The sequence below is a fragment of the Zingiber officinale genome, chromosome 5B (assembly GCF_018446385.1).
Source record: "Zingiber officinale cultivar Zhangliang chromosome 5B, Zo_v1.1, whole genome shotgun sequence".
Lineage (NCBI taxonomy): Eukaryota > Viridiplantae > Streptophyta > Magnoliopsida > Zingiberales > Zingiberaceae > Zingiber > Zingiber officinale.
Window position 1 is genome coordinate 116,270,730 of NC_055995.1, and position 72,089 is coordinate 116,342,818.

A 72,089-nucleotide genomic window follows, 5' to 3' on the forward strand; every position below is an offset into this window, starting at 1 on the left:
TCCGCCAACGGTAAAAAAAAATGAGGAAGATTCGAAGTGGGCGAGCTGCGGCAAAATCTGATAACAAAAGCCAAACGATCACGCAAAGAACAACCCGCTCCTCTCCCCTTAATGCCCCTCGGTGTTCGTCGTAATTTCAGGAACACCACTCCCTTCTCTCCGGTTCCTCCGCGGGGGCCCTGGGGGGCATTATTGTCCACTAAAATTAGAAAATAAAAGGATTTAGATTCAAGGTATCGAGAAGAAGGAACAAGAACAGCACAACTCCGCCTCTCTTTGGCTTTCGCCTCGCCTCGCGTCCTTCATCTCGCCGCCTGCGGCAACCACCGCGGCCTCGGATTAGGGTTTGGTTTCTGGTTCGGTTGGTGCGCGGTTGGAGGTTTCTTGAGGATTTTTCTGGATATTTGGTCGAGGCCTGAGTGGTGGCGGAGCTTGGGACGTAGAGGGGCTGGATCTTGGCGGTGCAAAGAGGAGGAGGACTCCGGCGATGTGCAGGCCGAGTTGCATCTGTTCGTTTCCGTAGAGTCTGGTGTCCTTTGGTTGAGGGTTTTGCGAGTGCATTTTCGATTGGATCCGGTTGCTGTTTTGCGCGGTGGGTCGGTAGGTTGGAGATTGGGAGTGGGACTACGGGATCTGTAGAAGGGGCTGAGTAGAAAATGTTGCTGAATTCCGTAAAATTCTGTTCTTTTTGACAGCTTGTGTAGAGTTGTACTTTGCCTGCGAGAAAGAAGGAAAAAAAGGGAGTCGTGAAGAAAGAGGGAGAAGTGAAGAGAAAATAAGCAAATTTGGAAGGAAAACAAAATTTGTTGAGAATTCAAGCTCTTAGCTGTAAAAATGCAGCAAGATCAGCGAAAGAAGGTACGCTTTCTTGATTCGTGCTTTGCGCGTTTATTCTCTTTCTTCTTTGTTACAAATTGGATCTGTGTTCTCGCCAGTCTTTGGTTCTTCTTTTTGTTCTCTTTGTTTTCTTTCAATATGACAATTTCCTTCCGCCAGATTTCTCATGAGATCTATTTAATGTTTTTGTAATTACCAAAATCTCTTTGACAGATGAAAGTTTGTTTCGATCAATTTGGGTATTCACTGGAAGATCTTTACTTGTTTTCGTGTAGTCTCTTTTTACTCAAACCGATAGCCGATATTGATTCTATTTTAGGAAAATTCGGTGCAGACATTTGTCTTCAGTGTTCATCTGAAAAAAATCTAGTTTTTATCGAACAGTCAATTCAATCTCTCCTTAGAGTCGAGTGCAAGCAATTGTTGTTGATAAGCTCCAGGTTCTCTTTTGTTCATCGCTCTTCTTTATCGTGTTTATCATTGGTTAATGCACAAGGTCTCTTGGATTCCATCTATAGACTTTAATCAATAGCTTTGGAGGTTTATTCGTTTTTCAAATTTTTTTTATCACTTATTTCATTTATTGGAAGAGTCTTCTCCCCTATTTTTTTTTTTTATATCCGTATATTCTGCTTGTCTTCTGCTTTAGGTTTCTGTTCCCAAGTAGTGATGGCTGATGATGATTCAAATTGCTGTTCAGTAAATTTTTTTTGAGATGGTGGCTTTTTGCTGTTCCAGAAGTCTAAATTATCTCACTAAAAATTCTTTTCCATTCATCTTTTTAACATGGATGAATTCAAAAGGAAAGAATAATGTTATATTAGATGCTTAAACTGATCTGGGCAATTTAAATTAGTGGAATTGGATAAATTTGAATTCCTTCCTCCTCTTTATTGCTTCCAAGTAAACAAGAAAAAAAATGATAAGTTATTTCTTTTCTTTATTTTCCCTCCAATTTCTGTCCAAGTAAGCACAACAATAGTTTCCTGCATCAGCTGGTGCCAAATAAAGTTGATGCTCAAGGCATTTTGATGAGCATATGCGGTCCCACATTTGTTCCTTCTTTAGCTTGTTATATAAGAAAGAACTTGCATGTAAAAGATAGAGGGTGACCCCAAGATGTCTATCTCTGTTATCTTAAAAGTATTATTTTTCTCATTATAATTACACTTAAAATGCAAATTTAGCAAGTGACGTATCGTGAATTTTCATTTCAATCTTGTATTCTGCAGAACTCACCGGAGTTGGAGTTTTTTAGTGAGTATGGCGATGCTAGTAGATACAAAATTCAAGAGGTTATTGGCAAAGGTAGCTATGGAGTTGTCTGCTCAGCAATTGATGTGCTTACTGGTGAGAAGGTGGCAATCAAGAAGATTCATGATATTTTTGAACACATCTCTGATGCTGTTAGAATCTTACGTGAGATCAAACTTCTTCGCCTCCTACGACATCCTGATATAGTGGAGATTAAACACATAATGTTACCTCCATCAAGGAAGGATTTTAAAGATATTTATGTTGTTTTTGAGCTCATGGAATCAGATCTCCACCAAGTCATCAAGGCAAATGACGACTTAACAAAAGAACACTACCAATTTTTTCTCTATCAGCTTCTTCGTGCTTTAAAATACATCCACACAGGTAATATCTTATTCTATAAAAATTTATTCATCTAAAAAATTAATGTGAATCAATTATGCTTTTAGTTGCTCTCTTTCTTTTGTTTTAAATTAGTAATACAAGTCCATCAAGTTTTAGGTATTAGTGGTTGCACTCTAGTAGAAAGTCAAGACCAAGTTATGTCTATTGCTTGTAGATATTAATTTTGACGTTAGGAGTCACCCTCTCAACTACATATCTTTTTTGGGGGAAAAATGGAGACATGTGCAATTCATAGGCACAACTCTCTAGTGTATTCACATCTGGCTTGGCTAATAATCATCTGCTAATTCATCATCTGAAGATTTAGTAGGTTAGCTTCCAAAAAGACTAAAACTACCTAATAGTTTTGGATAAAGTGGCTCGAGCAAGAGCTTAGGATTTTTCCATATGATTGTGTAGTTGTAGGATCTATTGTGTTCCCAAGAGTCAATTTTGCAAGAGCAAAGCCATTATGATTGTACAGACCAGGAGTTCAGTTACTTAAATCCATGGACTGTGCCATTAGATGATTTACGCACTGTTAGTCTTGTTCACATGATCTTAGCATCAAAAGATATAGGACTTGTTTTTTTTTCTTTTTTTCATTTTATTTCAAAGGTGCATTTTGTAGATTGTTTAACATTCAATTGTTTTGTTTACAAAGACGAATTTCAAAGGAAAGGGTTTGTGCTAACTTTGTAAGCTTTGTGAAAGTTTAGAGAGTTCTATATTTACCTCTTTGGACAATGAAAGGCCAATGTGCCATGCTTGTCGACGTCTTAAAAGCTTTAGGAAAGTTCAGTGTACGGTATGCTCTGCTGTGTATATCCTATTTACCAAAATGAAATCATTTTGATTCAAGAATCACCATCTCTGATCTAATTTGTTGGTTCACAATGTTTCATACATTGTAATATCTTCCCTTCAACACCCTATCCACAGTAGTAGGAGTTACAAGCTTTAAGTAGAATCTGCCATGGCTTAGTTTTTTTGTTTAATATGACCACAATGATTATAGCTTTGTTTTGCATATGAATATAAGCGCACTTATATTCAGAAGCTTTATTTTTTTGTGTTTCCATGATTGTATCATTTATGTGCAATAAATTTGAAATTTTTTTGTGCTAGTAGAAAGATTTAGTATGTCTTTTCATTGATCAGTTCATCATTCTCTGAAATGCCCTGCTTGTTATATTTCTCTTTTTCATTTTGCTATGTTACTGACTGAGATGTTGCATGCAGCTAATGTCTATCATCGTGATTTAAAGCCAAAGAACATACTAGCAAATGCAAACTGCAAACTGAAGATTTGTGATTTTGGATTAGCAAGAGTTGCATTCAATGATACCCCAACAACAATCTTTTGGACGGTGTGTTGAAATTCCTTTTTTTATATCCTGTTAGTCTTTACTCTTTATATATCTAGTCTATCAACTAAAAGGAAAATTGTATACTTATTTCTCTAAACCTCCTAACATATAACAGGATTATGTCGCAACCAGATGGTATAGAGCTCCAGAGTTATGTGGATCATTTTTTTCTAAGGTATTCGCATATATCTATACCAGATGGTTATTGAAGCATATTCTAAAGAAAGTTGTAATTTGTCAATGATTCTAATATGAAACAACTTCCAAATACATGGCAATACTGGATCAGACTATGTAGATCTACAGTTTTATGTCACACACAACCTCTATTCTTTTACAAAAATGCTATGCACCTAGTTCTAGACGAATTGATTTTCAAGCTGTTGTGCGGATAGGATTGTTGTGCGAGCAAGAGCAGGGATTCAATGCACTCACTACCTAGACATATCTCCTGGAAATTCATTGGAAGTGAGCATGAGTGCAGAATTGCTCATGGTGATGCAAGAGATCTACTCATTGGCTGAATAGAAACAAGCGGTGGGTGGTGTTGGACAAATATCAAATTGACAATGGTTCAGAAGGTGTTCAAAATTGGATGAGTGCTAGATCTAGGCATCATGAGCTTGCCTAGTTAGGGGTGGAAGAGTAGTGGCCAACAACATTGAAGGGCGAGCTCCATAAACATGGCTAGGGAATACACTCACGAGAATTGGAAGAGGAAAACAAAATAATTGAGAGATGAGGGGAAGGCCACAAAATACCTACTAGAAAATCCTAATCTTAAAAGGGTTGCTGTGATATCATGTCATAATTTGTGAAAGATAAAGCTCTACTGCTTGTTACATTAATTAGAAACACTTGTATAGTATTTATATGACTAGTTTATGGTATATGACATAGTAGCTTCATTTGAATTCATATGTTTGCTTTATTGGAATGATATAACTAATACATAAGATATAGTTGTGCAATATACTACGTATTGACTAACGCGCCTTGCCTATTGGTTCATTTGACCCAATAGCGTGCCCAACTCGCCTTGCCAATTGATTCATTTAACCCAATTGATCTACTTAGTCTACCCAACCTATTGGTTTGTCCTATCCAAGTAATTTGCTGAATTCAGTTGACATGTCTCATCGATTAATCCATATAATGTGCCCAATCTAACCAACCCTTTTGATTTGATCAGCGCTCAATATGTATTCCGTACTTGTGTTAGTCGCCTCTCCCAACCCGTCTAATCCACTCAATTTGCTGCCCCTCTTGGAACATCTATGTTGCCCAACCCAAACTAAGTCACACAACTCACCCATTTTGCCTTGGTTGTCTAATTTTCCCATGTTGCTCAGTCCCTTCTTGTTCATAATGTCTATTCTTTGAAATTTGAATAGAGTGATAATAGGTACTCTTTAGAGAATGTAATAGAGAACTAGATATTCCATGAGAAAGAGTGAGAAATAGCTAAGTAGGATGACTAGGAAATCAGAATTTAATGAAAATTAATATTCCAAGTTCATTTTTTAACAAACATAGGAATTTATTCTGTAGAAATTCATGGAAAATAGAATAGCTCTCATACAAACCAAATACACCACAATACCTTTAATAACTGCTAAGGCAAAAAATAATAGGGAAAATTAGTTTTTCAACCTAAGTCAAAATGACAAGTTAGCGAACAGTATGATGTGTGAATCTTACTCAAAGTCAAATACTATTTCCAAACTTGACTCAAAGCTTGATGATGAAGGCTTTCAATAATGGTGTGATGCACTCTTGACACTACTGTTGTTGGAGTATCCATGTAATGGGCTACTTTCTAGTATTGACTCAAGACAATAAAGAACATACTAGGAATGGGATGCCCTAATGTCATACATTGTGCCTTCATACATCAAGCCACTATCAGAATGCAAAGATGGCACTTTGTTTTAGAAAACTACTAAATTTTTGTTTGATCATTGAGGATCAACTATATGAAAAACTAATTGAATTTGTTTTAGAATTAATTGAACTTTATAGTCACGTTTACAGTGTATCAGCATTTTATACCATGTTGTTCATCATAAATTTAGGCCTTTGTAAGGGACAGGGAAATTGGTGGTTAACTTAGTAGAGTAATGGGCTAAGGATTGTTATCTTCGGAGGATTCTTCTCTTATTGGACATCTCTATCTCTAGAATTGGGAAACAGGTATATTTTTTTTTAAAAAAAAATGTTATTTAGCAGTTTGAGCTTAGTTTAGTGGGTTTACCCTGAATGCTAGAGGGACATTACAGTTTATATGCTATAATAGTGCTTGTTCAGGAATGATTTTGAACTTCTATCTATGCTGAAATATGATTAGCGAGAGGTACTTGTGATGGGTTTGTTCCTTATCTCTCAGTTTACATTGTTGAGCTGTTACTCCACTTTTTTTTTGAAAAAAATATATTCTTTGTTATGCAGTATACTCCTGCTATTGATATTTGGAGCATTGGTTGCATATTTGCTGAGGTATTGACAGGCAAGCCTCTCTTCCCTGGCAAAAATGTAGTCCATCAGTTGGATTTGATGACAGATCTTCTGGGGATACCTTCCTTGGATACAATTTCACAGGTACAATGGCTAATTAGAACTTCGCATTAACTGATGTGGTTGTTCAAAAATTTTGAAACATGCCTCATTTTGACTGTTCCGTCTTTCTAACCCAGGTACGGAATGAGAAGGCAAGGAGGTATTTGAGCAGTATGAGGAAAAAACAACCTGTGCCATTTGCACAGAAGTTCCCCAATGCGGATCCTTTGGCATTGAAACTTCTCGGGAAGCTATTGGCATTTGACCCTAAGGACCGACCAACTGCTGAAGAGGTAAGCTCTTCTGATTAAATTAACATTTTTTTGGTTAATATCCACCCTCCAGTATTCTTCCTCACACTTTTGCATGTATTTGTCAGGCATTAGCTGATCCATATTTCAAAAATCTTGCCAAAGTAGAGAGGGAACCATCTTGCCAACCAATAACAAAAATGGAGTTTGAGTTTGAGCGTAGAAGATTGACTAAAGAGGACATACGGGAACTTATATTTCGCGAGATTTTAGAGTATCATCCTCAGTTGCTGAAAGACTACATCAATGGAACTGAAAGAGCAAATTTCTTGTATCCTAGGTTAATATCTTATATCCACTACTCTACAGTATGTGTTCCTATCTCTGACATTTCGTTCTTGTTTATACTCTTTATCAATGCAGTGCCATCGATCAGTTTAGGAAGCAGTTTGCTTACCTCGAGGAGAATGGTGGTAAAAATGGGGCTGTAATCCCACTGGACAGAAAACATGTTTCTCTCCCTAGGTACTTTTTCATTTTAGTCTGGTTTCGAACCTTATGATTTCCTTTTCATTCATGTATGTAGACATCTTTTCATATACTTTCATGGTTCAGAGGAATATATGTCCAGTTGCCATGCATTTTAGGATAAGTGCCATATTTGAGATCATAATTTTGCATGTTTAGTTAGACATCAGTTGTTCTAGACATGCTTTTGTTACTGTTTCATTGGATGCTTTTACATTCTTCTGCCTCCTCTTAGATCAACAGTGATCCATTCCTCGACTGTTCCTCCAGTGGAACAAACAAATATGGGCTTTTCGAGAGAGAGGCAAGGAGCCGATGAGGCATGCAAGAATGCTCAGGATATCGAAGGGTCATCTGGAAGTGTAGCAAGGGCTTTGCAGGCAACACAAAGGATTCCGACAGGTAATTGCTTAGATCCAGGTTGACCCTATAATGGTGATGCTGTTGCACTCTAAAAACCTAGTTTTCTGCCGTGTTTTCTCAGCTAGACCAGGGAAGGTTGTCGGTCCCGTCATGCCTTGGGAAAATGTAAGCGTGACAATGGATGCCTATGATCACCGACAATATAGTAGGAATCCTGTTCTTCCACTGCAACCAGGTGCCTGTCCAGCATATTGTTTCCATAGTACTAGTACTGCTGGCAGGTTGGAATCAATGGCCAACGAAAGTGAATCCATATGCCATAAGCCACCACAACCATGTTTGCCCAATAAGTTCGCACCGGAGATTGCCCTCAACATGAGAGCCTCCCCATTTTATCTCATCGGGACGACAAAGGCTGAGCAGCCGGCTGAGAGCCACGCGATGGAGGCAAACCTTTTGCATGTGAATTCCCCCTACAATGGGATTGCTGCAGGAGCTGGTTCCGGTCCCCATAGAAAAGTCGGCACAATTCAGTTTGGCACGACAAGGATGTATTAGGCAGAGACCACTGATAACTATGCGACCGGCGGGGAAATGAAAGGAGCAATGAAGAATTCAAATGCTTTAGGGGCAGCCACTAGGAAGACAATTGCATTGGTGGCTAATTCGACTACATTCATAGTAGACATGTGCATTTCTTAGTGTAAAAGAGAACAGTAGAGAGGATCTAGTGAAAGTGTTCATCTTGTGTTTACAAGTTACAGCAGGGAAATTGATTTAGGGAATTATTTAACTTTTTATTTCGACCAGGCGTTCGATTCGCTAGCCTTGTACATATATGTTGCTTGGGATTGTTAGTTGAGAAGTTTGGATTCTTCCTGTGGTGTGCAGAAGTATTCCCTCAACTATAGTATATATCATCAATTGTGACCAACTTTCCCTTAGATGTATAATATTGAGCATTTTGAAACTGTATTAATTAGGTTCCCTGGAGCTGCAAGAACCTGGAGATTGTATATTTGTATCTGTTTGTAATTAATGTCCAGTCTAGGGGTGCAAATGAATCAAGTTTGTTTACGAGCATTTTGAACCGGCTCATAAAATATTTAATTTGTATTTAAAATTATCGAATTCAAATTGAACTTGAAGAAAATTTTTTTTGAATCGAATTCAAACTATCATATTTTATTCGATTTTTCATGAACCACTTGCGAATTGAATTTGAGCCAAACCCTAATTATTTTTATATGATTTTAATTTAAATATACCCAAATTAAGATATAAATAATTCAAATCAAATTCAACTTTAAATTATAATTTAATTCTTCTCAAATAAATATTTGAACTATTTGAATCAAATTTAAATTTTATTTCGAATCAAGTTAAAATTATTTATATTTTGGGCTTCAAATCAAATTCAAACATCACATATATTAAACCTCAAACTCAAATATACTCAATCACACACCTAGTTAAGCTGCTCTATGAAAAATACTTTATGGAAGTATTGGTTCAACAGAGAAATAAATTTTTAAAATTTTAAAATAAGTGAAACATATAATTATAAGTTAAAAATATATGGCTAGAGAAATAAAAAAAAAATATTTTATTTTTTAAATTTTTTGCTTTATACATGAAATCACAATGGCCTTAATTTTTTGTGACTCGCAAGAACAAATTTTAGAAAAGGAGGAAAATGAACAGAAGTTATTCAACTCAAGAACCAAAAACAAGCCCACAAATACTCTCACAGCTGAGGCTTTATAGAACAAACAAAAATGTTTCACTTTATGTTGACCAACCTTGTTAATTGAATTCAACTGAGAAAATATACCAAAAATTATTACACACCGACGGCATGATTCAATCATTATCATCATCGACACAAGTAGAAAAGGACCAATACTTCAACAATAATTGGATTGAAGTGAAACAGTGCGAATTTGTTTCTCAAAAGTAATTAAAAAAAAGGTCAAAAAGAAAGTAATCTAGTAACGAGAGATTGGCACCATTTGTGCCTCAACTCCCTGACCTTTCTGATTTATGTACAAATCTACAACAGCTAATCATATCATCTCACCAAATTTGCCATGAGTTGAGGATCTAAATGGACTTCCCATTTCACTGAAGCGAGCAGAATAGATCAGTTCGTTTGAATGGTCAAGTCTCAGTGGCCACCATCATCACATTTGATCACAAGAATCATCGCATTTGACGGCGAAAGGAATCCTCCTTTCTTTCTAACAAATAGAGTTGGTGAGTAAACATCTCATATGGGACTTGATTTAAGACCCTGCAGGGACAAGGTTCAGAGGTTGTAAAACAAATCCAAAGAATCACTGATCAAACAATAGGAGAAAGGTAAATAAGTCTTGTGTTGCCATTTTAAATTGCATGGAAGTAAGGTTAAGGAAAATAAATCATCGTCATTGAGCTGTATGGGGTCGACTATGAATCTTATCGTTTCATTTTATGCAAGGCTAAATGAACAAGGAGAAGGAAAAAAATGCATCTGTTACTATTAATTGCAAGTCTAACAGTCAAAAGATAAAATAGGGGAGTCAAGATTTTTAGGCATTGCATAGAAGTTAAAATCTGGAGAAATGGCTTGAAGGAATCTACGACTAGTGTAATTTATATTATTTTGGAACCAGAGTGAAAACATGACGTTTTAAGGGAAAAATGGGCTTGTAAAATTAGCTAAAAGGTAAGTTTTTTGTAAAATTAGATAAAAGGTGATCAAGTCAACACTGTCGCTCTCCTCTATTGTTCGCACATAACACCACCATTTGTTCACTCCCTCCCCTGTTCGCATGCAACACTACTGCCACCATTGCACCTACAACAGTCATCACTGTTACGTGCACAGCTACTGCATACAACAGCCGTCATCTCTCGAGCGCGTGACCTTGCCTTCCAGGTTGTGATGTGAAATCCAACAGCATCATCCTCTTCTCTTGCGATCCTTCATCCTCACCAATAAGATTTTCTTATTTACCCATTCTCTATTTGATGTTAGTACATGGTAGATTCTCTATTTCAACTTTTTTTTTAAATAGTTTGAGGTACCATGTACCTTGTTCCTGTTGGGGAAACTTGAGTATTGGTAAATAAATAGGAAAGAGTATCGAGATAAAACTTAAAAGGGGAAAAAACTCCTAAATTGAGTAGTACTCATGAGCCTTTACATTAGAGTAGAGCTAACCCCCAATTGTATAGGAGGGTTATCCTACTTGTATGTCATAATAATATGTAGGAGGATAGTGTGACAAATATTATCTTTAGTTGATTTCCCATCTTATTATTCAGTGTAATATATGGTTCCCCTCAGTAGATCCTTGCATATCTACTAGTGGGAGGAGCATTAGCATAACTTGGGTCAGCCAGTGTGATCTAAGTCCTCATTTAGGTTAATGATTCCTGCTTGTTTTTCCTATGGTATTTAAAAAGGATGAAAAATAATTACCAAGAGAAATTAATATGTTGTCCTTAAAAAACGAGAAATTTAAAGTTAGTTCATGCATGATGAAACAAGGGCTAAAGATACATGGATTAAAGTTAATTAAAATAGAATAAAAGATAACTTATTATTTGGTTAAAGTTGCTTTCTTCTTATTCACTATACAACATGTTGTGAGTAGCATGATGTGAGTGATTACAAAGATAATGTGGGGTCGATAATCATAATATGATAGTCAAAATCAAAATGAGGTAGCAATCAAAATCCAGGTATACATATCTGAACGAACGACCTCTTAGAAGCAGGTTTCCAGTATAACCCGGGCGGCTCTCGAGCCGCCCGAACATACGGAGCTTAGCTTCCCATTTTTCCTGTACAAATCTCTCAGCATATAATCGGTCAGGTCCTAGAGCCAGCCGAGCATACGAGGCTCAGCTTCCCACTTCTCCTATGCAAATCTCTCAATATACAATTGATCGGGCACTAGAGCCGGCCGAACATACGGGGCTCAGTTTCCCACTTCTCCTGTGCAAATCTCTCAACATATCGCGCGCTAGAGCCAACCAAACATACGAGGCTCAGCTCCCCACTCCTCACGAACAGGACCTCCAGACTCAGTTCCTCATCTCTCCTGGGTACGGCTCCCAGTCTATATCCGTTCGACCCCCCGAGTCGGTCGGACCTCCGGACTCATTTCCTCATTTCTCATGGGCGCGGCTCCCAATTACAACCGCCTAATCTTAAAGTCGATCAGATCTCCTCTAGGAGACAATATTGTCTGGGAATCATAACAAATTGTTAGAGAATAACAGCTACTCATCAAAGAATATTCCCTTATTCTAGCATCAGGAAGATTGTCGTACATTCTCCACCACCCGACATATTCTGACATCAAACATTCTCTGCCTTATTATTGCGAAGGTTATAAGAGATGGTATAAAAAGAGGGTCCTCTTCGTTGGCTAGATATGCTCAGATGCTGAAACGCTCACGCTCACGCGTACGCGCCAACACGCATGCATACTAGTGTCCTACTATTTATCTTCTTCTATATTTTCAGCCGGCTACTGTTCTGATTGAGCGTCGAAGTGTCTACGCCAAGAACCCCCTCCTGGTTCTCGCTCTAATGTTCTCATTGGCTCTGTCTGTGGTATGCATACCTCCTAACTCTAGGTTCGCAGCTCCCAACTTAAAGTCTCTCCTCCGTTAACATTCCAACCACCTCACTGGCCCTCTATCTACACAACTTCTAAACGGGATCAAATTTGACGTCGTCCGTGGGAAGACATTCATCTGTTCTAGAACATAAAGATGGACGCAATCAATACAATCAACATTGCCATGACTTCGGAGGACTTTGACAAACGCATCACCGCTACAATGCGGGAGTGATAAACTGGAATTTCTTGGTCTCTCCCCAACTCCATGAATATTTGGGAATCGAGACAAATATTTCAAAGTATGGTAAAATTTGATCCAATCAATAGTCCCCCTCAAAGATAAAATAAAATTTAAACCCAAGCAGATTCATCCAAGCTCCAAATGACAGTCCAATCGTTCGTTCTGCTTGACAGCTTGAGATTATCCGCTCAAGTCATCTCGACAAATTTTAGAGTTTAAATTTAGACTATATACCTATACTTATCAGGTAAGAGGCTCTTCTCTCAATGGCCACTCGGCAGCTGTTATTTCTAAATGGCCACTCGACCGGTATTTCTAAAGGGTCACTCGGCCAATATTTCCAAATGGTCATATGGTCAGTATCTCCAAATGGTCACATGGTCGGTATTTCTAAATGGCCACTCATCTAATATCTCCAAATGGCTACACGGCTAGTATCTCCAAATGGTCACACGGTCGGTATTTCTAAATAGCCACTCGGCCCGTAAAAAGGCAAATTTCAAATCGACGATCAACTGGATTCTCATTATAGTCAAAAAGAGCAAGGTCAAATTATCCATGGAAATGAAAATGATAGCGGTCGACCGGCTCCAAGAAATTCCTATCAAAATTAGCTCAGCTTCAATTGACCGACAGCAGTTCAATTAGTGGTGTTTAAAAGCTTTATCAATATCAATCAGTAATTCTCAGTTAACGAATTCCGACTTATGAAAATCTAGAACCTCGCAATCATTGCGAGTTATAAGCGAACAGACTCTCGCTTCAGCTGTGAGTTATAAGCGAGCATGGCTCTCGTGCCCAATGACCATCCTGTCGACTATTCCAAGTTCTCTCCCTAACTGCAGGTTATAAGCGAGCATGACTCTCGCACCCAACGACCATTCAATCGACTATCCCAGACTCTCTCGTCTTAGTTGCGAGTTATAAGCGAACATGACTCTTGCGCCCAACAACCATCCAGTCGGTTGTCCCAGACTCTCGCCCCAGCTACGAGTTATAAGAGAGCATGACTCTCGCACCTAACGACTATCCGGTCAACTGTCCCAAACTCTCACCTCAACTATGAGTTATAAGCGAGCATGGTTCTTGCGCCTAACGATCATTCGATCAGATGTTCTAGATTCACTTGGGCATGACTCCGTAAGGCATTCGGATCATACACCGTGCCTCTAATCTCTAAGGCACTCGTGTCATACACCGTACCTCCACTCTCCAAGGTATTCAGATCATACACTGTACATCCACTTTCTAAGACATTCAAGTCATACACTGTGCCTCCAAACTCCAAGGCATTCGAGTCATACACCATGTCTCCACTCTCCAAGGCATTCAGGTCATACACTGTGTCTCCCAGCTCCAAGGCATTCAGGTCATACATCGTGCCTCCATTCTCCAAGGCATTCAGATCATACACTGTGAAGCTTTAAGGCATTCGGGGCATACACTGTGCCTCCAACCTCCAAAGCATTCGGCTCATACACTGTGTCTCCACTCTCCAAGGCATTCTGGTCATACACTGTGCCTCCAATCTCCAAGGCACTCGGATCATGCACCGTGCCTCCGCTCTCTAAGGCATTTAGGTCATACACCATGCCTCCAATCTCCAAAGCATCTGGGTCATACACCATGCCTCCGCTCTCCAAGGCATCCGGGTCATATACCATGCCTCCAATATCCAAGACACTCAGGTCATACACCGTGCCTTCACTCTCTAAAGCATTCGGGTCATACACCATCCTTCCAATCTCTAAGACACTCGGGTCATACACTGTACCTCCGCTCTCTAAGGAATTCGAATCATACACCGTGTCTCCAATCTCCAAGACACTCGGGTCATACACCGTTCCTCCGCTCTCCAAGGAATTCAGGACATACAACGTGTCTTCATTCTCCAAGGCACTCGGGTCATACACCATGCCTTCGCTCTCCAAGGCATTTTGGCCATACACAGTGCCTATGTCCCAGATTCTCACGCCACCCGGCTGAGTAAGCGAGTCTGCCCTCGTGCTTGTCTCAGACTCTCACATTGCTCGATCGAGTAATAAGCGAGTCTGCTCTTGTGCCTGCCCCAGACTCTCGCACCACTCAGCCGAGTTATAAGCGAGTATACCCTCACGCTATATCCCAGACTCTCGTGCTGTCTGGCCGAATTATAAGTGAGTCTGCCCTTACGCCTATGTCCCAGACTCTCGGACCGCTCGACCGAATCATAAGCAAGAATGCTCTCGCGCCTATAACTCAGACTCTCGCCTCAACTATGAATTATAAGCATGCACGACTCACGTGCTCACCGACCAACGAGTCGGCTGTTTTGACTCTTGCCACTCATTCACTTGGACATGGCTCCCAACACTCATCCACTTGGGTATAAGCCACCGCCCACACGACACTTACGCATCGCCGCCCGCTCGACATTCCTCACATATCGTTGTCGGCACGACAATTACATATCACCGCTCGCTCGACATTCCTCACATATCGCCGCTGGCTCGACACTTACATATCGCCCCCCGCTCAGCATTCCTCACATATCGCCGTCGGCTCGGTAGTTACATATCGTCGCCCACTCGGCACTTACATATCGTCGCCCACTCGGCACTTACATATCGTCATCCGCTCGACATTACTTACATATCACCGCCCGCTCGGCACCTTACATATCGCCGCCCGCTCGGCACCTTACATATCGCCACTCGCTCGGCATCTCACATATTGTCACCTGCTCGACTCTTTCATATCGTTGCCTGCTCGGCATTGGTTTCATTACTCACTTGAAACCATTATTGTCACTCGGTCTCGCCACAGGTACTCATTCAATGTTATACGATGGGCCCAACTTTATGGTCGAGAGCATTCAACCTTTGTGATAGGTTGTCTAGTCAGTCGGACACGTTTCTCCTTCGACTAAATTTGAAGAGGATGCTTGTGATACAGCGTGTTGTAAGTGGCTCTAAAGGTAATGTGCATTTTTTTCAAGATGATGTGGCGATCAAAGTCAAGGTGAGATGACAGTCAAAGTCCGAGTATACGTATCCGAATGAACCACTTCTCATAAGTAGATTTCCAACATAAACCCGAGTGGCTCCCGAGTTGGCCGAACATATGGGGCTTAACTCCCCACTCTCTTGTACAAGTCTCTCAGCATACAGTCGATCGGGCCCTAGAGCAGCCTGGCATACAAGGCTTAGCGCCCCACTCTCTTGTGCAAATCTCTCAGCATATAGCCGGTCGGGCCCTACAGCTGGCCAGATATACGAGGCTCAACTCCCCACTGCTCAAGAACAGGACCTCCAGACTCAGTTCCTTATCTCTCCTGGGCACGACTCCCAACCTATATCCACCTGGCCCCAGGGCCGATCGAACCTCCAAACTCAGTTCCTCATCTCTCCTGGGTGCGGCTCTAAGTTACATCCGCCCGATCTTAGAGCCGGTCAGATATATTAGGGACAAAAGGAATTTAGATATCTCCACGATTGCATAATATTATCCACTTTGGGCCTAAGTCCTCATGGCTTTACTCTTGGACTTTACCCAAAAAGTCTTATACCAATGGAGATATCTTTTTCTTATAAACTCATGATCTTTTCCATATGTTTTTAATGTGGGACTATGTTTGCAACCTTGCAACCCCAACAATCTCCCCTCAAACAAAGGACCATAGGGTCCCCTCAAGTATTGAGTCACTCTTGACCTGCTCAAGCCTCCCCTCAAGCATCAGGTCACTGACCACATGGTTCGATCTTGGATAATGGCTCTGGCTCGTGCTTCTTCCAGCGGTTAGTCCGGTGAAGAGCGACTTTGCTCTGATAACAATTGTTAAGATCAAAAGAATTTAGATATCTCCACAATGACATGATATTGTCCACTTTGGGCCTAAGCCATCATGATTTTGCTCTTGGGCTCTACCCAAAAGTCTCATACCAATGGAGATATATTTTTCTTATAAACTCATGATCTTTTCTATGTGTTTGGGACTATGATTGCAACGTTGCAACCCCAACAAGATCTCCTCTAGGAGACAACATTGTCAGGGAATCGTAACAACTTGGTAGAGAATAACAGCTACTCACCAGAGAATATTTTCTTATTCTGGCACGAGGAAGGTTGTCATACATTTTTCACCACTCGACATATTCTGACACCTGACATTCTCTGTCACCTCATTATTGCGGAGGTTATAAGAGGTGGTATAAAAAAGGATCCTCTCCGTTGGTCAAGTATGTTCAAATGTTGAAACACTCACGCTCATGCATACGCGCAGACACACATCCATACTATTGTTCATCTTCTTCTGCATTTTCAGTCGTCTATTGTTCTGACTTGAGTGTCGGAGTGGCAGTGCCAAGGACCCCCTCCCTAATTCTTGCTCTAACGTTCCCATTGGCTCTGTCTGTGGTATGCGCAGGTACGCAGCTCCCAGCTCCAGGTCCGCAGCTCACAGCTCCAAGTCTCTTCTCCGTCAACATTCCAATCACCTCACCGACCCCACTATCTACTCAACTTCTGGACGGGATCATTCACTTTGATGGGTATATATATATATATATATATATATATATATATATATAGGTGATACACATTGGAGGAAATTTCAAAAACCACTCTAATCCGTTTTACTTTGCTTGTTCTTTTACGATGACCACAATTGCTTATTTCTCTCATACTTATTTACCCTTGAAATGGATGATAATTATTTCATACTCAAAAGTGTTCTTGAGTCCAATCATGGATTTTGTGGGCTATCGTTCAATTCTCATTAAGTGGATCGTATGTTGTTCACTTATGTATTTAAGGATGCAAGTCGTTCACCTCTTATATACATACATATGATCCAATTCATATTGGATAGATTATGGGTCTCTTCTATATATGATGCATCCTTTTCTCATGGATTGTGAATTGTTCGGTCTTTATATACTTATATGTGATGCATCCTATATCCGATGGTTTATAGGTTGTCCACCCTTATATAATGCATCCTTTACCGGACATATTGTAATCTGTCCACACTCAATATAATATATACCAATTTTTAGATAAAATACAACAACCCAACCTTATCCCATTAGATGGGATCATCTTAGATTAAAACATTAGAGATGATGAAACTACTAAAGAGAAATAACAATAGATTGATGGTTATTTAATAAATAAATAAAGTGTAATTACCTTGCGAAATATTTTCGTTGTCTTTTATGAGATGTCATATCATGCACATATTCTATTACCCCACATTGCACTTGTATGTTCACGACCCACTTATCCTTTGACCATTAGATTAACAGACTTGAGGCAATCTTTCAAGGTGGTTGGATTTCTGTTTCAGGTTGATCATAATGAGAGATAGCCAACAACCTATGTTGGAGATGGGTTATTAGTGTTCCTTTATTTTATTTATGCATTTTCCTTTAGTGTGTTTCCTTGTTGTCAGTATGAACCCAGTTTTATTCATCAGCATGAGTCAAATTATGTCTGTCGGCATGAGTTGCAACATTGTTTCTGCATGTTTTAACCTATTTAATAAAATTTTCAACATTATTATTATTTTAACTGTGTATTCAATTGTTGGCTATTACAAGGTTATAGTGCAGCAAGGATATTTTATGAGCAAAGACCCTAGCCCTTGTATAGGGACGGAGCCCTTCGGTCATGACAGAAATTCAAGGTAAATGTCCATTAAATGCGGTACAATGAAAAGAAAAGGTCCATGATGAGAATTAGATCTCACCTTATTCTGCAACGATGTTACCGCATCCCTCCATTGTGGATTTTGAGCAGCTGAATCTCTCTCTCTGATAAAAGTTACCACGGTAGATTGTGGTGTTCTATGAGTATAATTTACATGTGAAGGCGGCATTTCTCTCATGACCCATAAGACAAAGCCTGAGGGTACTGTTGAACCTGAAAGAAATTTTAGAATATCGCTTGCAGTAACTAGATAAATGAGGAAGCAAATGGGACTTTGCAAGAGACAGCAGTTTTATAACATAATTAACTAGAAAATTTTTGACAAATCATGTTGCACCATTATTATGTCAGATCATTTTTTTTAAAAATAATAATAATTTATATGGCCTAAAATTAGTTAACCTTTCTTAAAACCAATCATATGACATAAAAAATAGAAATTGATTTATTTGATACAAAGGACAACTATGCCATGTTTTCATCTTGTCAAGTCATGTGATACTGTGTCAATTCCAGATTCTGTTTTGCAATTCATGTTTCAGCAGGTGTTTGTGGGATGTGCATGACACGTTATTATCGATATATGTGTAATACAAAAACAAGCCAAGTTAGCTAGCAAAATCATGCATTGATACTCATCCACTTAAAGTTGATTAAAAGATGTCACATAGTAAATCTCACTACCATGCAAGGAATTGTGACCAACCAAGAAAAAAAAGTGCACCTGTGTGGTACACAAACATTAACAATGAAGGCTTATCACAAATAAAACCATCCGGTACTTAGATATAGGATAAAACTGATAGCCATTGGTTGTGTATGCTTATGTAAGTTGTAACAGTTAATTTTATTTTGTTTCATTTCTAATTTGTATCCAAAAGGAATATTGTGAGCATACCTATGAAGTAGTAGAGAAAAACAAAAACTGAACTGAGTAGGTTCTCTGAATCACGTGGGTGCCAATTTGAAAGCATTTCCAACTGCAAAGAAATATGTAAATGCTAGTGTGCGATTGATGTCTGTTGCACTTATTTAATAGAACGATTTAACAATTAACAATAACATACTGGTACAGTAGTAGTAACAGCTAGAACAGCAGATGATGTGAAACATAGAACAGTCACAGCTGCCAAACTTGCAACCTGCATATATAACCAGGTACAGTAATCTTGAGAAGTTTATCAAATCGCCAGTAACTGAAGCATAATGAAATGTCATTTTACAGGTAGCAAATCTAAGGAACTATAAAGATGATTCAATTGAATGGTTTGGTAAGAAAATTCAAAAGTTAAAGTTCATATACTTCATAATATAATATATAGTTCAATAGAAACTGTTTGAAATTTGAGCAATTAGTACTACAATCTGTAAACCCACGCAGAAATATATAACAAAGAAAAGAATGGTGAGAAATGACCTAATAGTTCACATAACCACCAGAACAGGTCTGGGAACATGATCAGACAATAGAATATTGTTGATATCATCTATATGGGCATATTGCATTGTTGGAATCACAAACAGCCTATATGAGAAAAATCTAAGGTACGAGAAAAATGCAACAAAAATATAAAATTGTCATATAACACGCTTTTAGGATTTAATCATTATATTTTAAACATTTGGAAATGTCATCTAACATTTATTTACTCCACATATATGTAACTGAATATACATCAAATAATAAGTTATAAGCAACATTCAGTATGATAAAACATAAAACTATATCATGCTCCCCAAATGATTATGAATGTCTTGTCATTTCTTTGGGTAGATTCAGATTTAAAAATTTATTTATTTCATACAAGTCATAAAGTATAATAGCATTATGATGGGAGATCCAAGTGGCCATGATACATACCAATGGCAGAGTTGTGGGGGTAATGGAGTGGTGTTAAGCTGGAGATATCCACTAGTATTCTCTGTAGGCTCATTGATCTTAGTCAGATGGATTTATCCATTCCCACTCAAGAGATCTCCTTTAGCAGGTCAGTCCCTACAAGCGACTTGATGGAGTTTATTGGCTCCGAGAGAAGCAGGCAGATGGGTGCTGAGATGGTCTGGAGGTGGGAGAAGGATGAGCACTTCTCAGTAAAATAGGCTTATCGCATGATCCTTGGTGGTCTAGAAACAGCCTCTTGCAAAAAGCAGGGTAAGACTGCGTACAATAGATCCTTCCCCGGGATCCCGCATAGCGGGAGCTTCGTGTACCGGGCTGCCCTAAAGCATGATCCTTGGTGGTGGCTGGTTTTCTCTGATGGTGAGGTTGGTTTGGTATTCCTTCTTGCCAATCAAAATCAAGGTAATGATTTGGTTACTTCGTCATGATCAATTCAATAATAGTACAAAGCTAAAAAGGAAAAGGGTCCATCCACAGTGATATGCATGTGTGCTATGTGGAAGCTCTGTTGTAGAAACAAGAACACATTTGTACTTTTCTTGCACAACTGCAAGAGCAGGTTGGGATTTGATTCGGCAGGGTCTTCTCTATCAGACATATAGCTCCTTCAACAACTGAGGGGCCGGGTAGAGGCTAGCATGCACTTGGAAGAGAGGAATCTGTTGGTGCAGTTAGCACTAATAGTCAAACCTAAGTTTTGATGAATGACAAATGGATTAAAGTTAGGTGTGGTGTATGATCCTTGGTGGTGGCTGGTTTTCTCTGATGGTGAGGTTGGTTTGGTATTCCTTCTTGCCAATCAAAATCAAGGTAATGATTTGGTTACTTCGTCATGATCAATTCAATAATAGTACAAAGCTAAAAAGGAAAAGGGTCCATCCACAGTGATATGCATGTGTGCTATGTGGAAGTTCTGTTGTAGAAACAAGAACAAATTTGTACTTTTCTTGCACAACTGCAAGAGCAGGTTGGGATTTGATTCCGCAGGGTCTTCTCTATCAGACATATAGCTCCTTCAACAACTGAGGGGACAGGTAGAGGCTAGCATGCACTTGGAAGGGAGGGATATGTTGGTGCAGTTAGTACTAATAGTCAAACCTAAGTTTTGATGAATGACAAATGGATTAAAGTTAGGTGTGGTGTGATCTAACCTTGTTATCAAGTGTGCAAGACTTGATGGGCCTGAAGGACCTGATAGCTAGTGGGAAGTCCAGATAGGTCAAGGAGTGACCCGATATTTAGCGGGAAATCCGGTTGAATCCGCGGGGCCTGACAGCTAGCCGAAGTCTAGTTAGGTCTACAGACCTAACAACTGATAGGAAGACCTGGTGGGTTAAAGGCAAGTCAAGCGATTCTGTATGGTGAGGTAAGTCACAGGATAGTGTTCCAATGAGAACAAGTCCCAATTAGGGACTTTAGGCACTGATCCAAGTTCATTTTGGATACCTAAACTGAAACCATGACTAGATCATGGTCTTGGACAGACACGATCTAATTAATAATGTTGTTTTATTATTGTGCTAACTTTGTTTTGTACGTTACACTTTATTTTTGGACTAACGCATTTTGCAAGACTAAAGTAGCAAAAATCAACTTCGGATGAACAATGTCCGAGGAGCCTCAGAGCTGGCTGGAGGCGCCTCGGAGTAGGCTTGGAGGTGCCCTGGATCCGTTAGAAACGCCCTCAAAGAGATAAACTTTGAGTTGTAGGGAGGCGCCCTGGAGTGCACGGGAGGCGCCCCTGATGCATGCTTGGAAGGCGCCCTCGAGTGGATAGAAGCCGAAGTCAACATTGTTTATTGCGACTGGGGTTTAAGGGATTAAACTTAAGGTTGGAGGCGCCTCCGATGAGCTTGGAGGCACCCTCAACACTCTTTAAAAGAAGTGTTCGGACAACACAATGGATTCATCTCTTCTACAAGCTTCAACGACTCTTCTGCTGCTTCAACTACGCTCTGCTGCTGCACTACTGCTCCGAGAACATCCGACCGCCGCTGGCAGACCGACACCGACACACGAGCCCGTTCAAACTCTACACTCCTAAAAGTGTTGGTAACAATTTAATATTCTTGTACATCTTTCATACTTGCAAAAGGAAAGTGTAGGCTGTTACACTTTCTCGTTTTTCGTACTTGTATTCGATTCCCTCTTCAAGCGATTCCGAAAGACATTTATAGCGGATTACCCATCAATATGATCCGAGGGATCGTGAGTCTTGGAGTAGGAGTCGTCGAAAGCTTCGAACCGAGTAACTCCTTGTGTTTGTATTCTGTTCTTCTTTGCTTAATTGTTTTTATTTTTCCGCTACGCACTTTGTTTTTAAAAGAAGGAAAAGATAAGTTTTTAAAAGACACGTGACGTACCTCGATCCTACAGAATCAACAAGTCTTCAATACATTTGTGGAAGCATAGCTATATATGGTTTAGTTGACACAATGTAATGTTATTTTCCAATCAGTCAGTAAGGATGTGAGCAATATGCTCTGATTTTTGGATTGAAATTCTTGAGCTGTGGATGGTGTGTGCCAAATCATGCAAAAGGTCATAAACATAAATTGAGTAAGGAGGATAGGAAGCTAGTCAGGCAATCGCTCTTACCTTTTTGCTTCATGTGCATCTTGTGAAGACCTCCTGTGTTAGTGTTCAAGAAATCCTGTGTAAACTGCTGTGTATTTTTATCATCAATGATATCTTGTGTAATAAGTCGTCACAACAAAATCTTTTCTCAAAAATTTATAATTTATTATGATTTGAACGGGCGAAAATGAACTAACAAGTTATGCACAGAGAAAGTACTATCTTGACATGCTAAGTTTCAGTTTCTTTGTTTCAATAATAAACTACATTAGGAAAACTAAGGCTTAACAAATAACAAAGCAAATGTGAAACCTAAGTGAACCTCATTAGACAGTTTCATAAACAAAGCAAATGTGCAGACCTAAGTAGGAGTTCTTATTTTACATACCTTCCACATTTCAGTAGATGTCATTTCCGAACGCACTTTGCTCATTTTTGAAAACAACAGAGTCCCTGACATGATCAAGAAACAAAAAATCATAATACATATGAACATGAAAATGTGCCTTCCAAAAGCAATGTTTCAATGTTTATCCATAGGTGATATAGAATGTTGGTGACTTTTATAATGCATCAAATGAGTAAGCGAGCAGGAAAAGTAAAATAGAAAACCTCCTATGGGCATGCTAATTTAGAAAAGTGTCAAAGCCCATAAGCACATAAATTCAGAGCCAAACTAACAAGTCACTGAGAATAGTGTCCAATAGAATTTCATATTTCCGCTGTTATGGTTGAATGTGCAACAATCCTACTGAAGTAAACGCTCTATCAGCTATTAGATTTTTCATACTGGCAAATTATGTATTGTCCAATCATTAACAAGGTAAATGTTATGCTTCTAGTAGGCATCACACAGGCAAGTTGTACCCACTGTTATGGTTGAAAGATAAACAGTTATTACCAAAGTAAATGTTTTACTTCTTATAGGCATCTCAGCTAGAAGGCTTATCATACAAAAATATCCAAAGATCTTTCAAATAATACCTTATTTTTCGATCAATAGTAATTTACATCATGATCAGGGCAATCGGAAATAAATTTGTTACCCTCTCCTATCTAACAAGTGATAGAAAACTTAGCTGGAATTTTATTTTTTTCATTGCTTACATTTACTCTACTATCTTCACCTGACAATCTATGGAGTTATCATCCACAACATACAATAGAGCTTTGGTATTTCTTGAGGACAGCTCAGTTCTATGTAGTGTGATTTCTCAATTAGTTAGCACAGGAAATCATCCACATTAGTCCAAATTACAATGTCAAAAAAGGAAGCAATGACAGGTCCAATGGAAATTTGAAATAAACTTGAGTAATGAGATTTCCCGGCAGAATGGCCACACTAATCGCCACCCTTATATATCAATCACTTCTGCCTCTAAAAATACACATTCAATTAAAGTTTTCAAATAAAATCTGCAAAAAAAAAAAGATTGAAACATATTCTAATTATCATCCAAATAAGTTTGAGTTAATCCACATAATTCCCCATGCTATCGTTTATGGAATTTCCACCTTCAGCATCTATCTTTTTCCTACAGATGCTTTTTCTTGAATTGCATGTAAAAAAGCAATGCTTTCCCATGTGAAATAGTTTTCCAGTTTACATTTAGATTATTGCTGAAAGTAAAACCCAACTTTGTAATCTAACATTGAGGCTTCCTGCTAATAAGTTTGCCTTTATACTGCATTGGAGTGAGTCTCCATGAAGCTTAGTTGTTATCAGATCTTGGGAAAAGATTGTCAAACCCTTCACACTATGGGAAGGCAATATTTCTCTAAAGAGAGTTGGCTTGTTGATGTTTCAACTAGATAATATTTCTGACTAATTTTTTTCTGTATTTTCTATTCTGTGCATCTAATTTTTCTGGTTGAAATTTGGATTTCTTAAACTCCTGTTTTGTCCAACACCTTTGGGTTTGGATCTCAAGCTTCATGTTTCAGTGTTCAATGAAAAACGGCATTGCAAGTATTAACTATGTTTCAAATCATCCTGAATGCATGTAGCTTAATGACAGTTTATTCCCTAACTAGTATTCAAAGAATTCAAATCATAAATACAATGAAAAAAAAACAGCGAGAAAAAATAGTCACCATAGCAAGCAAAAGCACCACCTAAAAGGAGCATTGCTACAGAAGAAGTATATAGATAAACCTGCAAAAAAAGAATGTACCATCAGCATTCCCAGAAAGATATGGAAAAGGCAAAATAGAAATAATATAGCTGACGAAGAAATGCATTGCCTAAACTGTTCTACAATGTGACCCTTGACTGCCATATTCTGGAGACTTAAGAAATAAAGATAGACAAGTATCAATAGTTCTTAGTTTAACCAAGTGTTTAAAATCTCAATCTGACACTGAGCTCAAAATTTGTCCACGCAATATGTATCATGTAACATATCCTAATAAGATTGAATCTACTGTGCCATGTCTACAGCCCGTGGCATCATAAATTTGAATGAGTGATAGAAAGGACAACATGCTGACAATGATGCTTATCACAAGATCACGCCTCCACAAGTGAGGTTTGCAGAGATTTGACACCCATGGGCTTTGCCCACTACTGCTTCCTAAGGGAGCAAAAAACAGGGTGTCAACGCCAGGCAGCAAAGCAAGGGACTCATCAGCACATGCTTAATGATCCGTTGTTGGGATGCATGACAGTGTTGTCCATGTCAAGATTCGATACATCTCGAATCCTTGAACTGAAGCAATGAAACCAAGACAAAACAAGAAGATGAGAGGTGTTTCTATCATGATTTTGGCTTAACCCCCTCATCATCCCCTTAACTTTCTTTAAAAAGGTGTGTAGATAAAAACATCCTCAACTTGGTACTTATTGCAACAATAACAAAAACTCATTTCAATTTCTTCAAAAGGAAAAAAATTGCCATAAGATAATTGCATTTTTCATCCAAATTGAAGGAATATCTGACACCTCAATCCATAAAAAAAGACTAATAAGTAAGAACAGCCAATAACATACCCTAGCCACAAGAGGAGAATCGATAGGATTTTTTCCTCCACCAATCCATATCAAGATGGAAAATGCGATCATAGAAATAAATATGAGGGCAATCACCTAAAAAAGAAACGGTGTAACATAGTCCATCAGTATTTCATAAGCAAGCACAATTCAGAATGTTCTGAATACGAACAATTTTCTTTCATCCATAATATTAACTTCAACAAACATGTGAAGGCATTTGTAGTTCAACATGCTCAACAAACAAATACTTACCAAGATTACAAACTTTTGTCGGTTTCCAACATGAATGGTTCGAGGAAAGCAAAATACTCTACACCCATCAGCATGCAGCTGATCTTGTTTATTCATTGACTTATCCAACAAAGCTTCAGTGCAACCAGGTTCATAATCTTCCTCTTCATCATCACTTGCTTGATGGCACAGGTCAACCCTACAGAATGTAAATATGTCACAAGCATAAGCAAACTTATTAAGTTTCAGATGTTCATTCGCACAGAAATTGTGATAGTTAAATTTAGATGATGTGGCTCATGTTCTTCGAGTGAGCATTAAATCTTCCATTGCGCAGCTAAATCATGGGGTAGCTCCAAAAATGATATAATCGTGTTTTCAACATGGATCCTTGTTAATATCATTTACTAGTTAATGTAATCTAAAAGAATACAAGGAAACTAGAACTTATTAATCAGGCCATAAAAATATAGTAGAAAAAATCAGATTGGAAATATGTAATTACAAAGTGAGCTATTCTTGTAAAACATATTATGTAGGGAACAATACGACTGTAGCCACTAAAAACAGAATATTTCATGATGATTAAAAAGGGTCTTCTCCACCCATCAATACATGGTGTTCTTCCATACATCGTTACTGTTGAAGGTGAAGTGACTTAGTTTGAGCTATTAAACAAATGGAGGAACCCAAACAACTATACAGAGTTGGCTTTACATAACATGTTGGAATTACTTTGCTACAGGAGAGACAATAATATTAAATGTGGTAGAACAAAGGAAAAAAGTTTAAGGGGTAGCTATATCAAAGTAATTATGTTGAAGCTGAGTTGTATAACTTCCCCTGATTATGAATTGGGTTGTTGATGGTGCAAATTGATGCAAAAATTTTTGATTTTTTACTTAATTTATTACAATATAATGAATACCAAATTGTAAATTGTAATTAGATAAAATCAAACGTCATTTTATATATAATTGGTCCAGATTAAATCTAACATATTAACCTTGAAGAAATTGTACTATGTGAAAGATATTAATGAAACTAAGATAAAGACAAACTAATAAATCCCCTTATTTAAGCATGTCGCAAGTTTCAAGTTCTAATATATCAAGCTACAGATCCATAATGTAAAATATGGATATAAAACTTCTGTTAACTCTATCTTTTGCCTGGATTATCAATGCAGCAGACACTAAACTTAGAATATGTAAGCTCATGGCAAAAAAAGAAAATGCAATTGTTTCTAGAAAACTAAGATAGCAATTATCCACAAGGGCTCAAACTGAAATCTTCATTAGTGATTAACATGGGTAGCATATGCATGTTTCCAGAGAAAAAGATTCAAGAAATAAGATATTTGCAGATGTAATCTGTTAGATGATGATAGAGCCACAACTACATGCTAAAACATGAAATCTAAAAATAAGAAAAGCGATGCAACGACTGAACATGAGGATAAATGCATTGCACAAAGTCATATAACATTATTAACCATCCTAGACAATTACCTAAATTGTGCAAAAATAATATATGCACAAATCATCAAGAATGACAAAAGTTCATCTATACAGTAAAAGACAAACCATTACTAATCAAAGGATCAGTAATACTTTTTATGGATGTTATCAGAGCAACAAGCATTTAAATATTGACCATCATTGAAAGCTCAACTACAATGAGGGAAACTCAGATGCACAGAATCATTAAATACTTTCACCAATTGTAGATTCATGCATCTATTTGTTGAAACTGGTAACGGGGGTTACTTACCAGAAAGAGATAAGCAGGAGAAATGCAGCAATAAAGATAATTTGAGGGCAAGCTGCAAAAAAAATGTTTGTAGAATATGCAAATGAAAACATCATCTATCCGATCAAAGAAGATTAATTTTACATGTATTCTTACCCATGAAAGCAAATCCACAACCATGTGACCAACATCGCCAACCCTCACAAGTAGCAATAAGAGCGGATATAAAGTATGCCAAGTAGCCTGACATCAAATCAATACAAGCCATCAAATATGCACAATATAAAATGTGCAGCAATAGTCAACAAAAGTTGTCGCAATCAATTAGTTGCTGTACTCTAGACCAATAATTCGGAAGGCATCAAAAAACCATGGAACTTATAGAAGAAACAAAGAAAAGTGAAAATTTGAATGATAGCAAAATAAAATATTAGATGTTTGCAGGAAGATCTGTCTAGTTTATAATGGCACAACAAACCCAAGCTTCAAAATTTATCAGGTAGGCAGAAAATAAAAAGGAATAAACAGAGGAGAGAAACGCTTTACAATTAAGTTGCTTAACAAGTGCATATATTATAAGTTCCAATTTTATGTTACTTTTTTTACTCAAATGAATTCATATCATGTTGGATATATATGCCATGTAAACAACCAAGCCAGTAAAGTAAGCTACTAGCATGCATCTCTTAAGAATATAATTACATAATTGATCGATTTCCTAATAGCTAAAGCTATGGAGAAAAGTGGTTACTCAACCAACTTTAACATGGTATTAGTGGAAGAGGTCCAGTGTTCAAATTCTACCTGTGGCAAGAAAAAAAACATTATCTCATCAATTCGTGTGTTGAATTAAGTCAATCAAGTGCAGTATACTCACCTGAATATAAAGTGAGAGTGTTAAAGATATAAAGACAGTTGATCAATTTCCTAGGAGTGTTAAAGCTATAAAGATTTGGCCAATTTCCTACTAGCTTGAGCTTTAGGGATTAGTTAGCCAATTGATTATCTGTAGCAATTATTGGAAAGATAGATATTCTATTAGACTACTTTTTTTTATTGAATGCGTAAGAAGCAATTGATCATCATAACATATAACAACAAAACATGAATCCCACTGTTTTTCACTCAGCTATATAAATTTTGTCCTGTTTTAAGCAAGAAAGGGAGACTTGGTGCAACAGTAAAATTGTTATCGACATTTTGCTACAATAAAAGAGTCTACAAATGTACACAACATACAAGCTTCTGCTGCCCTGGTTGAAAATAACATAAACAGGAAATTTAGCAGTAACAGATGTTATGCTTGTTAGAAGAAATTCTTATTATATTGTAGAACTAACAAACAACATACAGTTTTTCAATATAAAGATTTAGATCATATTAGACTAGACATTAGTGAAATCCAAGATTACTCCGTTCATAAGAAGATTACTCTTTCATAATATCCATCTTACCTATGTTGGAAGAGCCAATCATGAGATGGAATATCTGCAACAGAATATATTCAATAGTGCAAATTATTCACAGATAATGGAAGAAAACACAAGGAAGAAGCAACAGATGATGGAGATGTTTATGGATGCCAAGGTCAGTAGATCTATGATATTTACATAAAGAACATCTGGAGAAAAAAAATTAAATTAGACCGAATTAGTATGATATGGATTAACTAGGCTGCACAATATCTGTGTATTAAAGAAAACATATGTTCTTACAATATTTTCACATCCTCCCATGATTTGTCCTAGGAGAGAATCATTCATCAATATTGTCTTATCTAGAAGAATAGCATGCACTGAGAACTAAAACCACTAGCAAGAGAAGCTTATGCTACATGTTTCTCATTTGGAAGTTCTTAACAGAATAAGGATCATGGAAATCAAGGATCATATCCATTATAGATGGCAATATTGAATAATAGTTACAGTTCCTAGGAGTGCATGAAAATAAATAAAAGTAATTAAAGAAAAGTAGTGCTCAAGTGCACAGTAGAGGTTTCTCTCCATCTTAATTGGATCACACCAGTTTGCCTTCATCAAAGGCAGTACAGGCAATCTGTTACATGTGGTCCATTGATATACTCAATTAGTGGAAACATAAGGAGCGGGAGTCTATTGTGATCAAATTGAATTTCGAGAGGTTCTTCAATGATGTGACTGGGTTTCGCTCTCTCTGGTGATGAAGTTGCATGGTTTTCCTCATCTATTGATTGTTTTGGATTGAGGGTCAGATTACCTCAGCCGAAGGAGAGGCAGTGATTAATAACCAAGAAGGCAATTAGTTCAGGTGTCATGGGGATGCGAAGCAGGAAATCCTCAAGGACCATATTAATTCATATTCTGATGTTCTTCATAGTGCTCTGACACAGGGTTAACAGAAGGGTCTTCTCTATGGTATTGCTTGAGATTTTTATGCTCAGAGCTTTCAGATATAAAATACTTCATTTTGTGTATGACACCATGAATTTTTCTAGGGCAGCAGCCTCTGATATCAAGAACCTGCTAATTGTGCTCTTGGTTCAGTGGGCTTCAAGCGAAATAGCAGAAGCCCACATTCGCATACTTAGCTTGGTGTGACCCAACTAAGGAAAGCGTACTGAGACACACTTATTGGGAGACTTTCTTACAAGTTGGCATCTTCACAAAGGATTTTATGTCAGTTGGGAGGAAGAAAAACACTTGCAAATAATGTGCTCACATTGATGGTCATCTATCCTTTCCTGTTGATTCCTTCTTGGGTAATTCATCAGATTGATAGGAATCAGGAAGAGATTCTTTTGGCACCAACAGCAATAACATGCTTCTAATGTTTGCTTTTTCGCTTTGTGGGATCATGTATGTAGGTCATTCCATCTTGGAGGTTTTGTAATTGTTACATACAATCAGGTCAACCTATGCAGATAGTGGTGGCTCCTCATACAAAATTGTTCACTTTGGGGACATGTTATCACACATCTATAGTTCTGAAGAACCTTCTGGGGTCAAGTAGAGACTAATTTTGCTCATTCCCATATATATGGAAGAGCCTCCTTTAAGTTAGAATTTTCTGTGACATAGGCATTGTTCAATGTACCCTTCTGGTGTGGTAGAGAGGTAGGAGAAAACACAAGAAGGCACATTGTTCCTGACTTATAAGAGCATTGCAATAGGAAGGATATTATCATAAAAGACATTTGTTTTCTGGGTCTATCTTTCAATCACTTGTGAATGCTAGCTCTTAATTGGATATTTCAAAGGGTTAGTAGCATCTCAGATTCCTTAGTATGACTGCTTAATAGATGCGAGAGAAGCACAACAAATTGCTTCACTGTCAAATCAGCTTATTCTGCTTTGATTCATAAGGGAAGCATGGATCGTTCTATAAAATCAATTGAAGGTCCTCCTCTCCTATGAAAGTCCAAATTTTTGAATTGGTTGGTAGGTCATAACAAACAAAACACAAGGTTAAGGTTGAGGTTAATAAACAAAATTAGTGGGTGTGGACCCATTTTGACTTTTGTGTGCAAATATGGATCATCGTGATGAGAGAACCTCAGAGCATCTTTTCTTCCACTGTGATTGTGCTAATTATGATCCGGGTCTTCTACTTACATGCTTTGATATTGATCGCTCATTCTCTATGAACAAATATAAGTGGTCAAGGTGGTTGCAAAACATCCGTAGTCCTCAGCACGTGCTCAGGCATGGATACATGATATTGGAGGAGAAATTACTATATCTTTCATTCTAAGAGGGTTAAATCAGAAGTCTTGTATTCTTGCCTAAATTCTATGTGGCTTTGGGTTTTCTGTGCCACCAGGAAGCATTCAGTTGCACTTTTCTATTCTATAGCTCTATTGGCAAGCTTGGTTGAAGCTTTTGTGGAGCTGATTAAAATGCCTCCTGTTTGCTTGTATTCCAGTCTGGTAGGAGATCTTGGAAACCAAAGATCTTTATCCAGATTTCAAACAGCCCAAACTACAACAGCTTCATCTTCATGCAGAGCTGATTGGAAATGAGAAGTCCTCTTGATCCTAGTGTAGTTGTAGTTCTTCAACATTTTTTTGATATTTTTGTTGTTGTAGTCATTTCACCCTTTTCATTCCAAGCTGTTTCTCAGATCATTAATATTGTATATTCTAGACTTTGGTTGATATATTTTGGGTAAACTGTTGTTCTCCTTTTATCTTTTCAAAAGGAAAAAAAAAATTGTGTTGAGCACCAAGAGGATAAGCTTCTAAAGATAATGTGCTAAAATTAAGAGTCATATTCACTTTTTCTTAAGTAACGCATTTAAATGCCATGTAATAGGAAAAGAAAGATGCAGAGCTTAAAACTAAAGATATGCCTCTCAGTGATAATGTGACTGTTTTGTATCTCTAATAAATAGATTGTACAGTGAGGTAATATCCAACTATACAATATCAGCAGTTTTTTGTTACCTTTTGGCGAGTCCAACCAAGTTGCTGATTACGCAAGTGAATTCTAAACAACTGCAGTCAATTTTGAAAGTTGATCAGCTACACAGCTGAAGAATGTGCACAAAGACAAAAAAAACAAATGATGACGCAAGCACATAAATCACTTGTCATCATATAACTGCTATCCTTTGTGAAAAGGGGTAAAAAGCAATGCATATGTAAATACTGTAATGATAAGTCTGAAATAAAGTTGAAATTGGGAGACACCACAGATATAATGTTACAAATAAGACGAGAAAAGAACCATAAACATGATTGACTCAAAATAATTGGCTAAGAACCATATAACTGCTATCTAGTTTCACAGATCATACAATAATTGGCTAACCATATAACCATGATTGACTCAAATTTTTACAGTAGTTCCTCTTCTAGATTATAGAAAGATCCATCTCTCAAATGAACATTGTGTATCCCACTCCCATTCTCATAAAGTAGTCCAAAAGTATACACCATCACATAATAAAGAAAAGAATGTTGCATAAAAAGAAAAGGAAAAGAAAAAAGATGGAAACAAAACAAAAGAAGAGGAGAACATGGATAAAGAAGAATGATATGTTGAAAACTTGAAGTGTAAACAACAAGAAACATAGTATACTGGTTAATTGAACATTGCATACACAATAAATCACAATATCAAAATTAACGAAATGTATCGATCATCTCTTTCCAAATAAGAGAAACATGAGTAAATGATAAAGTAAGTTTGAGTTTAGGAAGTAAGTGTAGGGCAAAAGCCAGTAACCATACAGAGCAAAATAATGACTCTGCGACGGAGCATATAGCAAGCAATACATAGTGATAGTAGTACATGGGAGTTTTTCAAGTATGAAACTGTCATGAGCAACCATAGGTTGAAGACAGGAAACTAGATAATGGGGAATGTCATGTGGAAATGTCAGCGGCAAGGCACAAAGCATTCTAGTTATTGGGCATTACATACTCAGTAGATCAACAATATCAGAATAGCTGAAATGTATAGAGCAACACTTTACAAATGCAAGAAACGTATGTAATAATGTAAGTTTGAGATTTCGGGAGCAAGTGTAAGGCTAAAGTCAGTAACTTTACAAAGAAAAATAATCGCTCAGAAGCGAAGCACTTTAGAAACCAATAACAAAATGGGCAACCCTCAAAACGGCGTCTCTTTTTTATTGAATCATTACAGGGGAGTCGCATTTTGATTTCTCTTCAAAATGATGTCCCGCCTTGTGTTCTCTACCAATATTGTCCCTCTAAGCCCGTCTAAATTGTTGCATTGTCGCCAGCCCACCAAAGATTAATAGACTGGTTTTCTTCCAGCCTATGCCCTACCAAAACTGGTAGACATCTATCCAAATATTGATACAATTCTAAAACTTCACCAAACCAGTACACCTTTTCATCTCTCTGCAATTGTATTTTGTTCTCCTTACAAGCATCGGTTTGTCATCTCATCCTACCTGCATTACTACATCTACTTTATCATATCATCAGACTGCCCCTTAATTATCATTTTCATAATGTCATGTGGAATAACAATCAGTGCTCTGCCTTGCTTTTGTGGTTTCCATTTTCAGTGATAGAATCCAGGAACACACGGACTGTGGTCAAATTGTGCATTCTCAAAATGATAACTCTACGACAACAGTGAGCCAGGGATGGAAGGCATGTGGATTTATTTTGTTCATTAATTGGGTAAATTTGATATCAAAATGAACAAATAAGTTTCTTTTATGAAGATGAGACCAATCAGCAAAAAAAAAAGACACTGTTATACAGTTTCTCTATTTCATATTCCATCTGAGAATCATACGAGACAATGAAAGATGTTTTACAACACAATTTTATGCTAATAAAGATTAGTAGTTTTATAAATCAATGATGCAACTGGAAAATGTTACCTACGGAATTACAAGGATGTTAAACAAGGTAATTGTAATTAGTATAATACGAATAAATCTTAATAGCTAAAAAAAATAGTAAATGGGTTTAGATTCTAGGAGTTGACAACTCAAATGATTTCTATTTAAAAAAGAAAATACATGTAAAAAATTTAGATGAAGAGACCATATATCAGCCTATTGAGAAAGTTCATCAACCAAGCCAACGGCCAATCCTGAGACACACCCCCTTCATTTTCTATCTCTTACATGACTATGGAACTTCAAAAACTCTGTTTCTATGAATAAAGTAAAGCAACCTTCGACACATGCAGTAAAAAATAATAATTAATTAATTAGTTAAATACAGTAAGCACCATGCTGTTTTTTCATCCTACAAGCTGTAAAAAGCACATAAGCTAGACATATGCCAGCAGAAATCACACTGAGAAGACTAATTGGACATTGATGACAGCTCTCCTCCCATGATAATCGACCAGCCTCAGCTAGTTCATAATGATATCATCCAGACAACTCTACTAGAAATTATATAAAGATATACTAAACATCTACTCATTAGCAGATCCAGTATTAAAAGTGTAAGCAATGCAACAGGAAAATGGGAACAATAATTATGCATGGGCAAGGAGGAAAAGAAGAAGAAAAAAACATGTCCGGGTACAACCAAATTGGAAAAAGAAGTACCCCTATAAGACACTACTAAACATAAATGATACCAGATATTTTGGAGCGCTAAAAAACATTAGCCATTGTTCAGTTCCAGAACCAACCGTCAGACACAAAAAGCTAATATAGCCTTGATCCACAATCGTGCTCTTCAAAGTTGATATCCCACATTGAGGACCTAGTATGGTTCGTGAATAGCAGACAAAACTGGATAGCATTCATTTTATCCGCGTGAATTTTGCTTTCATAGTGATACATCTCACATAACCAACAATATGAAAGAAAAACTTTCACGTTTCATCGGTTTACGCTGCAGATTTTCGCAACAGCCCTAGAGACCTCAATGGAACACAATTACGGTAGCTAAGGATCCTATCCTGCTAGAAATTCATCCTAATCTGCACTACAAACACAAGAATCCAATCCATACAAAACAAATAACAAGCATCAACGGCCCCGAACATTGGCGACTAACGGAGCCCTTCAGTCAAAAGCACAGGAACAACAAAGAAAGATATCGTCAACACCAAAGGAGGGAAACAGTACGAACCTGCACAAACGCGACGACCGCGACAGCCCCATCCACGGCGGAGAGCACCGCACCCGCCACCTCGACTTCTTTCGGCAGGCATCTCATCGCTGCCTCTCCCTCTCTCCGCATCGAGATGCCAGCGGCGGAAAACCGATCGAGGGGGAGGGGGAGGGGGAGGGGGAAGGAGTCACAGGTAGCCACTCGCTTCCTCCACAGTGCCGGCCACCCAGACACAATCGCAACCACGGACTAGAAGCGAGAACCGCCGGAGATGGAGGCGGAGGAGAGGAAGAGCGGCGGAGGCGGAAGCGATTAACCGGAGCCCCAACACGCGGTGCGTAGGTGGATGGAGAGAAACGAAGGTGATGTCTTAACGCCACTGGATGTAATTAACTTTTATACCCGCAAAAAACCTGGCATATAAGTGGAGGGAACAGTTTACAGGGAGGGCCACCCGCATTGAACCCGTGGAGACGAAGTCACGAAGGTATACTTCACGGTGAGAAAATTAAGAGTATGAAAGTACGTCATCAGTAAAAAGGACGTGGATCCTTTTGACCCACCTAAGAAGAGCTGGTTGACTGGAAGGCGTTCGGTCCTACGCCGGTGGGCTTTGGGATTCACTCACCGCATATAAATTTTATTGCGAAAAATTAAAAATTCTGCAAGTGAATCCATCGCCCAACTTGCTAAGCCAGCTGAAGTATTTAATGTTAGAACTTTTAATTATTTTGAATGATTTTTTGAATTTTAAAAGTCTAGATGTATAAAAATTTAGTGGTATCCAAATTAAATTTTTGTAGAGTTTTAAAAAATCATATAGTATTCAAACTTAACTTTTTAAAATTTTATGAAAAAAATTTTTTATCTAAAGTTTCAATAGATTTTCATAAATTCTTTTAGAAATTATATAAATTTTAATCAATAAGAGTTCCCCAAAACACTTGGTACAATTTTAAAAATAAAATAAATCTTTTAGATTTCTATAGACTTCAAATCGCTTTAATTTTTTATAAATAAATTATTTTTCTTCCCGCTCCTCTATTTTGATTATTTCTTTGATCTTACAAGTACTGTCCTTGTGCAAACTCCGACGGCCTACATCAATCACTCAGCATGCATTTCATGAGAAGCTGAGAGCCCTCTGAAATGTCGTTCTCCGACATTATAATGACAAAAGGATGAATCGGAACGACTAGAACGGAACAAAAGCCGCTTGCAACCTTTTTCTCCGAGGCCGACTCACAACAGCGATTTGCGACAGAGATTTTTTCTCTGATTGATCGTGATAGGAAACAATGAGTGTCATTTGGTGAAGCCTGTGGTTAGCCGAAAAGGAGGAAAATAAATAGAAAAATTGTTTGAAACGGCTGGTGATGCTTCCATCGACTACTTGTAAGTAAGTCGAAGTCGAAGTCGATTTGGACGGTAAAACTGTGCGTAGAGGGAAGAAGTAAGTTTTAATATAAAATATATATTAATAAATTAAATTAATTTTCAATTTAATTAATAGATAATTTAATAAAGTCTAATAAAATTCGACCTAAAATATTCTATAAAATTTATTAAATTTTAAAATTTTCTAAATAAATTGTATATATTTATATTGATTTATTTTAATAATATTATTACTAATCAAATTAATAATAATAATTTTAATTTTAATACTCATCAAATGTATCAATTTAATATTTTATTAAAAATTTGATCACATTTAATGGTTCACAGCCTTTCAGATTAATTTAGACCAAAATTATAAATAAAAATATTAAATAATATTATAATATTAATAGATTTAAAATTATATTATTCAAAAAAAAATTTAAGTGAAACGTTATCTTCTCTTTATTTTTAGCCAAAATAAGATAAAAATCTAAAAAGTTGAAAAAAAAAAATTATTGACAAGTTTACTATTTATTATTTTATTAAAAAATAATTTTAATTAGGTATTTAGATTTTATTTGAAAATAAATATCTTGTGAGATTATGATATACTTTTCCAAAATTAAATACACTCCCTTAAATCCATAAGTTTAAGTGAAATTTATAAATATCTATAAAAATTTTTAAAAAAATTATAAAACTACATAGAATTATTTTTCACGACTATATGATATTATATAAAAGTCAATAAAAATTTACCATTAAAAAATCAATAAAAATCATTCAATCTTTTAATTGACATCTCATAAATAAATAAATAAACGAAGTCGCCTCGTATAGAGTAAATATGTAGGTGAGTAAAAGATTAATTTATTCAGGTAAATCTAGAATTTAAATTTTAAAAATCAATTAAATCGAACTGTATCAAAATAACACAACATCAGTTAGTAACTGTACAACTAGAGGTGTAAATGAGTCAAGCCGCTCGTGAGTTATTCGAAACTCGATTCGATAAAAGCTCATTTGAGCTCGTTTAATGAAGCTCGTTAAGATAAATAAATCAAGCTCAAGTTTCACAATATTCGGCTCGTGAACATGTTCGTTAAGCTCATGAATCAACTTTTAAATAAAAAAAATAATAGTTTTGATATTAAATTTATAGATTTTGTATTCTACTTATGAAAAAATAGATAAATATATTAAATTTAATAAAAATAAAATATAAATTTTAACCAGAAATATTATAATTTTTTAAAAATATATAATTTAAGTTTTAATGAATATTTAAATTTATAATTTATATTTATTAAACTCGTTTAGGCTCGATAAAAGTTCGAATAAGTTCGTGAGACATGAATATATTTGTTAAATAAAGTTCGAGCTCGGTTCAATTATAAACGAGTCAAATTAAAATATCTAAGAATTCGACTTGACTCAATTACACCCCTACGTTCAACCAAAGAAATTAAAAGGCTATTGATTCATTGCAGCAGAAAGACTATTGAGTAATGCTCTGTTTACTCGGAAGGACGGATGAGTGAGAGAAAGGAAAGTTTTCCGTAAGAAAAGTTTTTTACTGTTTACTTCATAGAAGAAGATGGATTATTCATCCTTTCTCTTGTTTACCTCTTCTAAAATAATGGGCAGACGGTTGACGAAACCATCCGTGGATCCATTTTGAGACATTTTTTCATCCCCTTAAAATCGGACGGAAAGAAGTCATCCGTCCTTCGCTGCAACCCTGCCTCAGCTCCATTAGCTACCTCTGTCATCTAACAAACCACCATCCCCGTTTCTTCCCTTTCTTCAACCTCGCAAGCACGAGCAGCACGAGCTTGGCAGATTGCGAGGTGGCTCTAGGAGATTTCTTCAGCTTCTTCCACCGTTGTTTTTCCACCGCTTTGTGTTTTCTGGAGACGAGAAAGGTTAGTCTGATTCACTCCAAATCTTGCTAAAAGAATAAGATCACAGATCAAAAATTGCACACAGAAAGCGAGTGCTCTTTTTGTGGATTCTCGACTCACTATGCTTTATTATGCCGATATTTGTGGAGTCGTCGTGCTCCACCAGACGAGACTCCGAAGCCTCCGCGCTCCACCAGACGAGACTCTCATGGTGTGCACCCGATTCTACTCCATCAAGGTCTTCCTTATCTCTTTGTTCTATTTTTTTTTTCTTGAGTTCGAGGTTTGCTGTATTTGGGAGCGAGCGAGCTGCAGCATTTGTTCATTGTGCCCCTCCTTCCTACCGTTTCCTTCTCTTTCTCTCTTTCTTCCGAAAGATGCTTTTCTCTTCTCTTCTGTTCTTTTTCTGTTCTCTTCCTTCCCTATAAGGATTTTTTCCCTTCGATGATTCCTTTCCTCCCTCAATCCACGCCTCCGAGTAAACAGAGCATAAAAGTAAATAACGGATGCAATTCGAAAGTTTAGTTCGGTTTTTTGTTATTTTAATTATTTCTATTTATTTGATTCAATTTTAAAAATTTAAAATTCAATTTATATTTTAAATTTTACAGTATTTTACCGAATTATTGATTAGTTTATGAAATTATTAAATCACATATATAGTTTTAAAATTATCCAATTAGATAAATATTTTTAATTTTATTCTTACCAGTCAACTAATATTTTGAAAAGTCAAATCGATTTATCTCAATTTAATCACATCACTAGACTAATTTATTTTTTTAATAAAAATTAATTTTAAATAAAATTGATTGACAGAGTACATAAAATTAATTTCTATATATTCATATATCTACTCTGATTATAATCATGCCTTCCACGTATATTTAAAATTTTTAATTCATATTAAAAAAAATATAACTATGGATTAAATAATATTGACATAAAATTAGATCATATTTATTTGACTAATTCTCTTAATTATATTCATATTTAAAAAATTATTCTCAACATATTTAATTATATTTTAGGCAAAACTAAATGTACCAAACGAAATTAATTTAATGTAAATATGGATATAATTAACCTATAAAAATTAATTTAATGTCAATCCCTAATCGTTACTGATTTAATTAAAATTCTAACATTCACAATAATTTTAAAATGTGTCTACATAATTGTTATCTAATTGTTTCATAATTTTAAAATTGTTTCCCTATCTACATAATTTTAAAATTCTAACATCCATATACATAGAATTATGGATATCTAACAAATATGTGAATGTTAGAATTTTATGTTAGAAAATAATCAATATCTATAAAAGTTTTAAAAAAAATTATAAAACTACATAGAATTCTAACATCATTTTATGTGTCTATCCTTAAGATTTTCCTTGAATTTTTTTCCTTGTGCATATCATTTTTCTTCTAAAAACTTGTTAATTTTTTTTAAAAAAACAATTAAATCAAATAACATTGTAATCAAACTAATATTACTAAATCAAAATCAATTAAATCAAATAGTAGTATAATCAATGATATTGCTACATCAACGATTAAAAAAAATAATATGCAATTAATGGCATGATTACAAAGCTCAAGTTCATCACCTCTAAGGTAAGGATTTACAAGAACTAAGTGAAAAACAACTACCAAACTCCAAAATTAATCAATAGAAACCCAAACACCTTTAATTAGTTCTATCTATGATTCTGTTGTAGTTAAATCGAACAAATACTAGAAAGAAAATTCTTTTAAGTAGATATCTTATTTGAGGGTTGACAATTTATGTTAATTGTGACACAAAAAAATAATTGAGTTAATAACAAGTTAAATGAGATAAAAAAAAAGATTAAGCAAACACAACAAATAAACAGAACAAAGATGAATGAGCAAATGCATATAGAAGCGGCAAAGATACCTCTTATAAAACCAAACCACAATCCATCAAATTTAACTTGCAAAATAACTACCAAAATCACACTGAAATTTCTCAAGCAGTTCTTGATGTATGATGTTCATCATCTGAGGAGAAAATTGATACTGGAAAGACCTACTACAAGACTTTGAGAAGCCTCTGATGCCAATCATGCAAACAAGTTTGGCCTAGATGCCTTGAAGGTGGTTTTCAACTTCCTGCTCGACGGCCTGACCTTCTTGAACACCAGCGGGAACTTGATTTTGGAGTCATGGAACTGCTTGGTGCTCTCCCTCTTGCAGAGCTTGGCAGGTATGGTGGCAGTTTTAATTATCTGAATACCATGATACCTTACGCGATGACGAGAAGCCATCTCATCATACATTTGGTCGACTGCACCATTGAGAGTAGTATCGCGGTATTCCTTGTACATGTTGTGATAGCCTGTCCTGCTCTGATACCGCAACCATATGCCATAGTTCTTGATTTTAGTCGGCTTGCGCTCAAATATCTGCATGTAAAAGGTCATTTCTGTGAGCCTATAGAATGAAACAGAAATTAGAAATGAAAATAAAGCTAGACTATTCCCTCAATGAATATAGAGGGTTCCACGTACCAAACAAAAGAATTTAGTATTTACAACATTAGGGGAGAACCACAGCCAAGCTAAGATGGATGGATATTGGTGGCAACACCTCTGATTTGAGTACTTAAACAAGCAAACTCATTGAAATTTTCAAGTACCCAGTGCAATTGTTAGAATACATCAATAGATCATGCAACATTCATATTATCACAATATTTCTAGTATTCAATTGGTAACCAAGTAGAATAAACCAGATGCATACAATGAAATACCCAATCAACTATAAAAAAATAAAAAAAAAACACAGCAAAACATCCAGATTCAACATTATAAATTGTTTCCAAATACAATGATCTCCTACTTAATGATCTCAAAGGAATCATGATGATCTTGCCAATTAACTTAAAAGAAATAAAAATTTAAAAGAACATTGCAAAATAGTAGAAGAACAGCATATTTGATTGATGGTTGGCGAACAGAGGCAAAAGAAGAACAAACCTCATTTATGGCGAGCACCTGCCCATTGCTCTTCTTAATCTTCTTCAGCTTCCTCAAGAAGTACCTGCAGTAGCCATAGAATATTGAATACATGTGCTTCTCTGCGGACAAAAATTGATCTTCAGAAATAGGGTTCCTGAATACCCACCAGAACTTGGATTTGGCGCGGACATCATTAGTCGCCCACAGCTTCATCCTGTAAATCTTCGGATGTTGATCTGTCTCCGTTGGAAGACCTCTTCCAACAACCTGATACTGATGGAACTGAAACCAACCAGAACAAACAAGGAATCAAAAAAAAAAAACACACACACACACATATTTATCTGATCCGTAAATCTCGATAAGTATAAGCATAGAGGGCATCGATGAGGAAAGAGTAGGGTCTCAAGTACACCAAACAACGAATTTGGACCGTGGAGAAGACCACGAGAAGATGCCGGAACCGAGCAGGCGGAGTAGAAAGGGGAGGAGGGAAGAGGGGATCAACAGAACTCACCCTGAAGGCCACCATTTCGACGCGCCTGAGATCACCTTCTCTGCTGGACTCTCTCCTCTAGGACTCCTCCGCCGCCGCGACTGCCGAAGCTCCATTTTCAAGAGAATTTATACTACCAAAAACCTAACGGCCAGATAAATGGGCCGGTCTACAAGGCCGTGGACCTTTAGATCGTTGATGCGTTTGTAGCGTCCATTTAAAACCCTAAAAATGGATTTCCATAAATATATTAAAGCTTTATTTTTCATTGGTCAGCCGACTAAAAAAATAAAATAAAAAATAAAAAAAAATATTTTAGTCCAAATATAATTTTTTGTGTCTTTAATTTTTTTCATAAAACTGTCATTTAGTTAAATGATTTTATAGAAAAAAATTGATTAATCATGTTGGATAACGTTCCGTCTGTAGTGACAATTAATCCTATTAAAATTTTCCATCGATCATTAGAGTAAATGGAGAAGCACTTACGGCGAACGGTCCAGAAATCTAACATCCTTAGTTGTAAATCACATTTGAAGTACAAATTACTATAAATATGTTATAATTGAGAATCAAACGATGAGTTTCTAGAAAACAATTAAGAGCTTTTACTGTTGCACTATAGCTCCAGCTAGATGATTTTGTAGAAGATCAATGGCTAGAGATAAATTGCAATTCAAAACTAGTTATTTTTACAAGTCATTATTTTAATAACACATCAACTAACTATTCCCAAGCCCACTTTGTATCTAAAGGTAGTTTATTTTCAAAATTAATTAGGCCAAATCTCAATACTCGAATTATTAAAATATATAAACTTGTTGTTTAAGTTCTACACATGATCAAACTACTTCACTTCTTTTTATTCCTCAGTTGCCTCACTTTCTCCGAGCTTTGACTACCTCACTCTCGAGGGTAGATCCTCTGATTCACTTTTTGTGGATCAGGGGAGGACCACTTGTATGCATTGGTGGGGAGTCATGACCCCCACCTATTTACATGTGGGGCCATGACTCTCCACCAATGCATACAAGTGGCTCCTTCTTTGGTCCGCAAAAAGTGGATCAGAGGATCTGGGCTGCTCACTTTCTCTCATCAATAATCCTTTCTTCTTCACTCTTTTCATCTTTTTTTGGATCATCAACATGTTGAGAAAGAAATTTTTAGAGTTTATTGAGAATTAAGGAGACCTTTCGTTCATAGTGATAAAGATAATTTGTTTGTCTCGTTGGCGAGGAAGAATTACCAATCTATTAAAATTAGAACGAGATTAATGACTTGTGAGTTCGTTGGTGAGAGGGATTATTTGATTTTAAATGCGTTTTTTTATAATTTAGATGTCCGAAAATAGATAACCTTCCCTATTATTTGTGTATCAGGTAATTTGATAGTAAAGCTTATACACATTTAGAGGTGAACCTTTGGAATATTTTGTTGGACAATCTTTACATGGATGGTAAAGTTTTTGTTAAACAACATAAACTTGTTGTTTAAGTTCTACACTGCACTTCTTTTAATTCCTCAGCTGCCTCACTTTCTCTAAGCTTTGATTACCTCACTTTCGATGGCAGATTCTTGGATTCACTTTTTCGGATTAGGGGAGGACCACTTGTATGCATTGGTGGGGAGTCATGACCTCCACCTATTTACATGTGGAGCCATGACTCCCCGCCAATGCATTCAAGTGGCTCCTTCTATGGTCCGCAAAAAGTGGACCAGAGGATTTGAGTTGCTCACTTTCTCTCATTAATAACCCTTTCTTCTTCCCTCTTTTCATCTTTTTGGGATCATCAACATGTTGAGAAAGAAATTTTTAGAGTTTATTAAGAATTAAGGAAACCTTTCATTCAAAGTGATAAAGATAAGTTTTTTGTCTCGTTGACGAGGAAGAATTACCAATCTATTAAAATTAGAACGAGATTAATGACTTGTGAGTTCATTGGTGAGAGAGATTATTAGATTTTAAATGTGTTTTTTTTAATAATTTAGATGTTTGAAGATAGATAACCTTCCCTATTATTTGTGTATCAAGTAAATCGGTAGTAAAGTTTATAATATTTTGTTGGACAATCTTTGCATGGATGGTTGAGTTGTCTGGAAGATTGAATTATCTTGTACGGCTAAATAGGTCGTTGTATCCAATCGGAAAAGTTATGCAGAGTACTTAGTACCAATCGAGAAAGCAATGCAGAGTACTCGAGAAGTAATCCCAAGGCCAAGTGAGTTTCTGAGTGCTCTCAAACTGAGATAACGTAATTTTCTTAAGACAGATTCACCCCCCTTCGATTTTGCATTTTCAAGTGCCAAAACGTTGATTCATTTGCTTGGGAAAATTTTACCCAGCCGGTTTGACATTCGACATGCTCAAATAATTGTAGCATATGAGTCAATTTGGTTGAGTAATGTCTTGACCTGAATGAGATAAGCTTTAATTACAAAAGATGCATGGCAATTAAGACAGAGAAGAGTGTGATTAAGGTACACCCTGAGATACTCGTACTGCATTCCGCGCCTATCACAAGACGCCTAAAATGTTGCACTTGCAGGTGTCTCTTTGCTTCTCTTGGAGAATTTGTAAGATCCATTGGCATGACCTTGAGCAGTAACTCTTTTGTTGTTTGGTTGGTGATCTTGTGCCCAGACACTCGGAGAGCGAGTCACCAGTGAGCTAGAAGCTATGTTGACTGGAGTCATCGAGAGAGGAGGCTCGTATAAGAGAAAATTGTCACCAAGAGATACACAAGGAGAGAAGAGGAGAGTTAGAATGGTGCGGGGGGTGTCTCGTCTTTGTTGCTCCGACACTCGAGTAAGTTTCGACAAGAAGATAAAGAGAAAAATCCAAGGGGGATGGACAATAATATATTTTATAGATTATGGCATACCCCCTATGTGTTTGCAAGTTTCTTTTTGTAATACTATAACTGAATTTCTTTTTTCTCTGTGTATTAATGATGTAATAATTATGGATGGGGGCATGTATCATACTACAACAAGGGGGTGCCCCATTGTATCTACATGCATTATGGAAATGAAGATACGAGAGTGGTGTTCCACATGCTCTGACAATCCACGCGGTGTGTCAGAGCTAGCACTATTATTCTTCATGATGGGCCGACTCATAAAGTTCTTGAGTTGTGGAGTCATTGGGCCAAGGGGCCTTGGTAGGTTGGGAGTCTATCCTATCCTGTCCAAGAAATAAAAGAGAGTGTCAGATGATTTGGGCTTAAATGGACAAGGCACATTCAATCAGTGTGATGGGTGTCGATCTCTCCAATCAATCTAATTATCCCGGAGCAACATCCATAGATGGAGAACAATCAATTGGGGACGATTAGAGAGTGTTTGGTCAGTAAAACCAGACAGAGAATGGGAGGAGCACACCCGATTGGCTTGTGAAATCCGACCAAGGGTGAGCGGACAGCATGTGATCAACCTCCTAAAAGGACTCAAACACACTCGGTCTGCTAGTGGAATCCGATAGACGGTCGACTGAAGCTTTACATCACTTTCTTGGCTTTGACGCCTACTTACATCAACCTTGGGGACACGTGGAGTCTCCTCTGACTCACCGCATTAGTTGGGAAACTTCATGTGAGAAACTCTTGGTGCTTCTTTTCTAGTTGTCAAGTGTCTCCTAGACTTACCAAATGAGACAAACCATGCCTTTGAAATGAGCTTGAAAGCATCTTCAACAGCGACATATTTGTTCTTGTTGGGATGAAGTAGGAGAGCCATCTTTCTGTAGTGTTTCCTCACTGTCTTTGTCTGCTCCAGAGTTCATGCAGAGAATGGCATGCCTTCGTTTCTCCCCATCAACTTTGCTCTGTGATGCAATGCAAACGTCGAGAGTCACAGTCAACTGAACTAGGCCTTTGAGAGAAAGGAAGAGAGTTTGAACCTGCAGGGCAAATTTCTTGGCATTGATGAGATCATTTCTGGCCAACTTCTTCTTGGCAATCTCTTATGCCCCGAGAGCAAATTTCTTGGTGCTGAGCAAGGGAGGGGAAGGACAGGAGAAAGGAAAGGAAGGTGATCCCGTCCAGAAGTTGAGAGGCTGAGAAGAAAAAGATGAAGAACAATAAATATGCATGTAAGTAAGACTGTTGTTTAGTGTGTACCTAGTTAATAGAGAGAACCTCCTTTTTTATAATGTCTTTTGTAATCTTCGCAATCATAAGGCATTAGAGAATGTCATATGTCTGGGGGGTCTCGGGTGAAAAAAGATGTACGACAGACTTCCATTAAGTAGAGAAAGGTTCCGCGGTTTGTATATGGCAGAGTATTAGAATATTCCTTGACAAATATCTACTACTTTCTGATAAGTTATTGCGATTCCCTAATAATGTTGTCCCTCTGGGGGGTTTGGCCAGCTAGGAGGCCAACCAGGAGTAAAATTGAGACGGTACTCAGGAAAAGTGAGGGGACTGAGCCTTGGGAGTTCGACCGATTAAGAGGTCGGCTGAGATTATATTGGGATGGTGCCCAGGAGAAGGGGAATAAGCCTTAGGTCCGATCAACTAAGAGGCTGACTGGGATTAGCTTGGGATAGTACCCAAGAGAATATGACTGAGCCTTGGGTCTGATCAGCTAAGAGGCAGACTGGGATTAGATTGGGATAGTGCCTAGGAGAAGGGGACTGAGACCTGGGTTCAATCGGCTAAGAGGCCAGTTGAGATAGGGGAGTGGACTGCCTGGGCACGTAGTCTTTAACCATGACCGCTACCTCCTCCCAACTTTTGACTGCCGCATCATCTTGACCATCGTCTTCGTTTAGCAAACCCCTAGCAGTGGGGTCATCCACTATTTCCCGTATCAGAGAGAACGGAGATTATCGGAGGAAAGTGGTGCGCTTAACGAGTTGGAGAGAATCGATGTCGATGGAGGAGGCTTTTGTGCAAACGTGATGAGAGATTAAAAATTTAGGGTCTGGAGAGGGATTTTAATCATGATTCAGTGACGAATCTTGATCTTGGATTCTTCGATGAATCAGGGATGAATCTAGAGTCTCCAATTTTAGGATTCATCCTTGATTCAGCGACAAGTATATATTTATCTTCGGCGTTGAATTTACTAGATCAACATTTGTCCACAATTTATGTGCCCAACGAATCCATAGTTTGTCAAAATATTTGCTCTCAGTCATCTTCTTGTTGGATCGTGAAGGACGTGAGAGAGGAGGGGGGTGAATCACGTGGTTTTCAAAATGCTTCTTTTTTGTTTTAAAAACACGAGTACGCAGCGAAAAATAAAAATGAGAAAACACCAGAAAAACATAAGCAGTTTTTACTTAGTTCGGAGCCTTTGGCGACTCCTACTCCAAGGCTCAGGTCCCGCAGACCTATCGATGGATAATTCACTAAAAACCTCTTTCAGTATCCCCGGAAGAGAAAATCAAGTACAAGAAAAGTTATGCCAAGTGCAACACCATGCATTTGTTCTTTTATAGTAATTAAGTACAAAAAGAAATGTTACCAACACTTTCAAAAATAGAAATGATAGCACTTTATGTTGAAGTCTATCTGTAGGGCACGATCGGAACTCCTTGGAGTAGTCGTCGGGCTCAGCAGCTTTGCAGTAGAATCATAGTAAGAACCAGGAGCGGTCGGAGGCTCAAATGTGTGCGTAGTAGCTTGTATCTTGTTGATGTTTAAGTGTCTACTTGAGACTGCCTTATAAAAGGCTTGGAGGGCACCTCTCATAGCCATGAAAGGCACCTCCAATAAGGCAAAAACTATCCCAATTTCCTTGGCACTTATCCGTAGTGAAGTCAAATTTTATCCGCGGAGAGCGCCTTCCATAGCCATGGAAGACGCCTTCCATGAACAGTATCGAGGCGCCTTCTATAGCCATGGAGGGCGCCCTCGGGTACTGTTCACCCGAAGGCAGCTTACTTACTTGTTTGTTTTCTTGCCCTGTAATAAATGTGTTAGTCCAAATATCCTGCAAGACAAGTGTTAGCATAAATATAATAAATAGAGTAATTAGTTCCTGTCCTCCCAGGACCAGGAACTAGTCAAGGTCTCAGTCTAGAAATCCCAAATGGACCTAAACTGGACCGACACCTACTGTCCTCAACTGGGACGTGCCCTCACAATCACTCTCCTCCAGTGACTTACCTTCACTTACCGTTTGCCAGATATCCGGTCAGCCTGTCGACCTGTCTGAACTTCCTGCTAGCTATCCGGTCAACCCGTCGACCTAGTTGAACTTCCCTGCAACACTGAGTTAGCACAATAGATAAAATGGTAAGGTAAAATAATATTAACAGAATTTAAGTATAACCTAAGGTTATCTGCCCCTAGGGTTGCCTAGATTCACTCACTAGGACTTCCATTGCTTGTCTTCACTCACTAGAACTTTCTCCACCTAGCTTCACTCACTAGGGTCCGACTTCACTCACTAGGACTTCCACCACCTAGCTTCACTCACTAGGGTCTGACTTCACTCACCAAGACTTCCACTACCTAGCTTCACTCACTAGGGTCAGGTTTCACTCACCATGACTTCCACCACCTAGCTTCACTCACCGGGACTTCCACCACCTAGCTTCACTCACTAGGGTTTGACCTCACTCACCAGAACTTCTACTACCTAGCTTCACTCACTAGGACCCGACTTCACTCACCAAGACTTCCACCACCTAGCTTCACTCACTAGGGCCTAACTTCACTCACTAGGACTTCCACTACCTAGCTTCATTCACTGGGGCCCGACTTCACTCACCAGGACTTTCATCACCTAGCTTCACTTACTAGGGTCTGATTTCACTCACCAAGACTTTCACCTCCTAGTTTCACTCACTAGGGTCTGACTTCACTCACTAGGAATTCTACTACCTAGCTTCACTCACCGGGGCCCGACTTCACTCACCAGGACTTCCACTTTGTCTAACCTTTGGTTAGGACTTACCTTTGCTAGTCATTTAGTCCTGACTATACTTCTCTCTCCTAAACATCAAGTCCTGTATGTACTAACTCTTGGTCAAGTTGATCAAACTTAGATATATTGTCAAACATCAAAATCCTAGATGTCGATTGCACCAACACTTCTCCCCTACCATCCATTTATAGAGAGAGATTCTCCCTTCTATCTGTAATTTCTAGAGAGAAGACGACAGAAATAAGATGAGAAGATTGATAACGAGTATTTTTATCGATTATTTTGGCTCTTAGACTTAGCATTTTTACCTTCTCACATGCTTAATTTTATGGTTATATTATATTTTATGAGTAGAATCTATTTTGGACCTAATTATAAATTTCTTACAAATTATGGAATTTAAGTTCATTTTTTATGTGATTTTGTAGAAAATTCAAAGAGCCATGGATTATGGTCGAGCCGGATCAAATTTGACTTGATTTGAAGGTCAAATGGAGAAGATCAAGCTGAATTAATATGAATCGATGATCAAGATCCAGTGAGATCATGCCCTTTCAGTCAGATTAAGTGATCCAGCCCTTCATCCTGATTTATAGCGATCTAGACCGTTCACAGATATCCAAAGAAGTAGAGCTCCAATTCAAACTCAATCCAAAAGCCCACTCTTCAAGCCCAATTCTGAAAACCCAATTTCAATTTCTTATTAGATTCGGATCTTTTCCCTTAACCCAAACCTCAACTCCACAACCTGATCCACTAAGAAACCCTCCCCTTACTCACTCATGAGATGCACAATGCCTGAATCCCATCTCTCGTGACTTTCTTCCTTGCGACAGGGCTAGGGCACACGACACATCCACCTCTCCTTTCTTCCTCTTCTCTCCGGCCAGCGGCCCTGCTTCTTCTTCTCTTCACTGTCATCGGCTGGCCATCCATAGTCCACCTCTTTTTCTCGATTCCAATCGACGACGACAGCGAGCACAATTGGCAGGAGCAGCAGGTTTCAGCTGCGATTTCAATCATCCACCTTGCCGGACGGGTTCTCTAGCAAGATCCTTCACATCCTGATGTTCTTCCTTCACTCCTGCCTTCTGAGGTTCAGACGATAGCAAGAAGGGGGTAGCAGCCGACAAGATCTTCAATTCCAGTTAACTTCCAGCAGAGGGGTTCTTCGTTGGAGGGTTCATAGTCATCACATCATCGTTGTCGAGGCGTGCAGCAACCGATAGTGAGCTACTTTCCACCGGCTTTTGGGATTCGATCGTCGGGTTTTTCGTGTGACGATGAAGAGTAGTCGTTGGTACTTGAAGTTGAAGGGTGAATTGTGGTTGGATTAGCTTAGTTTAATTCTGTTAATTTTGTCAATTTGATTGTGTTGATGCTTTTGATTGAATGCTTGTATCAAACTTGATTCCTCATGTTTAAATTGCACATATTATGCTTAATTAGCTTCATGCACACAATCTGTTTGATGAATTGCTTCAACCAATAGTTAGGTTTATTTTGGTGCATTTTAATTTGGTTAATTCTTGCTTGGTCTTATTCATTCAATTTCGTTAAGTTCTAGTTTTGATTGAATGCAATTAGGATATATTAGCTTAGGTTTTGTTACAAGTTTTAGGTTTTGTTACATGTTAGTTTCGTTTTATGCTTTACTTATATTGTTTTTTATTTTCTGCAATTGTAGTTAGGTTAGACTTAGCTTTATTACTCTCATTGTCTTTCTTTATTAGATTAGGTTTTCATTTAATGTTTTGTCATTTCGTTCCTTAGTTTAATTGTGTTGACGGTGAAACCCATAACGCAGAGTGACAATGCATTATGGATTAATTGTTGGCACTTAGTTAGATTTCATTACAGCATTAGATTAGTTTCGTACTTGCTTTGCTTTTCATTTGTTAGGTTTAGAATTAAAATCCAAAACCCCCAATTCTATATTAAAAATCCCAAAAATAGAAATAACATACAATCCTAGATTACCATCCTATCGTTACATTCGTTGGTGGATGACTCGAGTCATTTCTATGCTAAATTAGCGTAGGAGGGGTTTGATACTTCATTGTTTAATGCCCAATTTATGACAAAATTGGGTCATAATCAAATTGGTGATGTTGTCGGGGAACAGTAGCGGTGTTTGGTAATCTTAGGATTGTTTTTCTATTTTTTATGGTTGCAAAAATTTAAAAACATTGTTAGGGTTTAACTATTCCATCTCTTGTATGCACGCATTCTATCTTGTATATTTTTCTATGTCTTTTGATGGTATTTGTATGAGTGTTTCAGGTAAGACCAGGAAATTTGTGTGATATTAGTAGTTTTAGAGTTTCAGTGTGTTCAGAACCTCAGATTTGATGAGTACCATGGAGAATAACACTGAAAAGACTCTCAGAGAGCTTTGGGCACTAAATTTGTCAGTTGATTTTTTTCTGCATTTGTTATTCTGATTTAGAGGTAGATTTCGAATTATAGAAAATTGCACATCTATTACTGAAGTTTCATGGACTTTCTGGTGCAGATCCTAGCATATAAGAACTAGATATGGTGTGCTCTTCATAGAACCCACTTGGCGTATCAGAAGAAGATGTTAGACTTAGAGCATTTCCATTTTCAGTAGCAGATTCAGCAAAAGATTGGTTGTATTATCTCCCACCCAACTCTATCACCAGCTGGATCGAGATGAAGAAATTATTTCTAGCGAGATTCTTTCCTGCTTCTAGGATTGCATATATTCGGAGGATTATTTGTGGAATCCAACAATTCACAGGAGAACTATTTCAAGATTATTGGGAAAGATTTAAAGGACTTGTTGCTAGTTGCTCTCAGCACCAGATAAGTGATCAACTACTGATTATGTACTTCTATGAGGAATTGCTTCCCATGGACAGGAGTATGGTTGATGCAACTAGTGGAGGGACTCTAGTTAACAAGACACCTACTCAGGCTCAAATTATCAGCAGTATGGGACTGGACCAATGATTACTAAAGATGTTCATTCCTTTGCTAGTGTCCTCCCTACCAAGATCGATCCAGTATTATCAGCCTAATCCTCAATCTTATCAGATCCATCAGCAGGATAGCTGGACAGATATAATTTATTTGCATGATTAGGGTATGGGAACACACAACAAGGGACTTCGGAGTGGCCCCAGTCTTACCAGCCTTACTTTCAGCACCATCAGCCTGAGCAAGATTTTAAGGAGCAGTCACAACAATATTTGCGACATCAAGAAATACAGTTCCAGCCAAGAACACATTCATCGACACAGTTACAGTTGCATTTAGATCAACCTGCTGCATCAATTTCTGAGGAGATGGATTGTAGAGTTTGTGATATTCCTGATTTTTATTCTGATACTCTACATGACTCTTCTAGTTTTTTGTATCGTGATGTTGTAGTTGATTCTAATATTGTTGTTGTCGATGATGTTGTTGTTCTAGATATTCTTGATGTTGCAGGTATAGGAGATGATGGAAGTATAGGGGAGACCCAAGAATCGCTTCTAATGACTATTTTACCATTTGAGTCAGTGGAGCCTACTTTTGTACTTAGTGACGATGGAAGTGTAGAGACAACTCAAGAATCACTTCCATTGATTGTATTTGATCTAGAGCCAGATCTTTCACCTGACCAAGATAATGTTGCATTCACTATTTTAGAACCTCTAGGTACTTTTCAGGATGGTAAGGTTGATATTTCTTCTGAATCTTTAGAAAAATCCATGGAGGTAATTCATTTTAATTGTATTGAATATGACACATCTTTCGATTCATGCTCTGTTTATATTGATATTATTTATAGTCCATCTCACATTGCATGCGTATAGGAAATGCATCCTTTTCTTTTTAGTGCAATGGATTTCTACAGATATTTCATTAGACAATCACATAAGGATGCATTCTACCAAATGAAGAAGACCCTAACACTTTATGCAATAATGAAGCTTCTGGAGTGGACACTCTAATTGAACCGTCTTCGACCACCGGAGATAATTTTTGAGGAGTCAAAGGTGGGGGGACCGATCCTCACTTCACCTACATTCATCCCACTTCCAGATTGGCTTCTGGAACTGAGTCGACTCTGACCACCAGAATTTCAGGGGAGTCTGTTCCATCTTACTTTTTCTTTCTGCTTGTATATATGTCTTTACTTTCTTTGCTTTGTTTGCGTTATTTGCTTTTGTTTGGTTGTTCACTTTTAGTTTGTCTTGTCGGTTTCTATAATAAATTCTCTATGCATTTTTTTTATCATCTTGGAAATTGTGAAAGTTAGTTAAATTTGATTGTCAAGTTTCATGATTTATTGTAATGATTGGATTCTTGGATTGCATGTGATTGCAACTTGATGATGGATTTCATGTTGGTAGATTGAGATGATAATTTTTGATATACCTAGTGAGGATTTTTAACCCTATTATTCCTATTGCTGTGTGATGCATTCGTGGTTAATGTTACTCTAGAACTTACTTAATTCTTTCGAGACCACATTATCATAGGATTGCATGATTTTTATGAAAGTTATCTCACTTTCTTTTATTCATTCCTTTTGTTATCACATGTTTCTTGAATAAATCCATATCATCCATCATATCATTCTTTTCTCTCTTCCATCATGTTCATTTATTTCATTCTCTATTTCACTTTTGGGATGTGGATATTTTTGGATATTACATGATGAGTATTTTACCCGAGACGGATAAAAATTTAAGTGTGGGGGAGAGAAATAACTTAGTAGAATTAGGGAAAGCATAGGTGAATCATGCTCGATCACCATAGGTAAATCATGCTATGTATCTTTTTATTTGAGCTATTGATAATGATGCATAAGAAAGATGCATGACATGTTGAAAAAAAAAGAATGAAAAAAAGCAAATCAGAAAATGAAAAAAAGGAAAAAAGAAATAAAAGGAAAAAAAAAAGCGGAAACAGAAATGTGGGAAAAAAAGAAAAGGAAAAAATAGAAAAAAGGAAAATACTTTAACATGTGCTATTTTTATATTCATGCGTGGTAGAATTTTTTGGAAATGACAATTTTTACTTTAGCAACATTTAGATTTTATTGTAGATCATGAGTGGATGTGTATTGTAAAAGCTATAATAGAGGTTGTTCACATTTTTTTATTGAGTTTGTGAAAAGTTAGCTTGAAAGTTTGGATGGAATATCTTTGGGCAATATTATTCTCTTGTACTCATCTATGTAACATTCCAATATATCCATGTCTTCCACCATTACCTCGTTTTACCTTCCTTATTTCTTCTCTTATACTATCATTTGCTTGATTCATGTTTCCCTTACATTTCAAATAGTGCCTTCATTATTTTATTGTGCACTCTTGTGTTTATAATGGTGGAGATTAGAAGCAAAGCAAGCATATAGTAGTGCATAAATCATGAGTAGCTTGAGTGAGCTCCACTATTGCATTTATATGAGAGGAGAGCCACCATTATTTTCCTTGTGAGGTTATTTTATTATCATTTTCAATTTATTTATTATGGATTAAAGTTATCATGTTTGTTAATTAGTGTATGAATTGAATCCATGATTGCTTGGGTCAATTGAATTAGACAATCCTAGGTAACTTTCCTTTCACTATTTTTTGAGTATGATTGAGAATTGCTTGGGGAATGCATCTTTAACTATTTTTTTTATTTTGTTTGATTTGCTCGAGACGAGTAAGAATAAGTGTAGGAGAGTTGATAATGAGCATTTTATCGATTATTTTGGCTCGTAGACTTAGCATTTTTACCTTTTCACGTGCTTAATTTTATGGTTATTATATTTTATGAGTAGAATCTATTTTGGACTTAATTGTAAATTTATTACAAATTATGGAATTTAACTTCATGTTTTTTATGTGATTTTGTAGGAAATTCAAAGAGACATGGATTAGGGTCAAGCTGGATCGAATTTGGCTTGATTTGGAGGTCTAATGGAGGATATCAAACTGAATTAATATGAACTGTTGATCAAGATCCAGTGAGATCCTGCCCTTTCAGTCAGATCAAGTGATCCAACCCTTCATCCTGATTTAAAGCGATCTGGATCGTTCACGGAGATCCAAAGAAGTAGAGCTCCAATTCAAACCCAATCCAAAAGCCCACTCTTCAAGCCCAATTCCAAAAACCCAATTTCAATTTCTTATTAGATTCAGATCTTCTTGTTGGTCCCGTTGGAGGCCAGCAAGAGGGGAGGGGTGAATTACCCTGAAAAATAAATTCGACCGTTCTCGGATTTTTAACAAAATAAATAACACTTATAATTAAAACAAAAAGAGACAAAAAAGAAAAACAAACACAAAAAAGTTATTTGGTTTGCAATCAGAGGATTGCTAATCCAAGGAAAGTATGGCGCACTATCTGACGATCTCCTTCGGGCGGAGTAGCATCTTTACAATGTTGACAGCATAAAAGAAAATATAGAACTCTAAGAACTGGATTACAAGTGAGTTATCTCAACTGTGAGAATTAGTGTTATATTTATAGCACTGTTCGGGACGCTCTGAAGGGTTCCGCGCGGCCGGGGGGATAAAACTTTATCCCCTTTCTGCACAGATCACGTTGACCGTGATCTAGATAATTATCCAGGTCCGGGCGTCCGGACCAAGAAAGTCAATAGAATTGACTTTTTTGATCCGGGACCTCTGCTCCGGTTTAGCTCGCCTCGGTCCGGGTCTTCCGCTCCGGCTCTGCTTGCTTGGGTGATATAAGCCATCCGGAAAAGGGCTCACCCGAACCCAACTTTCGGCCTTCTCCTCGAGCAGCCTTCCTTCCCGGTTTCTCGTCCCTCGAACGTCGCATACGTTCTTCTCGTCCACCGGTGTACTCTTCCGCGGTCACCTCGTCCCTTGGACGGACCGAACTCGTTGACTCTCTCCCGTGCCATCCTTCTCGCTAGCCGCGTCTTCCGCTCGACTTCCTATGCTCCTAAGTTCCTGCACACTTAGACACAAGGGTTAAACCAAACAGGACCTAACTTAACTTGTTTGATCACATCAAAATACCTTGGGGTTCCAACAATCTCCCCCTTTTTAATGTGAGCAACACAGGTTAAACTAGGGTAAAACAGACATAATATAAAAACAAATAATTTTGCAAATATGTGTAAGTAAGATTTTTCAATGAAAGAAATTTTAAATACACCTCCCCCTAGAGTTAACATTCTTCTCCCCCTTTGATCACATAAAAATTGGGGTTCTTTGAACAAGTCTAAGGTAAAATTTTAAAAAAATTGGCAAGTAAAGAAAAATACCTAAGTAGGAAAACTTTTGATTTTCTAAGTTAAAAAGTTTGTGCAACGGAATAAGTAACTTAAAAATATTTTTTAAAGTTTAAAACATATTTTTTAACCCCAACAGAGAAAAAAAAATTTCATAAGTGTTGAAGCGAAAGTTTCTAAGTAGAAAAGAAATTTCTAAGGTAAAAATATATAAGGCAAAATAATTTCTAAGGAAAAAATTTGTAACGGAAAGATTTCCTAACTTAAAAAAATTTTCTAAGTTTTCGTAAACATAAATATTTTTGAAAATATTTTCTAAAATAAATTGAGTAACCCTTTAAAGCATTAAGTAATTTTTAATTTTAATTCTTTTTCAGTTAGTCAATTAAACTGTTTATTTCAATACTTGACTTCCAGGCAGTGGCGAGGCACTAGGCCTTCTTGATTATTGGAGCAACAACCACTTTCTTAGACAAAGCCTTATAAAGAAATTCATTGTTTAATTTTCTCGCTGAAAGCGTTAAATTTAATTAACAGTTCAAGTTAAACACGACTTTAGAACCCAATATAGATTCCATCTTACAGGGTTAATCAGGTATTTTCTAGGTACATAAGTTTTTGATATTTTTCTAATCTGATTTTTATGAAACCTATAGTATCAGTTTAGTCCTTTATAATTCTAAAAACAGAAATATTTGAATAGTTAGAGTTTTTCAATTTTTCAATTTCTTCTTTTAATTTTTCATTTTCAAGTTTTATTTTATCAAAATCCTCTATCAAATAAGATTTTGCTAAAGTTCTTTTTATTTCTAAGTCTTCATTTTTTAATTTAGTATTTTTCACTTTTTAATTTATACATAGACTTTGTCATAGCCTTAATATGGGAATAAAGCTGATCAGGAGGTAAGAGACATACCTCACTTACCATATCAGACTTGAAGCCTGACTCTCCCCTTGTTTCACTGCATTCATCTGAAGTCGCTCCCCCTTATCGATGCTGGGTTCCGATGTACTTTGCCCTTCATAGCTCGCCATCAGTGCTAGTCCGGCATATTCTTGTACTTCGGATTCAGATGATGAAGTGTCGTCCCAAGTAGCTTTTAGATTCTTGTGCTTCTTGGGTATCTTGACTTTATCTTTCTTGAGTTATGGGCAATCCTCTTTTAAGTGTCCTTCCTTTTAACACTGGTAGCAATGAACCCTTCTTCTATTTCTTGGATTCTTCTTATTTTGCATTTCTTTAAATTTATTAAATCTATTTTTTTTAATTCCTTACGATATAGGCTTCTTGATCTTCTTCTGAATCTGACTCGGGTTCATCCTTCTTGGTTGCATTTAGCGTCATTATCTGATTTGATTCCTTTGTTGTCCCTACACATCTGGTTTCATGTAATTCAAGAGTGGAAAATAATTCCTCTAGGGTACTTACCTCCAGGTCCTTTGAAATATAGTAGGTGTCCATGATTGACGTCCATTCTGGAGTTCTAGGAAAAGCGTTAAGTGCGTAGCGTATGGTATCCTGATTGGTTACCCTTTCACCGAGATTCTCGAGTCCGATAATTAACTCTTTTACCTTTGCATGTAGATCGGCTACTTTCTCACCTCTTTCCAGACGGGTGTTCATCAGTTTGTTCCGAAGTATATCTCTCCTTGCGAGTTTGGCTTCGGATGTCCCTTCGTGGAGTTCCAGGAATTTTTCCCAGAGTTCTTTGGCCGACGAGTAGCTTTCGATGCAGTTGACTTCTTGAGGCAGCAACATGCTCAACAAGTGATATTCCGCCCGATTGTTTGCAACGGAATCAATTTGTTCCTTCTTTATCCAAAGGCTCTCTTCTTTTTCTTTTCCATTATGATTCGTAGGAGCTACAAAACCATATTTTATAATAAGACGAATTTTGAAATCGATTTTCAGAAATACCTCCATACGACGCTTCCAGTGTGCGAAATCCCCCTCGAATTTTGGTGGAACGATGCTTGGTCCAACCATTGGTTGCTTACTTCGGTGGCAGTTAGTCCTTCTGAAGCGTCCTTGTTCTGATACCACTTGTTGGTCCCGTTGGAGGCCGGTGAGAGGGGAGGGGTGAATTGCCCTGAAAAATAAATTCGACCCTTCTTGGATTTTCAACTAAATAAATAGCACTTGTAATTAAAACAAAAAGAGACAAAAAAAACATACACAAAAGAGTTACTTGGTTTACAATCAGAGGATTGCTAATCCAAGGAAAGTATGGCATACTATCTGACGATCTCATTCGGGCGGAGTAGCGTCTTTACAATGTTGATAGCACAAAAGAAAATGTAGAACTTGAAGAACTGGATTACAAGTGGTTATCTCTGTTAGGACCAAAAGTAGCTAGAGGGGGGGGGTGAATAGCTCGTCGCGTTCGCTCGGTGCGCTTCGTTGCTTGGCGTTGCTTGTTTCTTCTTGGATGTGCAGCGGAAAATACAGAAACAAATACAACCACGCTAACACTAGGATTTTACTTGGTATCCACCTCCAAAGGAGGTGACTAATCCAAGGATCCACACCACGCACGCACCCTCCACTATGAAACACTCCTTTTCGGTAACTACCGAGGGCGGAGAAGCCCTACAAGACTCTCAGTACAAGAAGAAGAAAGGGTAGTAAAGATTTAGTAAAAGCTTACAAGAAATGCAGTGAAAAACCCTAACCCTAACTTCTTCCTCTTGCAATAGATCCGCCTCTTGACTTGGAAAGCTTCCAAGAACCTTCAAGAACTGGCGATCACGTGCTTGTAGAGAGGCTGTGGAGGAGCTGGAATGAATCGGAGAAGAGCTCGTGAAGATCTCCCGAAGACCACGCTCGCTGCGGCTTTAAACCCGGCGCAGCGGTCGGATCCCGATCGAATGTTCGAATCGATCGGGAGGCTGGATCGATCCACGGATCGATCCAGGCGCCTCTGAGCTTAGAGGCGCTTAGATCGATCCGCGGATCGATCCGGCGCTATCGTGGCGACATCGTCGTCGATCGGTGATCGATCGGGACCTGAATCGATCCACGGATCGATCCGAGCTTCTGATTGGGAAGAATGCGGATCGATCCGCGATCGATCCACGGCTGAATCGATCACGGATCGATCCGGCGCAATTTTGCCCAAACCAAGTCCCAAACCTCCCTAACCAACATCTGGTCAACCTTGACCTGTTGGTACATCATGCCTCGCATCTGGTCACTCCCTTGACCTGCTAGGACTCCCCACCAAGTGTCCGATCAATCCCTTTGACCCACTTGGACTTTTACTCGTCGTGCCAAGTATCCGGTCACTCCATTGACCTACTTGGACTTCCACCAGATGTCCGGTCAACCTTGACCCATCTGGACTTCCTTCCTTGCCAAGTATCCGTCAATCCCTTGACCTGGCTTCACTCACCAGGACTTTCATCCTAGCTTCACTCACCAGGACTTTCCTTCTGCCTGCTTCACTCACCGGGACTTCCTTCTGCCTAGCTTCACTCACTAGGACTTTCACCGGCTTCACTCACCAGGATTTCCTTCTGCCTAGCTTCACTCACTAGGACTTTCTTCTGCCTAACATGCCAGTTAGGACTTCCCAGTCAAGTATCCGGTCAACCTTGACCTACTTGACTCTTCTTCGATCAATATCTTATTGTCAAACATCTAAACCCTAACCAAGACTCAGCTTGGTTAACCAGGTCACCCTTGACCTGAGGGATATTGCACCAACAATCTCCCCCTTTTTGATGTTTGACAATACCACAATAACACTTACAATCCCACATGTAAGTTAGGCTAATCCTATAGCCTCCTTCTTCATGCCACTAGGTAATGAACCCATAAATTAAGCTTTTCATTCTCCCCCTAAGAGGGCAAACTCCCTCTAGGTAATGAAAACCTAACTTACTTCCTTTCATTCTCCCCCTATTGGCACACATCAACCCACCAAAAAAAACACATCAACCCGTCTTTGGACACACATCAACCTATGCTCCAATTTTGGGCACACTTCAACAACTCCCTTTGTTGAAGACTCTCCCCCTGAAGAGTTGCTCATCGTGATCACAATTTCACTCATTGTGATCAACTCAATATTGAAGGTCCCATACCCTTCATTATCTTTAACTTCTCCCCCAATGTTGACAAATACCCAACCTTGAGCATTTTCAACCACTTGAGTTGCCACTTGAAATGATGAGGATATCCACTCCCCATTTACCCCCATTTCAAGTTTAAATGCTCAACCTTGAGCAAGTTCACAACAGAAGGTTAACCACCTTCCAAGGTTCATGAAAAATAATTTTCATGTCTTTAAAGAGTCCCTCCCCCTAAAGACATGGTGGTAACTTCTGTCATTGCACCATCAATGACTTGGAATCCCTAAACCTTTAGGAAACCCAGATTTAGAAGTTTTGAGGTTCAAATGTTCAAAATTTGAAACAAACCTCAACCTAAACTTCAATGAAGTCTTCCTTTACCATTCCATCCTTGTTTTCAACACGAAAACACCCTTTTTATGTATACAAATGTATTTTAAGGGTTTGGAATGGTTACCTAGACTAAAATAGGTTCAAAGTGCTGAAATCAGGCTTTCCCAGCCAAAATCAGCAACTTGGATCGATTGGAGTTGGGTTTCAATCGATTGATCCTTTCTGAATCGATCCACGGATCGATTCGAGCAACCTGATCGATCGGCTGATCGATCCGACCTTTTCGCGTGAATTCCTGAATCGATCCATGTATCGATTCAGGCACTCAATCGATCCATGGATCGATCGAGACTCGATAGTTGCTGAAATTCCATTTGAGTCAACTTCATTCTAGAAAAATCCCAAAATTATGAAATTTCGTGTAGACATTGTTTAGGGCATATATTATCAAGGAAAATAGTTTTCTATGAAAATACATCATATTTTCAAAGATTGACACAAACTTGAAAACTTGCAAAAACTTTAGTGTTTTCTTCAAGTTTGTGTCTAACTATTCAATGGTGATTACTATCAAAAGATAGCCTTCACCAAGGTTTTCCAAAAACATTTTAAAAACATTTTCAAAACCAATATCCCATCATGTTCCTTGGGCATAATGCACATGACTTGTACATTAGCTTTCCCAATGATGGGAAAACACATAACTATGTGTTTTGATGAACCTAAAACTCAAAAGAATGCACTAAATCAACATCTTGAGTTTTGTTCATCTTCCTAACATCTCACTTGTATCTAATGTGCACTAAAACACATACAAGTCATCTTATAGTCCTTGTGAGATGTAAGATTTTGGTTTTGCCCTATTCTAGGGATCATGCATATCTATCTGGGCATTTCAAAGATATTAGACATCCACCTAGGATGTCACTTGTTAATAAGTGTTGTTAAATGCCATTTATCCTTAATTACAAGAAATTAAACTAATGCATGATAATGTTATGGCATACATCAAAAGGAAATAATTTTTCAAAAGTAAATATCCTATAACTACATGATGTATGAATGTCATGACATGGTATTTTTGTATTTTTCATAATAAGTCATGAATGCAAAAGTAGACATGATGTCATGGCATATGATGGGCAAACAATCATGGCAAGATTTAGCATAAATAAAATATACCTAGATTAACTATCTAAGTATCCTTAAAACCTTAGCTAAACTTACAACTTAAACCTAGATTGCCCTTAAGTGCGTCAAGAAAGCGCCAAAACCTAAATTGGCATTTCTAATTCCCTTGATTAATTTATGCCAATTGAAATTAAGTATATTCCTCAAATGTTGGCATATTTCATTTTTCCACAAGAGTAGCACTTTAAAGTTAAGGCCCGGATTGCCTTAAATTTCCTAAGAACATACCAAAATCCCAACTTGGTAGCTCTTATGAATTTCCCAATATGTGCCTTTTAAGATTAAAATCAAATTTTCACCACTAGGCACATTTTACTCTTTCAAGGAGTAAATAATAGTTCCATTTCATTTTCAAAGGTTAACAAAAACCTTGAAAATGCTCCTTGAGTGTCAATTTCCTCAAAGCTGGGTTAACTACCCTTCTAATTGGAGTTGACACTCTCTAACCCATTTATGGGGTAGAGAAGATGCTCCTAGGAACCCAACACCTATTGGTGCTCCTTGGATGCTCTAGGTACTCACTAGGGATAACTTCCCTAGATACCTTCCTAGTGACCTTGTTGGGCTTCTTAGAAGCCTTGGTCACATTTTCTAAGTCAACCCTAGGGATAGCCTCCCTTGTGACCTTGTTAGTGACTTTCTTAGACTTCTTAGAAGTCTTAGTCACTTTGGTTGCAAAAATACTCTTAGGGATGACTTCCCTAGTATTCTTGACTTGACCACTAAACCTAGGGTTTGTTCCATACCTATATGGAACCCTATGATAACTAGGCACATCCTTCTTAGCCTTTGGTTTGTATCCCAAACCTCTATGGCTATTTGATGGCTTTGACTTTCCTAGCCCTAGGTTTTGCTCATTTTGCCCTTTTAGGATATTTTCCATCCTTTTTAGGGTCTTTTCCATTTTATCAAGTCTTGATCTCAAGACTTGATTTTCTATCATTAAATCCTTAGAATTTGGTTTTTCATTAAGTCCATGAGCATTTTGGTTTCTAGGCTTGTATCTAAAATCCTTAGAATTATTGCCTAGACTTTTACCTACATTCCTAACCCTAGGAGTGATAGTCTTAGCATGTAGGGCCACATGCTTTTCCTTAAAGCCCTCATGCTTTCTATTCTTATGGTAAATTGCATTAAAATGATAAAAATTAGAACTATCATGCTTTTTACCATTTTGCAAAGGAATAGGCTCAATGAAAGTTACCTTCCTTTTTACCTTGGAGGCTCCCCCTTGACTAGTGCCTCCTTGAGCCTTGACCTTCTTCTTCCCCTTGGGGCATTGACTACGATAATGCCCCTTTTGATTGCAAGAGAAGCATATAATATGCTCCTTGCTCTTCTTTGTGTTGGGGATGATCTCCTTGGGCTTCACCTTGCCCTTTTGTGCCACTTGGCCCTTCTTCTTGGCTAATTTAGGGCACTTGCTCTTGTAGTGCCCATGTTCCCTACATTCAAAGCATATAATATGATTTTTATTATTAATTGAAATATTTATACCTTTGCTTGTAGGGGTGGCATCTTTTTCTTTGGACCTTGATTCTCCTCCATTTGATTTTTCTTGACTTGTGGAGGTAGAAGCTTCTTCCTCCTCTTCTTTTCTTGACCCGGATGTAGAGGCTTCTCCTTCTTCTTGATCCGGTGTCACCAAGGATTGCTCCCCCTCAATCCTAGAGGTGGAGGCTTCATCATCTTGAATATGAAACAAGGAGTATGCTCCCTCCTTGTTCCCTTCGTTGCATTCCCTTGAGGATGAAGCTTCTTGGATTTCCTCTTCTTCGGAGGTTGAGCATCTCTCAACCTCGGAGTCCTCCTCTTGGTCTTGCTCCAAAGAGTCACCCTCTCTGGATTCTTCATGATCTTGTACAGTGGAGGGGATCTCTTCATGAAGCTTGGCCAATTTGCTCCATAGCTCCTTTGCATCTTCAAACTCTCCAATTTTGCAAAGGATGGTGCTTGGCAATAAATTGACCAAAAGCTTGGTCACTTTGTCATTTGCCTCGCACCTTTGGACTTGCTCCGGGCTCCATTTGCTTTTCTTTAGAACTTTGCCCTTTGAATTTCTTGGAGCCTTAAAGCCTTCCATTAGAGCAAACCATTGCTCTATCTCCATCATAAGAAAATTTTCGATTCTTGATTTCCAAGAATCGAAACTCGTAGAAGTGTATGGTGGAGCTACCCTTGTGTCAAATCCAAGTCCATCTTGGAATTGCATCTTGAAGTTGAGCTTGATAAAGTCTTGAACTTGAAGAATTTGCTACAACTTCTTCACCCTCTAGCTTTTCTTGATATGCTTGACCCTTCCGGCGATGATTCCGGTGAAGAGCGGCCTTGCTCTGATACCACTTGTTAGGACCAAAAGTAGCTAGAGGGGGGGTGAATAGCTCGTCGCGTTCGCTCGGTGCGCTTCGTTGCTTGGCGTTGCTTGTTTCTTCTTGGATGTGCAGCGGAAAATACAGAAACAAATACAACCACGCTAACACTAGGATTTTACTTGGTATCCACCTCCAAAGGAGGTGACTAATCCAAGGATCCACACCACGCACGCACCCTCCACTATGAAACACTCCTTTTCGGTAACTACCGAGGGCGGAGAAGCCCTACAAGACTCTCAGTACAAGAAGAAGAAAGGGTAGTAAAGATTTAGTAAAAGCTTACAAGAAATGCAGTGAAAAACCCTAACCCTAACTTCTTCCTCTTGCAATAGATCCGCCTCTTGACTTGGAAAGCTTCCAAGAACCTTCAAGAACTGGCGATCACGTGCTTGTAGAGAGCTGTGGAGGAGCTGGAATGAATCTGAGAAGAGCTCGTGAAGATCTCCCGAAGACCACGCTCGCCTGCGGCTTTAAACCCGACGCAACGGTCGGATCCCGATCGATTCGAATGTTCCGAATCGATCGGGGAGGCTTTGGATCGATCCACGGATCGATCCAGAGCGCCTCTGTGCTCTGGAAACGCGCTTGGATCGATCCACGGATCGATCCAGCGCTTATCGCGACGCATCGTCCCGTCGATCGGTGATCGATCGGGACCTGAATCGATCACGGATCGATCGAGCTTCTCATTGGGAAGAATGCGGATCGATCCGCGATCGATCCACGGCTGGATCGATCCACGGATCGATCCAGAGCTGATTTTGCCCAAAACCAAGTCCCAAACCTCCCTAACCAACATCCGGTCAACCTTGACCTGTTGGTACATCATGCCTCGCATCTGGTCACTCCCTTGACCTGCTAGGACTCCCCACCAAGTGTCCGATCAATCCCTTTGACCCACTTGGACTTTTACTCGTCGTGCCAAGTATCCGGTCACTCCATTGACCTACTTGGACTTCCACCAGATGTCTGGTCAACCTTGACCCATCTGGACTTCCTTCCTTGCCAAGTATCCAGTCAATCCCTTTGACCTACTTTGGACTTCCCAACACCAGATGTCCGATCATCCTTGATCCATCTGGATTTCCTTCCTTGCCTGGCTTCACTCACCAGGACTTTCACCTGGCTTCACTCACCAGGATTTCCTTCTGCCTAGCTTCACTCACTAGGACTTTCTTCTGCCTAACATGCCAGTTAGGACTTCCCAGTCAAGTATCCGGTCAACCTTGACCTACTTGACTCTTCTTCGATCAATATCTTATTGTCAAACATCTAAACCCTAACCAAGACTCAGCTTGGTTAACCAGGTCACCCTTGACCTGAGGGATATTGCACCAACAATCTCAACTGTGAGAATCAGTGCTATATTTATAGCACTGTTCGGGGCACCCCAAAGGGTTCCAGGCGCCCTAGGAGAGATAAAACTTTATCCCCTTTTCGCAAAGATCGCGTTGGCCACGATCTGGATAATTATCCAGGTCCGGGCGCCCAGAAGGGTTCCGGGTGCCCCAGATTGGTCCGGGCACCCAAAAGGGTTCCGAGTGTCCGGACCAAGAAAGTCAACATAATTGACTTTTTCGGTCCAGGACCTCTGCTCCGGTTCAGCTCGCCTTGGTTCGGGTCTTCCGCTCTGGCTCCACTTGCTTGGGTGATATCGGCCATCCGGAAAAGGGCTCACCCGAACTCAACTTCCGGCATTCTCCTCGAGTAGCCTTCCTTCCCGATTTCTTATCCCTCGAACGTCGTGTATGTTCTTCTCGTCCACCGGTGTACTCTTTCGCGGTCACCTCGTCCCTCGGATGCACCGAGCCCGTCGTCTCTCCCGTGCCGTCCTTCTCGCTAGTCGCGTCTTCCGCTCGACTTCCTGTGCTCCTAAGCTCCTGCACACTTAGACACAAGGGTTAAACCAAACATGACCTAACTTAACTTGTTTAATCACATCAAAATACCTTGGGGTTCCAACACTTTTCCCTTAACCCAAACCTCAACTCCACAACCTGATCCACTAAGAAACCCTCCCCTTATTCACTCACGTGGATGCACAGTGGCCGAATCCCATCTCTCATGACTTTCTTCCTTGTGACAGGGCTAGGGCACGCGGCCCATCCACCTCTCCTTTCTTCCTCTTCTCTCCGGCCGGCGACCCTGCTTCTTCTTCTCTTCACTGCCGCCGTCCGACCATCCATAGTCCACATCTTCTTCTCAATTCCAATCGGCGACGACAACGAGCACAATTGGCGGGAGCAGTAGGTTTCAACAGCGATTCCGATCATCCACCTTGCCAGAGGGGTTCTCTGACAAGATCCTTCACCTCTTGACGTTCTTCCTTCACTCCTACCTTCTGGGGTTCAGACGATAGCAAGAAGGGGGTAGCAGCCGACAAGATCTTCAATTCCAGTTAACTTCTAGCGGAGGGGGTTCTTCGTTGGAGGATTCGTAGTCATCACATCATCGTTGTCGAGGCGTGCAGCAACCGACAGTGAGCTACTTTCCACCGGCTTTTGGGATTCAATCGTCGGGTTTTTCGTGTGACGATGAAGAGTAGTCGTTGGTACTTGAAGTTGAAGGGTGAATTGTGGTTGGATTAGCTTAGTTTAATTCTGTTAATTTTGTCAATTTGATTGTGTTGATGCTTTTGATTGAATGCTTGTATCAAACTTGATTCCTCATGTTTAAATTGCACATATTATGCTTAATTAGCTTCATGCACACAATTTGTTTGATGAATTGCTTCAACCAATAGTTAGGTTTATTTTGGTGCATCTTAGTTTGGTTAATTCTTGCTTGGTCTTGTTCATTCAATTTCGTTAAGTTCTAGTTTTGATTGAATGCAATTAGGATATATTAGCTTAGGTTTTGTTACATGTTTTAGGTTTTGTTACATGTTAGTTTCGTTTTATGCTTTACTTATATTGTCTTTTATTTTCTGCAATTGTAGTTAGGTTAGACTTAGCTTTATTACTCGCATTGTCTTTCATTTATTAGATTAGGTTTCATTTAATGCTTTGTCATTTCGTTCCTTAGTTTAATTGTGTTGACGGTGAAACCCATAACGTAGAGTGAAAATGCGTTGTGGATTAATTGTTGGCACTTAGTTAGATTTCATTCCAGCATTAGATTAGTTTCGTACTTGCTTTGCTTTTCATTTGTTAGGTTTAGAATTAAAATCCAAACCCCCCAATTCTATATTAAAAATCCCAAAAATAGAAATAACATACAATCCTAGATTACTATCCTATCGTTACATTCGTTGGTGGACGACTCGAGTCATTTCTATGTTACATTAGCGTAGGAGGGGTTTGGTACTTCATTGTTTGATGTCCAATTCATGACAAAATTGGGTCATAATCAAATTGGTATCGTTGTCGGGGAACAGTAGCGGTGTTTGGTAATCTTAGGATTATTTTTCTATTTTCTCATTGTAACAAGTTCTTTAAATATGAACATTTTTGGTGAGTTCTCAGAGATTGTGAGAAATATGCTCTGCATAGAATTAGTCATCTGGTAACAAACAATCCAATATCTCATAATCAAGAGCGCACACATTCTCATCCAATCCAGATGCTCCTATCGATGTAGATGATTGTGAAGTTCATACTCGTCTAATGGGACAAAAGGCAGCGAAAAGAAAAGGTAAATCCAAAACTAGAGACATTGCTAATATGAAATTTGATAATAAATGGCAAAAATTTAAAGAATTACAATGAGAGTAAATTGAGATGCAAAAGCATAAGATGACAATGAAGGAGTATGAAATCTTTATGAAGGATACTAGTGGAATAACAGAAGATCAACTTAAGTTACATTCAAAATTTTATGAAAATATTAAAAAGAAATATGGTGTGTAGTGGATGTTTTTAAGATTATCTTTATAAAATTTGTTAATTTTATTTCATCCATGTAATTCATTTTTATATATATTAATGTTATTTATATAGAAATGAGTTTCCTAAGACTAGGAGAAATAATTGATCGTTATAACTTAAGAGTCAATTAAAAAATAGTCATTAACAAACTAGAGATGGATAAAATTGACTGTTATTAAAGTAGTTGTTATAAAACTAGCCGATTTTAAAATAGTCATTACAAATTAGTCGTTATAAAAATAACCCTTACAAATTAATCATTATAAAACTAACAATTACAAATGCCTTTATATATTCATGTATAGAAGCTAGAATCCTTCATTCTACTAATATTGTCTTCTCAAACCACATTGATAGTATTCATTTATTTTAAATGTCTTACAATCTCAATCGCTCTAGGTGTTCTATTCTCCTCGATCAGTGGAGAAATTTTTTGGCAGACTCAGATGATGACATGGATCAAATGATGCTGATGCTACTAGAGCATGAAGAAAAGCAAGTTCTAGCAGCTCAAAGTTCTTCCGACAGAACTCATAGAAGGTATTTAAATCGAGATCGTGAAATCGGACATGATCGCCTCTTAAATAATTACTTCTTTGATCAGCCAGTATATCCTGATGAAGTATTCCAACAACAATTTCTGATGCGAAGAGAGTTATTCTTTATCGTAGTCAATGCATTACGACATCATTCAAAATATTTTAAATGGAGGGTTGATGCAGCGAGAAGATGTGGTTTGTCACCCCTTCAGAAATGCATGGTCGCTATTCGTCAATTGGCGTATAGGTCCCCTGCTGACATTTGTGATGAATACCTACGTATGGGTGAAACAACTGCTTTAGATTGCTTGATCAATTTCTGTCAATGTGTGATTGAAGTATTTGGGCCACAATACTTAAGAAGACTTAATGTTTCTGACATCCAACTTTTGCTTGAAATGCATGAATAGAAACACAACTTCCCTGATATGTTGAGTAGCCTTGATTGTATGCATTGGGAATGGAGAAATTGCCCCATTACTTGAAAATGCTAATTTACTTGAGGCGATGGTGTCTCAACAATTGTGCTTGAAGCAGTTGCATCTACAGACTTATGGATATGACATGTGATACAGTGCATAATGGTAGGGTCTTACAGTTAGAAGTTAAAGGGACGTGGCAGTCAGAAGTCAAGAAGATGTGGTAGTCAAAAGTCAAGGGGACGTGACAACTAACATATGGAGTAGGACCACCTGGGGCCATCTGGTGTATAAAGCCAGGGCGGGGTCTACCGGTCAGGAAACTAGGTCTGCTGCATGATGTGTGATCAAGGCGAAGCCTGGCCTGTCTTCATCAATCGGGTTTTCTCAAGCTAGATCGTGTAAAGAGACTTGTCATTCTCGTTTGGGTCTGAATTATAAAAGTCGGAAGAAAGGGACTCCGATCGAACCCCTCCATCCATCCAGTTTGTTCATCAGCACTTAGCGGACCAACCCGGGCTACCTCGATCACACCCAGGCAGGATAGTAGGCACGCGACAACAGGTCAAGGAATCGTAACCACCTGTCAGAGAATATCTGCTGCATGTCAAGGAATATTCCAACGGTTGGGGTCATCTACAAATAAAACTTTCCTCCAGTCTATAGGAGAAGGCCACGTGTCCTCCACCATCCGACAAAGTCCTGGCACCCGATACCCTCTGGCAGGGGTTAGTCTCCAGAAGGTACGCACTATCATATAAAAAGGGGCGTCCTCTCCCTTGCGCAGGTACACTCACTCGCATACTTGTCTTATGCTTTTCTTCTTCATACACTGTTCATATGGGGAAAAAGTACCTGATTATGCGTCAGAGGGCCTGCTCCGGGGACTTTTTCCTTGGTTTTCGACCTCTAATGTTCCATGCGCTTGTCTGAGTGTGCGCAAAGTTCTAGCACCGTCGGCTCAGGCTCAGCAGTCCTTCAGGACCACGTGGGGGTCCGTTCTTTGAAACCCGTGCGATCACAGCACCGCAGTCTCTTCCCCGTCAACGCCTGCAACACTTCATCCAGTCTTCATCCTACTTAGATTCTGGACAGGATCAACATGCTTTCTTTGGAATCATAGGGTCATGTAATGATATCAATGTACTTAACGAATCACCTTTATTCAACGAAGTTCTACAAGAAAATGCACCAGAGATTAATTTTACAATAAATAACACACAATATATAAAAGGGTATTATTTAATTGATGGGATTTATCCAGAATGAGCTACTTTCGTTAAGAGTTTTTTGTTGGTGCAATATTCCCTAGGTCAAGGTTGACCTGGTTGACTGAGCTTGAATTGGTTCAAGCTCGAGTCTTGATGTTTGGGTTTCGATGTTTGACAATACATATAGACAACACATGGAGATTGCAGGTGTGATTGTTCATGTGAGGAGATTGTGAAGAAGAGTCAAGTAGGTCAAGGTTGACTGGATACTTGACTGGAAAATCCTGGTGAGTGAAGCCAGGTGAAAGTCCTAACTGGGAGGTTAGGTAGACTAGAAAGTCCTAGTGAGTGAAGCTAGGTAGAAGAAAGTCCTAGTGAGTGAAGCTAGGCAGAAGAAAGTCCTGGTGAGTGAAGCCAAGTAGGTGAAAGACCTAGTGAGTGAAGCTAGGCAGAAGTAAAATTCTGGTGAGTGAAGCTAGGTGAAAGACCTAGTGAGTGAAGCTAGGCAGTATGGGAAATCCTGGTGAGTGAAGCCAGGTGAAAGACCTGGTGAGTGAAGCCAGGTGAAAGACCTAGTGAGTGAAGCTAGGCAAAAAGGAAGTCTTGGTGAGTGAAGCCAGGCACAGGAAATCCAGGTGGATCAAGGTTGATCGGACACCTGGTGGAGATAAGTCCAAGTGGGTCAAGGATGACCGGACACTTGGCATGGGGAGAAAAGTCCAAGTGGGTCAAAGGGATTGACCGGACACTTGGTGAGGGAGTCCTAGCAGGTCAAGGGTGACCGGATGCTAGGCATGATGAACCAACAGGTCATGGTTGACCGGATGTTGGTGTAGGGGACTTTGGACTTATTTTTGGGCAAAACAGGAGCTGAATAAATCATCCGATCGATTGGCTCATGCCCAATCGATCGACTGATCGATTGGGTGAGTACCCGCAACAAGCTGCCTCCCAATCGATCAGTGGATCGATTAGGAAGAAGTATCGCGCGAACAGAAAGCCTCCCAATCGATCGGTCGATTGATTGGGAGCCTCCAATCGATCGGCCGATCGATTGGGAGCTGCGATTTTTTTGTTTAAACCCTAGATCGATCAGTCGATCGATCAACTGATCGATCCAGGCAATTCCCAAGAGCACAGAAGCGCTCTGGATCGATCGTCCGATCGATCCAAAGCCTCCCCAATCGATTGGGAGCAATTCGATCGATTGGGATTCGACCGTTGGCGTCGATTAAAGTCGTTGTCGAGCTCTTTCTCGGCCAACACTTGCACTGTTCAGCTCCGATCTTCACAGCGACTCCAGCCACTTCTCCACAGCTCTCACGCCAGATCTTGAAGGTTCTTGGAGGCTTGTGCTGGTGCACGTCCAAAGTCAAGAGGCGAGGAAGAAGCTAGGGTTAGGGTTCTTGTGCATATCTTGTAAGCTTTTACTTGTATTGCATTTCCCTTCCCTTTCTTCTTGTACTGTGAGCTTGTAGGGCTTCTCTGCCTTCGGTAGTTACCATAAAAGAGTATTTTTCCTAGTGGAGGGTGTGTGAGTGTGTGGATCCTTGGATTAGTCACCTCTTCTTGAGGTGGATACCAAGTAAATCCTTAGTGTTAGCGTTGAGTGTTGTTTCCTTGTATTTTCCGCTGCATTTCATCATAAGAAACAATCAACGACGGGCACGAGATAGCGAAGAGCTATTAACCCCCCCTCTAGCTACATTTCGGTCCTAACATTTTTCGTTCCCCCAAGATTCCAAGAGAAAAATGTCCAAACAAAGATAAGAAGCTACAAGAAAGGACGTTGAGCAAACATTTGGAGTGCTCCAATCTCGATGGGCAATGATCAGAGGTCCAAGATGATTTTGGTATAGGAATAACTTGAAGGATATCATGTATACATGTATTATTTTACACAATTTAATTATTGAGGATGAAGGAGATGCAGTAAATAATTGGTCGAATGATGAAGAAGATCCTTTGGCACATATATTTTAAGGCTCTACCTAATAGTTTGAAGAATACTTTCGAAGAAACTGCGAGCTACATGATAATTAAGTACATCATCAGCTTCGAGCTGACTTAGTTGACCATATTTGTATACGCTACGTGTACAATCAGTAGAAGTCATGGCTGATCCCAAGCTCGAATA

General features: G+C 38.4%; 3 protein-coding genes and 1 long non-coding RNA gene across 6 annotated transcripts; 1 reads left to right on the top strand and 3 right to left on the bottom strand.

Annotated features, from left to right (window-relative positions):
• The first annotated feature begins 213 nt into the window (after positions 1-213).
• LOC121985469 (mitogen-activated protein kinase 10-like) lies at positions 214-8,422 on the top strand. Its single transcript, XM_042538948.1, has 10 exons — positions 214-858; positions 2,070-2,478; positions 3,721-3,848; positions 3,964-4,023; positions 6,297-6,446; positions 6,542-6,697; positions 6,784-6,995; positions 7,079-7,180; positions 7,419-7,585; positions 7,668-8,422. The coding sequence occupies exons 1-10, from the start codon at positions 835-837 to the stop codon at positions 8,102-8,104; spliced, it is 1,845 nt and encodes a 614-aa protein (XP_042394882.1). The 5' UTR covers positions 214-834; the 3' UTR covers positions 8,105-8,422.
• Positions 8,423-9,441: 1,019 nt separating this feature from the next.
• On the bottom strand, positions 9,442-35,456 carry LOC121985470 (tobamovirus multiplication protein 1-like). Of its 3 annotated transcripts, none has more exons than XM_042538950.1 (13): positions 35,105-35,456; positions 31,967-32,017; positions 29,001-29,034; positions 27,703-27,789; positions 27,568-27,619; positions 25,816-25,993; positions 25,561-25,656; positions 24,666-24,726; positions 22,960-23,024; positions 19,162-19,236; positions 18,993-19,074; positions 18,135-18,298; positions 9,442-9,839 (listed from the first exon to the last, which is right to left on the bottom strand). In XM_042538950.1, the coding sequence occupies exons 1-13, from the start codon at positions 35,213-35,215 to the stop codon at positions 9,816-9,818; spliced, it is 1,080 nt and encodes a 359-aa protein (XP_042394884.1). In that variant the 5' UTR covers positions 35,216-35,456; the 3' UTR covers positions 9,442-9,815. The 3 variants fall into 3 exon arrangements, with proteins under 3 accessions (XP_042394884.1, XP_042394883.1, XP_042394885.1); XM_042538949.1 differs by having other exon boundaries at positions 18,135-18,307; XM_042538951.1 differs by having other exon boundaries at positions 18,135-18,307; positions 31,967-32,052; positions 35,105-35,226.
• Positions 35,457-38,167: 2,711 nt separating this feature from the next.
• Positions 38,168-38,830, bottom strand: LOC121987759. Its single transcript, XR_006113718.1, has 2 exons — positions 38,494-38,830; positions 38,168-38,379 (listed from the first exon to the last, which is right to left on the bottom strand). It is a non-coding gene; the product is annotated as an uncharacterized LOC121987759 (long non-coding RNA).
• A 1,469-nt stretch (positions 38,831-40,299) lies between these two features.
• Positions 40,300-42,016, bottom strand: LOC121985471 (60S ribosomal protein L18a). The gene is made up of 4 exons (XM_042538952.1): positions 41,877-42,016; positions 41,526-41,641; positions 41,378-41,441; positions 40,300-40,804 (listed from the first exon to the last, which is right to left on the bottom strand). The coding sequence occupies exons 1-4, from the start codon at positions 41,889-41,891 to the stop codon at positions 40,463-40,465; spliced, it is 537 nt and encodes a 178-aa protein (XP_042394886.1). The 5' UTR covers positions 41,892-42,016; the 3' UTR covers positions 40,300-40,462.
• Between the last annotated feature and the right edge of the window lie 30,073 nt (positions 42,017-72,089).

What these genes read in the sequence shown, in the direction of transcription:
- LOC121985470 (XM_042538949.1), bottom strand. Translation starts at nt 35,215, where the DNA reads ATGCGGAGAGAGGGAGAGGCAGCGATGAGATGCCTGCCGAAAGAAGTC. An exon ending in TTGGTTGGACTCGCCAAAAG is followed by an intron (nt 29,035 to 31,966) that starts GTAACAAAAAAC and finishes ATTCTGTTGCAG; the next exon opens with ATATTCCATCTCATGATTGG. An exon ending in GATTGGCTCTTCCAACATAG is followed by an intron (nt 27,790 to 29,000) that starts GTAAGATGGATA and finishes ATTTGATGTCAG; the next exon opens with GCTACTTGGCATACTTTATA.
- LOC121985469 (XM_042538948.1), top strand. Translation starts at nt 835, where the DNA reads ATGCAGCAAGATCAGCGAAAGAAG. An exon ending in CAACAACAATCTTTTGGACG is followed by an intron (nt 3,849 to 3,963) that starts GTGTGTTGAAAT and finishes AACATATAACAG; the next exon opens with GATTATGTCGCAACCAGATG. An exon ending in ACCGACCAACTGCTGAAGAG is followed by an intron (nt 6,698 to 6,783) that starts GTAAGCTCTTCT and finishes TGTATTTGTCAG; the next exon opens with GCATTAGCTGATCCATATTT.
- LOC121985471 (XM_042538952.1), bottom strand. An exon ending in CGCGCCAAATCCAAGTTCTG is followed by an intron (nt 41,442 to 41,525) that starts GTGGGTATTCAG and finishes TGGCTACTGCAG; the next exon opens with GTACTTCTTGAGGAAGCTGA. An exon ending in AGGTGCTCGCCATAAATGAG is followed by an intron (nt 40,805 to 41,377) that starts GTTTGTTCTTCT and finishes TTTTACATGCAG; the next exon opens with ATATTTGAGCGCAAGCCGAC.